Consider the following 71,841-nt stretch of genomic DNA (forward strand, 5'->3'; position numbering starts at 1 on the left):
TAAAGGAGAGAGAGAGATGGAGAGATAGAGCAGAAAGAAAGTGAAGCAGCCGAGGAGGGAGACGAGCGTGAGAGATGGGGAGAGACGACTAGAGAGGGTGGGGGAGAGAAGGGGAGAGCGGGGTAGAGAAGGGGAGAGCGGGGGAGAGAAGGGGAGAGCGGGGGAGAGAGTGCAGCAGCTGAAGAGGGCGATGAGGAAACAGCAGTGTGAGACAACGCTCCATAGAGGGAAGGATGACTCTGTGGCTGGCTTGATTTATGATGGGATGGCCGGAATAATAAAAGGTTACAAACATTCCATTAATGAGATTCCTCAGTGCCATGAGTAATTTAACACAGGAAATTATTTTTCCAACTTTAATAAATACACATATCTATAGATAGTCAATTGGTTATCATGGTGATGGTACATACTGTATGTACCACCGACATTTTGGTATTGCTTTAAAAGCCAATTCTATGAATATGTATTTACTGTCTTTCTGGTCTCTGTATGTCCCAAGATAATGGCACACTTAAGTTAAGTGAGAGGGAATATTGCAATGCTCCTATGTGCATTGATACAAGGGGAATTCGGAACATGAGTCATATAGAAGCACTTTGAGGCCCATCACTCCCTACTGAAGAGGTCTCAATAGCACACTGTGGTGGGGGGGGGGGCGGGGGGGTGTCGACGGTCTCACTGTATGTCAGGGTTGAATAAAGTGCTGTCAATCATAGACTGTAGAGGAAACAGAGAAGACATCTCAGCCACTCCTTGGCTGCTGAATGCAGTTTGGATCCAAAGTTGCAACGTTTTTAAGAGGACCTGTGCCTTGGCTGTCAGCAGCAGATTTTTCATGCGGGACCTCCTCTTGGCCTCTTGGACATGAGCCAGCCCACTGCTGAGAGAGAGAGATAGAGTGAAAGGGGCCTGCAGGGTGGGGAGAACAAGCAGTCTCTACATAATTCCCATCAGATTAGATTCAGTGTAGGCTGAAGCTGTGGTTTCCACTGGAGAGCCGGTGACCTTACAGCCAGCAGTAGAGTGACCTTTTTGTAAAACAGTGCATAATCGCTCTAAAATCAAATCAATAATAGGGATTGTGTGGGCCGTAACATGCGGGACTTTTGCTGGGCTTTTGAGTCAAAGGCAATACAGGTTTTGAAGACCCTACCGCACATGACATCTATATACATTGTATGTTTTCTCTGCACGCAATCTGTTGACATTAAGGACTTCGCCTCGACTTCAGAACTATTCTTCTTGCTTACCACCATCTGGTCTTTAGATATGATAACGTAACACATTCCAATGTGTGCCGGACGAATGAAAAAGCAGGATAGAAGTTGTGAGAAGTCATTATGTATTTTTGATATATAAAAGTCGGATCGATTTGTACTCCAGTGTGGCTGGCCTGGAGATTGATGAAGTACCGTTGCCATGTGCACTCTCTGCTGCCTGCCTGCCTGCCTGCCTGTTCATATTGAGGTAGGTTTGTTTGTTGCCATTCCTTTGCCTCAGTAAGCTAGACTATTGGTCCAAGTTCAGACACAACTTGATTTTCTCTGTGGATAAAGAGTACCTCAGGGGCAGTGGGGGCGCGCGGGTGGGGTGAGAGAGTGAGAGTGGGGGGCAGAGAAGGGTAACATTTCTAGCTCACAGAGATGCTCAATAAGGGCAGAGGCCAGGTTATAAAATAAATCCATTGGAGCTGCTCAGCCTTACTGCTGACAGAAATTAAATTGTGTCCAATGACTTTTTATACAATACCACAAGGTCTGTGTCAATACTGCCACAGGGCTTCGGTAATACTGGCCAGGCACAAACGCTTTTTTGTTGGTGCTCACATCCTCCTCCTCCTCCACAACCTGGGAAAAAACTCATTACATCTGCGCGGCCACCGCTGAATGTGTCCTTTAAATGGCATTCGGAATAATGCCGGTACAACATGCAGAGTCTTCAGAGGTTGGGTATGGTAGGTGATAATGACAGGGTCGCTTGGAGTTTTCAGGGGGCAATGTTCATTCGTGTCCTCCTTGTCTGCTCCTCACCCTCCAGCAGAGCCACGCCGGTCGTTCTGTCTGCAGCTCTGCAACACCCCTGTCCAGCCAGCTAACCTGACCTCTGAGGCAGAAAATCTACTGTCTCTTGAGTAGAAATTAATAACATTCCTTTATAGCTTGTGAACGACGGCCAGTTTCATACCAGGGATGGATACTTCCCAGAGGGAATTAAATCAAAGTCTAATATAAATTTCTACGCTCCATTAAAAGCACTGCCTCTGCCAGACAGACACTTGCCCATATATGACAGAAGATACATAAATTGTGTAAACAACATTGTTTGCATACAGTCTTTGGATACAGTATAGGAGCCCAAGCTGCAAAAAACAAGAAACCCAGGAAGCCACAATCACACATTCACCGTTTGCTGGAATCTGTCAAGACAAATTGAGTAGAGATTGACAGATTGATCCATGGGCGACGTTGAATGGGTTCATAACAGCCGCCTGGATCGAATGCTAAGGCAAGAGCAACGAGTACAAGTTACATCTTTTTTTCCCCTCTCCGACGGACCTGGCTATGGAGCCTAGTTCACGGAGAGTTCAGTTGAACAGCAGGTTCCGTCATGGTCTTTTTGAATGGATTCCCTCTCCACTATCTCTGTGGCAGCCCTGGGGTAATGGATGAGGTGCAAGCCTCCAACAAAGGGCTCATCTGCATCCACGTGATAAAGTGTATTACAAAGGAGAGGCAGGTCGCTTTGAACGGCGACTCTTGGAGCTTCCCACACATGGTCCTAATAAACCACCAGTGTGTGTGATACACACAGAGCGGAGGGAACCGTTCCAAAACACAGCACAGGACCTCTGCTATTTCATATTTCGTCATGGACAGCCATCTTATATCCTGGCGAGATGAAAACCAACACATGGAGGATGGGGACGAACAACTATTACAACCATGCATAAACCAACTTGTACACTTATTCACTGTCAGTTCATTTAAATGGAATGAAAATCTTGACCCACTTCAAAGGACATGTTGCTGATCTTTGTGTATGATGGAAAGCCAGGTCCAGGAAGACGTGGTCTTAGATTATATGTTTTAACTCGAGACTGTGCCAGTGGCTCAGGGAGTGGCCTGCGTTGTGTAATTGACCGGATAGCCTCGAGGCCACTGGGTATGTTGGCCATCTCGGCGGTCACGCCTCTACGCCTCCCAGTCCACAAGGCTGGAGTTGTGAGAAATCACACCTCGGCGACGAAGCGTTCAAAAGCCGTCCCCTGTCTGTGGAACAACATCAACAGACATCCCTTTAAGAAGAGAAACGCCACATTTAAATATTAATCAGCTTTAGCCTCTGGACCCCAGCTGGCTCCGCAAACAGAGGGCCAACCACTCTAAGTGAAAACAGAGAACACACTGTTGTATCGTTAGATTGTCTGTATCCTTAGAAATCCACAAAAGCCCACTCGCCGCTTTGGCCAATAGGATGGTTTGGTGGTGGCAAGGTGTAGCATTGGCCTGGACAGATTGGGATGTATAACTGGTTGTTGGACCAACAGGACACCAGGACTGGCAGATTGCATACTTACATTTATGCTTCAGAGCAGGAAACAGATGCACCTGCCAATCAGATGGACGGAGACAGCATGCTGGATCGATCCCAGAGTTTAACATGAAGGACCTCCCACAGCAGGCTGGTCAGATGTTGCAAGAATCAGAAATGGGGCCACGAGTTTGAGTTAGGTCTTCATGTGACGGTTCTTCTGTTCCACCACTAATTAAATATTTGTGTATCACCGTCAAAGTAGTTTTAGCCACATTATTGTATTGAATAGGTGTCGCACATAAACATCTTTAGGGTTGGGTTCTTAAAGAAATCAAAACAATCTGCTTCAGTGTTTCTAGGGGGAACCAATGTATTCAGATTGGTGTCTGTGCAGGACAAATCCCAAAATCCTGCAGTTTGATTTTACTCCATCTATCATTATTCTGTTTGGCAAACACAATGTCATTGGTTCCCAGAAGAATTATAGGATTGCACTGCAGAAGACAAACAATTTACTGGCACTTTGCCTCACTGAACAGCACTGTCAGCCTGCCAGGAGCCATCCATTCTCTACCATACATGTTTTACTCCCTCCAGCCCACGGCGCCATATTGTTGGAGGCACCAACCCATGGTATTCTGGAAAGACTGTCCAGGATGAAACTGTATGTCTAATGTTAAAGGGCTAGCATCTTAGTGCAAATATATAATGCAATGCAGTATTTCTGGAGGCTTTTCATTTAACATCCAAGCCTAACAGTATGACTTGCACTTTGATAATTTCAGACAAAGTGCTACCGAGAGGATAATAGCTGAAGAAGGTTTTTACATCAAAAGGATAAAAGGGGGTTTGAAGGAATTTACCTGAACATCTCCACACACTCTAATCAGCGTGCTCCTGACCACTTACCCCTAAAAGAGAGAGCAGATAAGATTGTTTTCGGCAGCGAGCTTTGCCGCATTAAGTCACTCTCCAACAGTGTAAATGAATTGGGGAGCCAGTGGAAGCAGGAATGCAAGCCTGAGGCAGATAGAGCCAAGCAGGGTAGCGGACCGGTGTAACACTTCGGGGGAGTCAGTGTGGAGACCACATTATGCCGCAATGGGGCCAGAGAGCCTGACTGGCTGACAGGCCCGCGCCCTCTGCGGACATCCCAGGACCACTGCCATCGTATCCTCGGGACATTTACATTATTCAAAGATAAATGCATTGTCAATTTGGTGTCTCCAAACACTAGATATGTACGCTGCTCCACTCCTCCCGCAGCCAAAGGTGGGCTCACCTCTATCCCTCGCCGAGACAGACTACAAATGAAATCAAATGTATTTTTGAATGGTGTGGAATGTTTTTAACCCCTCATCGCTGGTGCTGTTGGATTGGAGCACTGTGCATGTTAGGCGGAAGCAGAAAGCAAGCATCGTACCATTGATTTTCTAAGAATACAACGACATGGCTATGATTCCTAATTATTATTATTAATATGCTTATAATATTGCTTTTAGCTATTGAATAAAATCTCATTCACGCGCCAGTGTTTATCATCCATATTAAACTATACTGAACAGAAGCATTATGAAATATTCCAAATGTACAGTACATGCATCTCCTCAAAAAATTTTTTTTCTATAAGCATTTTCATCTGTTTGGATGGTAATGGCTGCAACCTCCTCACCACCACACATTGAAAACCTCAGGCTTAGAAGATGGCAGGCTCCCACCACATCCGTAACCACACCAGCAAGAGATGGGGGAAAACAGGAAGTAATGTTAAAGTCATGTATGGTCTTCAGGGATCATTAAAACACTGTCTTACAATTCAGGAAATCGGAAAGGCGGACATAGATAATCATCACCACAGATTTTACTGATATTAAAGAACAATATACACTCAGTGGCCAATTTATTACCTACACCTATTTGGTACATTAGGTTTATTCATGCAACAGTATTTTTCAGCCCAAGGACTCTCAATTAGCTTCAGGACTGCGGACTGCACGGTCCTTTCAATTCAACTGAACCGGAAACCAACTGCTTGTAGCTTTCAGTATTGGACTCATGTGGTGGTCTAAATAGGGTCATATTTTGCCCATTCAAATGATCATTCAAATGGTAACCGAAAGCCTTGATTCCTGTCTGTCTGTCTGTCTTACGTACCAAGCTAAGCAACTGAATGTCTGTAGGAGTGATCCCTTTTTGTGAATATGGTGGTGTTTCTATGAAACTGGCCACTGAGTGTTGCTGATTTTCTTTGACACTGGATTGTTGAAATGAGTCGTCAACCAAATAAGAGGCAGCCTTCTACAGTTTGCCTGAGACTCTGAGGCTCAACGCATGGGAGAGTCTACAGTTTATTATGAAAATGAACAGAAGATCTGTATGTGATCTGCCAAAATACACTCACCTAAAGGATTATTAGGAACACCTGTTCAATTTCTCATTAATGCAATTATCTAATCAACCAATTACATGGCAGTTGCTTCAACGCATTTAGGGGTGTGGTCCTGGTCAAGACAATCTCCTGAACTCCAAACTGAATGTCAGAATGGGAAAGAAAGGTGATTTAAGCAATTTTGAGCGTGGCATGGTTGTTGGTGCCAGATGGGCCGGTCTGAGTATTTCACAATCTGCTCAGTTACTGGGATTTTCACGCACAACCATTTCTAGGGTTTAAAGAATGGTGTGAAAAGGGAAAAACATCCAGTATGCGGCAGTCCTGTGGGCGAAAATGCCTTGTTGATCCTAGAGGTCAGAGGAGAATGGGCCGACTGATTCAAGCTGATAGAAGAGCAACTTTGACTGAAATAACCACTCGTTACAACCAAGGTATGCAGCAAAGCATTTGTGAAGCCACAACACGCATAACCTTGAGGCGGATGGGCTACAACAGCAGAAGACCCCACCGGGTACCACTCATCTCCACTACAAATAGGAAAAAGAGGCTACAATTTGCACGAGCTCAAAATTGGACAGTTGAAGACTGGAAGAATGTTGCCTGGTCTGATGAGTCTCGATTTCTGTTGAGACATTCAGATGGTAGAGTCAGAATTTGGCGTAAACAGAATGAGAACATGGATCCATCATGCCTTGTTACCACTGTGCAGGCTGGTGGTGGTGGTGTAATGGTGTGGGGGATGTTTTCTTGGCACACTTTAGGCCCCTTAGTGCCAATTGGGCATCGTTTAAATGCCACGGCCTACCTGAGCATTGTTTCTGACCATGTCCATCCCTTTATGACCACCATGTACCCATCCTCTGATGGCTACTTCCAGCAGGATAATGCACCATGTCACAAAGCTTGAATAATGCTTGAACATGACAATGAGTTCACTGTACTGAAATGGCCCCCACAGTCACCAGATCTCAACCCAATAATAGAGCATCTTTGGGATGTGGTGGAACGGGAGCTTCGTGCCCTGTATGTGCATCCCACAAATCTCCATCAACTGCAAGATGCTATCCTATCAATATGGGCCAACATTTCTAAATAATGCTTTCAGCACCTTGTTGAATCAATGCCACGTAGAATGAAGGCAGTTCTGAAGGCGAAAGGGGGTCAAACACAGTATTAGTATGGAGTTCCTAATAATCCTTTAGGTGAGTGTATGTTTCCATACCAGAAAAACACTATTCTTTCTACGCTTCAACAAGAACCAACAGAGGCTGAAAGAAGGGTCCCTCCATTCCAGAATACTGTCTGTTCTCACTCTCCAAGGCCGACTTAAATCTGGTAACTGCTCAACCCTCATATCACAGGGAATATGACGGGCCGTGTTTGAAGTGCGTGCACGGACTAGGTGATAGCAGGGACATTTTCAACTACCTCATGTCTCAAGCTAACCCCCGTTATTTCTGTTCCCAAGGCAACCCGTCACAATGACTACCTCCACATAGGACTGACGTCTGTAATCATGAAGTGGTTTAAAGACCAGTCATGGCTCACATCCACTCCATCATTGCAGATACACAAGACCCACTCCGATTTGCATACAGCCCCACCAGGTCCACAGACGATATAATCTGAACAGCCTTCCACTGCCCTCTCCCACATGGAGAAGAGGAATACCTATCTGTGATCTGCACACCACAATCAACAGGGTGGCAAGGGGAGAAGGTGAAGAGCTAGCGATTTCCTGGGTCCACGTTACAGAGAACGTAACCCAGGACAGTAATGAAGACGGCATACAATGCCTCTTTCCCCTCAGGATGCTAACACTTTGTCAGGGCAATCAGAACCTCAATAGCTTTGCAGGTGCATCTGACGGGACGTGCATTCTGACGGGTTGTATCACTTCCTGGCACAACATCTGCACCACCCTCGACATTAAGGTCATTCAGAGATGGACAACCCAGCACATAACTGCGGGCAAACTGATAGCCAAAAAATACATTCATTCCAGGCAGTGTCTGATTAAAGTGCAAAAAATTGCCAAAGGCTCCAGGCACCCGAAATATAGACTGCTCTCTCACACACTGGTTACTAGAATCTTACATATTCACTCTCTCTCTCACACACACAACCTACACAGTTGCTATAAAATGTTTAATGATCATGTGAGTTTACGCATTATTGTGGGTTTCCTTGAAAAGCGATTCCTGTCAGTTGGGGAGTCACTAAAATACATGCATTCTGCATTCTCTCGTTTTTTTCCAAGAGCACTTGAGAAAGCATACTATCTAATAAGGGAGAACACAGAGTGCTATAAATACATTTCATTTGAAATGTACCATGAACAGGAAACCACATCACAAGCACAGCTGGCTGCAGCAGTTAACTTCTGGACTTGCTATAAATTCTAGGTACCTAATTTTGAAACACAGCCATTGTTTAAGCTGCTAGCGATGTGGTAGTTACTTCTTAGTTACAAAAATGATGTCTTAATTCCTCAGATATTCTTGTATCAAACAGCTTGTCACAGATTAGATTGATTAGATTATAACAATTATTTTATAGTTATAATTTGAAATGATCCTACTCTCATCATTCAGTTAATGCAGACTTGTCTAGAAAAGTGTGCTTGGCCACTTTCATCCACATTCGATGGAAAGTCATCCACATTCGAGAAATTACACCATGGCACCATCAATTAATGACGCACATCATAAATCCTAAAGCATAAATCTGAAATAAAATCTGAAATAATGTAATTGTTTAGGAGTTACACGTAACAGCACAAACAAAGTTATGACCATGTTCCATGAGAGAAACTCCCAACCGGCATACAAGAGTTGAAGATCACAACATGCTTCCGTTTGCACCAAGCAGCAAGTTAGCGGAATTAGTGCATTATTGGATGCGCTACTTTGACCAACGACCTCAGTTAGCTTGCAGGCACCCGACCTGCCTGAAGGAGTTGCAACAGAGCTATGACAATGCCCCTCCCTACTCCAGCTGATATACAAAGTCCAGTCAAGGTTTGAAATTAGAATGTAATGGACATATCAGCACTAAGATGCCTGCTATAAAACGCCACCGGTGATGCTAACCGGTCATTAGCTAGCAAAGTCAGTGAAGAATGACTAGAGATGCTGACATTACCTACCCGAAAATGTGGTGGACTCCCCTCAATATTAACTAGCTGGTTAACATTATACTGCATCAAAATTTTGACAGAAGGTTTAGCACCTATTTATTTTCCTTAGAGATGGTATCATGTTTTCAAGCACTTTAGACCAAACTTGTATCAGCTCCCCTTCAGGATGTATTGAGTAGGTTGTTCACTTGGACCACAGCCCCAAAACAAATGTTCAAAACAGTATTGTGATGACATAAAATCTATGAGTAGCCAGCGCTCACATTTTTGGTAAAAACAGAATACACTAAATCAACAACACTAAGTTGATTTACAATTGTATAGAAATAGGTGGTGAGCATATGATGGGATGTGAGTATGAAGGTAAATGTTTCACAAAGATGTATGCATATGAAGAAAATATGTATTATTATAAACCCAATTTGCAAGTGTCACATATTTTTTTCAATATAATGAAGCAATGCACAAGATATACTAGTCATTTTATAATATGCTTTTCACCTAGAAAACATTTTGGAACAAGCTAATCAGCTAGCTTGCAAACTGTATTACTGCTGACAAGCTAGCATTGTCGTGTGTTCCAGTAGTATCCATCGTATCCATTTATTGTAAGCATCCCTAAACAAGCTAAATATAATCAAATATTAATTTCATTCTTATTGCAAACAAGGTTAGGTTGTTTAAGGGTATGTTCCTAGCTCTGTAAACCTACTAAGATTGTGTATTCAAGTTGATTAGCTGACTTTCACATTTCATTGGATCAAAGGCCTGAAATTCATGTGGATTATCTGCACAGCCATGGGGGAAACAATGCAGAGGTTGGGGTCAGAGAAGACTGACCAGCTTCTAGAGGACATGGATGTGGAACATAAAAAAAGGGTGAGCATATTAAGAAAACAGATGACCACAGAATTTCAATGAAACCCACTATTACCCACCCACCATGTCATTTCTCTTGAAGTAATCATTTACATTAAATAGTAGTTTTTCTCTTTCTTGTTCTCTCTCCTATTGAACATCTGTGGGGGGTCATGAAGTTCGGTGTTTAACGATGCTCCCCATCCAAGCTCTGCAAGGAATAATTGTTTGAAACTGCAAAAATGCAGGTGCGCAAAGCTGGTAGAGGCATACCCAAGGAGAGAAGGAGTACTAATCACTGCCAAAGTCACTTCAGTACTTAATAAAGGGTCTTAATACTAAAGTACATCCTTTTTTCATTTTGAATAAATTGGCACACATTCGAAAAATTTGTTTTTGTGATGTCATTTTGGGATATTGTGTGTAGATTAGTGACAAAAAAGGAAATCAATTCTAAGTTATGTCTATAACACAACTAAATGTGTAAAAAGGGAAAGGACCTGAATAGAGGCACACAATTGCTTACACAATTAATTTAACAAGTTGGGTTATATGTTAAATGAATGTAGATGAATAATAACCACTTGGAGACTAGTGGTGGTAACGCATGCACAGTTCAGACTGGGAATTAGTCCTCAGAATAGAAAATAAAACTGTTTAATTGATCTTCCAATGCCTGACAATGTTACTTAAAAAAATTCCAATTTGGCACAGATGATTTTACTAGAATCCAGATTAATGCTATTACCTGGGCTAGCATTAAAAGTACTTTAATATCTGGGCTAGCTAGAACATAATGGAATTGTTGAAGGTCAGGCTGGAACGTTTCCTGCTCCAGTGGACAATCTGCCCATCTGTCCACCAGGTCCAATGCCTGGCAAGTTAAAACAGTACATTTTAGGATTAGTGCTGAACACCTATTGGGAAATGGTGAAGAAGATATTGAAATAACATTTGCTGACATTTGTGTGTATGTACTTTTTTCTGTGGATCTGTGGATCTTCTGTGGACGTTGTCGATAAATGTTTAGGATTTAGTGACGTATTCAACTCTGTGGATGTAAAACAACTTTCTGGAAATCTTTTCAGATCATGCTAACACTGATGCTTAGTGTCACCAGTCGGCATACAGAAAGTTATTTGATTCCCCGTTATTTAACTTGCTTTCGTTTAACTTTAAAAACCTAAACTCATGAATTAACCTGTCCTTACAATAACCCATTTTTCATATCTAATGGTCACACAGTATTTTACTGAAATAATGTGTCTACGATTACAAATGAAAACCACACAGAACCATTCTTTATCCTGCAGACAGATTAAATACCAAACCTTGTTACTGTAATGGGCACACTTGTAGCTCTCCATGAATTAGAACTGTAATTATATTATGGACTATTTTAAACAAAATAACAAATTTCTCAGAATCCATAGGTATAATTTATAGCAAAGCCAGATTCATTTTCCAGAGCAATCAATTTCTTGGTGTAGTAGAAGACTAATATAATTATGTAAAGCGCTGAGAGCCAGGTATCACAGTCAGCACAGAAGGGTTTTGAAGATAAATGAAGATATAATTTATTCAGTCATAATTTCATACAGAAATGCCATAAAAGAGATCCATATGGGCATCAGCAAAGGGGGAAGGTACAGGTAATATATTTTGGTAGGAAACATTATAGACAAGACAAAGTTATGTATGAACCCATCCTGCATTATCAGTTATTCTCCAGGTGACGGCGGTGCCTTCTCTGTCAGGCACTCAAGGTTTTCTCTAGTTTGATTACGTGTTGTCACTGCAATAGTTATTCATATTAGAACTATCAGTTAAGATATTGAAATAGGGTCGTTGACTTGTTGTGGCGATGTTAAAAACATGCATAACTTATTTCAGTTGGGGAAAACATCTAGTTCTTTGGTTTAGAGGATACTCTGGAGTATCTGTAGACTTGTGAATAAATACTGTGTAAGTTTTAACTAAATGTGTAAATTGTTCAAAAACGACTGTCCCAGGCAAGTTTCACAAACATAAACATGAATTTAAAAAATAATTATGAGTGCATCGCCTCCAATCAATATTAAACCTGTTAACGCAGAGGTCTACTTGAGAAAATGTCCCCAAATCCACACATACCTAAAAAAAAAACTATATGAAATGCATTTGTTCTAAGTGTGAGCAATATTATGAAATTAAATTGGGCTATTTCCATTGCAGCTGGTGCATCCCTCCTCAACCAGGACAAGCAGAAGTCATCGTTGGAGTATGTGACAATATCAGTTTGTTATTATGAAATAATCAAAATGTAGGACATATTCAACACTCCTGCATTAGTACAGATTCTACTTTAGTGACATGTCTTTTATGTGCAAATGCAACACAAATCCACATTTTTATCTACACTACATATTTAAACATATTTAAAGTTCCCAGATAGCCCAAACTGCATTTAACATCCTTTAATGGAACAATTTATACATTGTAAAAGTCAGAAAATAAATAAATAAATAAATGTTACTGGTGTGTTACCTTACCACCACACATCAGGTTCCATGGTGTGACATTAGAAATTAAACAATCAGATGTTTGTCTCCATAGGAAAACATAAGAACCATAATGGAACATATGGCCAGAGATTTCAGAACGCCCAACAAGTTGATTAGACATGTCACTTTAACTTTACTGTATGATCAAGTTAGATCGGATGCCATGGTACAGTGCATCAAGCCTACAATCTTATGGAGTCCTAACATCCCACCTCTAGATAAGTGAATATGCTGTAGCTTCTATGTAATCTAATTCTGGAATAATTGCAAATGGCTAATCTGTTGATGTGTGGTTTAGGACAGGATTCTTTATTTCAATTCTATGGGAAGGTCCATTACTCAACATGCTCGAGTCCATGCAATAGCATTGGCCTGCACAGCGGCATTTTCTTTTCTGATGTCAGGTTTCAACTAACTTACTCACGTAGTCACATCGGTCCCTTTCTTGTGAAGGTTTATCCTCCACGCTTCTTTCTCAAGTAGGCTTCCCGTCAGCGAAAGAAGATTCTCGAGTATACCTTGCTCCTTGTCCTCCTCCCCGAACACGTGTGTGTATTTTGATTAGCTTGGGTTGGGCTGAACTTATGACCCAGTACCCCTGGCGGGTTCCCCACTGTTCGATATACACAAGCTTCCCCTCGTGGAGACCCACCTTCCTTCCGTTCCTGGAATTTGAGTAGCCTACTGGATCAAAGAGGGTAAATGTGGCCATGACAGAACCCCTGGGTCGACGAGCAGTTTTCCCTTAGTGCTTGCATGTTCATTCTATGCATCTTAATCCCTACCACTAAAGATGTTGTACGGACAAGGATAAGAAGATGTCATTGTAAAATAAAAGATGGTGGCGGGGGTATCATTGGCCTGAAATATAGTTTTAACGCGTTTTACCACAAAAGGTGCCCAATCTATACTCTGTAGATCTAACAAACGAATATGGTGAAATGAAACGAAACTGTGCAAGATTGATAGTTAACGTGCATTTTCAGACAAAGTACACAAAACAAAGTCGATATGAGTTAAATATATTTTAATAATTTCTGTAAACTCCAAATTACTGTGCATTGAGTCTTAAACGTTACCAAGGTTTTTAATAATTGTATATCTCAACTTGAGATTCAGTGCATTCTTCAGAAGAACTATCCTGAGAACAACATTTCATTATAAAGGCAAGTTCAGTCTTTGGTTAATTCAGGGCAACATACATTCAATGATAGTTATAGCTCCTATAGATTAGATAAAATCAAGTAAGGGTGAGCATAAATTGTTACAGTTCATAAACTAACACCGGATTGGAACTTTTTCGCCAAACATCGGATGACAACTTTATCTCACGAACCTAATCTTAAACTATTGGGCATTTGGTTTGATATTTGGTTTATTCTGTGTAACACTTAAATTAGGCAATGACAAGGCAAATATTGTTTAATTGAGATTCAAGGTGTCCTTTGACTGAAACGTCACAAACAAGTCCATCCACAACATTTCTGAACTTTCCCTCAGTCGGACAACAAAACAGAAGCAGCATGTTTGTATTTCACAACAGAGGGCTTTAGTGCAGTTAGTGAGTATAATTTATCCAAATAACAACAGCCAAAAGGTGACAACTGAACCTCTGAGTAACCTCAAGTGATTTCCTAGACTCAACCCCTCTAGTTATCGGATTTGGGCAAGCGGAGTGGGGGAGCATGGGGGGGAAGAAACTGGAGAGTTGAGTTCTGATGAGGATGAGTCCGAGCACTTCGATATGGGAGTCACGCACACCCTAAGGCCTTCTTTCTCCCTCTTCTTCTGTTTCATTCTTCTATTTTGAAACCATATTTTCACCTGGGTTTCATTCAGACGCAAACTATGGGCTATTTCCACCCTTCTTGACCTGGTGAGATACTTATTGAAATGAAATTCTTTTTCTAATTCTGTTAATTGCTTTGTTGTAAAATTTGTTCTTGGAATGGATCCTGCTTTCGATTGTCCACATTCAATAGTTTTACCTGTGAAATAATAAAAGTATGTCAGGTCGAATCTTTATAGTCAGTTCAGGTACTCAATTAGGATATTGTTTCTAATTTATTTTATAGTAATATTTACTTACTGATTTTGGGGTTGCTTCTTTTGATTTTCATCCAGTCAAATGTATTTGCCACAAGTTGCGGCTCTTCTTGTGTAGGACAGGTTTTTGGAAAATTCTCATGAGATGGTGATGAATTCTGATGACTTCCAGCGACGTATCCTCGCGATATCTTTATGCTTTGCCAGTGCTGGTTTGTTTGTGTAATATCGTGATAGTACGTCTCCGTGGGATGACTGGCGACAGGTCCGTTTCCTGACAAAGACGGGTTAATGCTCTGGGTAAGCATCCTGTTTTGTTCCACGTCGTTGTAGCATCCATACGCTAAACTATAAGTAAGTCCCTGATCCACGTAATTGCCATCAGACGCAGTTCCGTCGCTTTCAAGTGGCACCTCAAACACAGCTTGATGCTGCACTCCTGATATCGACCGGTTGCTGCTCTGGTGGTCCAGTATACCTGACGAAAGTCTCCCAACTATCTCCCCATGGTACTTAAGTGTTGCATGTTTGTGTTCCTCGTGACAGAATTTCGCAGGCAGAGTCATCATGTTTCTTCCTGAGTAAAAGTCTAAATACGAGCTCATGTTGTCCCTTGTAAATCCACCAGAAGTTAATGATTGCAAGCGGCCCTTGTCCTCATTAGTTAGCCCACTGTACTTCCTTGCACAACATGTAAATATTACCCACTACTGAGCAGGCGTGGTCTGAGACCTTTTTATCCAATCAGGCCACAAAGTGGAGAACACTTGTGAGCTGCCTTTAACTTTGTTCACGACCAAAATAAAGGAACAGGAAGCAAGGATATGCATGAACTTTAACTCCAAGTAGAGTAATAATTTTACGTGGATGTGCTGTGTATGTCGTGGCAAACGTGAATGTGCATGTTTGCGTTTTAGGTCTGTATTTCGCAGAATACTCACTTATGTTAATGTGAACATAATGGTTTGGGGTTATAGCCTATACAGCCAATGTTTGGTTATTAATCCATCTTCAGTAAAATGATAGTATTCCTATTACTTTTAAAGTATTTTATTATGGGGCGGCAGATAGCCTAGTTGTCAAAAACACTGGACCATCATCAGAAAGTTTGCTGGTTGGAATCCCCAAGGGCCACCAGGATAAAACAAGTATATTGAATGACAAGCATACGGAGGCAGTAAATGTATGTTCGTTTTTACATTATAGGATTTGTTTTTAAATTCTCAAAGTTATACTAATCAACTTAACTACGCAAAGATCAGTTCACAGTAAATTGTTATTGTTTGCGTACATGCTGAATTCCATATAGATTTTCTGAATTAGTGACTGAAAGAACGAATAGGCAAGCCCTTCAAATGTTAATTTGAGGCTTAAATTATGGAGGCATACATATATCTAACGTGCCATGCACATATCAGATGCTCACTGTACCAAATACATTTCTGCAATATATGATAATATACAGATGCAGCCTAATAGACAACCGTGCACTTTTATTTAATGGCTAATCAAAAAGTCAGTGATATTGAACAAGCATTTGTTTTTTAACATAGCAAAATAGTTTTGTTTGTTTAAAGTTTCCCATTTGTAATGTTTTTAACTTTGTCCCTGTATTGCTCCTCAATATTGTAATAATATATTTATAATTAAGAGAGAGCCCTGCTCCCATTAGACTGAGTAGTCGATATAGAGATGTTTGTCCTCCGAAGACATACAAGGTATTCTTGTTCTTATCATGCTGCTCCCCCAGACAGGAAGTCTAGTCTTTAATCCTTCTATACTTAAGGGAATGCAATCCCCTGTCTAATACCTTGATTAAGCTCACAGGCGCCCAAGCTGACCACAAGGAGTCACTAATTTGCAAAAAGGCAGTACTGTCCAGAGAGCAGGTTTCAAACCAATGATCCTCAATGACACAGCTAACTATAAAGATGTTTACCATTTTCATTTAAAATATAAAGACAAGTTACATGGACCAAGTATTATTTAGTTACACACCAGATAAAATGCCAACGAATGCTTCTTGTAGCCATCAACGTTTCTATAGCTCATTTGGCCCACTTTTCTGGATCCAACTTCTCAAATACTTGAATGTTTGAGGGTTGGCTTCTACCAGCTGTGGTTTTCAAGTCTCACCATGTGTTTTGGATGTGATTCAAAACACAACTCCAAAACAATTGTGATTTCATGTGTGTTTGGGTTTTTATGAGTGACCCACAACCTTTAATAGAGGAATAGTGTTTGGGCATTGTATTTCTAAATAATCTCCTCATTTCATGATATCTTGCACATATTCAACGCTGCAAAGCATACAAGCAACCCACAGCATTACTGTACCTTAATTGATTGTAGCAGAGTGTTCTTTTATATAATTAATGTAGTTTTTAATGTACATAGGAACGTTTAACTTTCAAGTAATTCAGCCAACACCCCTACTGAGAGCCACATACAGTAGTGTCATACATGTTTTGTATAGGAAGATTGCAAGGGCACATTAAAGCTTGATTAAACTTTCAAAACCTACCTAAACAAGACTACAGGGGAGACGGTATGTGGAGCAATGAAACTAAATTAGAGCTCTTTGGCAATAGAGATGAGCATTGACAACCAAATGAAACCTTCAATAATAATAACACCATATTTTCAATCTAATATTGGTGTGATTTGATTGTGCGGTTGCTTGTCTGTTTCTGGTTTTTCGGGTCCCTGTATGTGTTCAGTGCTTTATGAAATCAGCACATTATCAGGTGTTTTACAGTCCAATGTTCAACCCAGTGTCCAGTGAAGATTGTAAGTCTTCCAGAAGGACAACAATCTCAAACTTAACATCAAAAACCACCCATGAAGGGCTTTCATAAGACGTAATGTTGAATTGTTTTAGAGTGGCCAACTAAGAGTTTACTGTAGATCTGAATGACATCCATGGGCATGAGCTGAAAACAGCTGTGCAGGGTACCAACTGCTGAAGTACATTGAAGAATTACAGCAATTTTCTCTTGAAAAGTGAGCCAATTTACTGTAGAAAGGAACTTACAAAAAGTGATTGCCTGCAGTAATTTTGGTCAAAGGTTGTGCAACCACGTAGCACCAGGGTGTGTGTAATTCTGTAATTATTCTTTATTTTCTAAATGAAAATAGAACATTGTAGCTAACAAAAAAAAATGTTTCAGTAATGTTAAAAATGCCACACTTATTGATAATTAATATGATAATTATTTATTCAAAATTTTAATTTAAGAAAACTGCAAGGGTGTATATATTTTCTGCATCTGTATATGACTCTGGTCCAAATAGAGTTATGGATATTCTGTAGAATATCTCATTTGAACTTATTTGGATTTTAAAGACTAAAAACTGTTTCCATAAAAACTGTAACATAGTCTTTCTGGTGTTTCTTATTCAAAATTATTATCACTGAAGGAAACATAGGTGCCCAGTATCCTTTAAAGTAATCAAATTCATCCTTTAAATCTTTACTTTATTTAATTTGAAAACTTTTTTGGAGAGTGTTGATTTCTTTTTGGTTTTTCCAATATAATACCCCCAGCATAAGTTGGGAGCTGTGCGCAAAGTCCATTATATCAAGGCATTGACGTCATCATTATCTGGAGGGAGAAAATGTAGAGGAAAGATGAAAGCTCACGGAGGGTTAAAATGGCCGCCATCCGTTGTGTGGAACAAGGTGGTATTAGTAGGAGGGCAACATTTAATGCCATTCTATTTTAACATTTTAGAGAAAGGCCAGTTGTTTATTTGCAATAAATAGCTTTCTGAAATTAGTTGTATTTCATTTAATTAAGTGGTGATGTTTGGGCTATGTTGCTTATCAGAGGATTTGAATTCATTGCATTGAGCTTTTTTCAGACGCATTCTCAAACGATGCCTTCGCGTTCTCATTCATTGCTTTTGCCACTGTCATTTGTAGATATTATTTCAGTTAGGGCTCAGTGTGCACTTTGGAATACCAAAGTTTGGCCTCTTTCAGTTTCAGATGTGTTTCTAGAATTTGGAATGCAAATGCTTTGTTCAGAAGGAGGGGGAATCAGTGTGGAGTCTGAAAGCGACGAGTATTTGATTAATGAGCTTTGAAATGTCTCTCCAGGAATAAACGACGCGCGGCACTCAGTTAGAGAAGGCTACAGCTAAACATAGGCAACTTCTGCTTGCATCATTCCTTTGTCACTGAACAGATTATTATACAATATTAGGCAGGCGTGTTTTTCCAATTTACAAACCTACCCCTAAATCAAGTGCTGTTCAAACATGTAAGGCCTGTGGAACATTTTAAATAATAAAAAAATAATGCCAGTTATATTTTTATTTTGTGATCTGCTTCACAATCGAATATTGTAGGCTTTAAATCAGAAACCTCGAGAATAAATACAGAAAAGGTAAACTACTAAGACCTCCCTGACAAAAATGTAGGTTACATTGTGAAGAACATGCTTTGTCTGAGCAATTTGACTTCAGGCCAAATGGAGTCATGAGAAATGTTCTGTTGTTAAGCACCATGCAGAGACAAAACCGCCGTCTGTTTCTCTTTCGGTTCAGTTTTATCCTATCCCTTCAATACCGTTATGAAGGCTTTGGAAATACCTATAACTTTCCATATTTGTCTTTAAAATGATTTCATTTAGGCAATGTGCATGTTCTCAATAGGACATGAGCCACAGACAAGCAATTTCTTTGTTTAGGCTGTAAGCCTTCTATTTACTGTTACTTCAAAATGGCGACGAGGCAAATTTTGTTCTATCCTCCAGCTTGGAAGAAAAATGAATGGTTACGGTTTTCTGATGTTTCTACGCGTGTTGAGTGTATGGGAAATAAAGGTGCCTTCAACTCACTGTGTAAATTTAAGCACTTTATTTACAAAATGTTAAACACAATAAAATATAACATTTTCATATCATTAGCGTTTCATAAATGTATGAATGGACAGTCCAAATGATGAAATAACAATGACTTGATATGAAAATTGTCAATGACAACAAATGACATGCTGGTGTGATTCATTTATATAATATTCGATATTTCGGGCTACAAGTAACTTTGTTTTTCATAGTGGCAATGACACGAGATAAATTATGACAAATGCCCCAATATTTCCAGATTTACACTTAGGAGTTCCTTCTACAACAACATAAAACCACCAGCCACTGAAACCATATCTTAAAACTAGCATTCACCAAAAACCTGTGTACCTAATGAAGGGCTTTGATGTCAACGTCTGTCCAACTAGGTTGCATACATTCTAAATGTCCATATAAATAGGCATACATGAAAATGATAAATAATGTGATACAAAAAAATCGTTAAATAATAAATATAGTAAAGGAGATAAATGCAATACAATCTTGAAAAAATAAATAAGACGCTTCAAATTTAGAAAATTTGAAATTAACGGACACCTTAGGGTTTTTCTATAAAATCCATCAATATAAAGATGGGTGACTATTGTCAGATCTACAGGACTTACCTTCAAGTAATGTTATGACATTTCAGTCCCCATACTGCGCATTGCACTTCATAAAACGAACAAATGACAAACGGTCTCCCCTGCGCATCCTCAACAGTCAAGAAAAATGGACCACAGCTATTCTTAGAAAATAATTACACAATAGCATTAATAGTAATATCAATAATAATAATACAGGGTAATACACATGACTCACTTGTAGTGTAATCATATACATTACTTTAGACTAGTGAGGTAATAAAAGAGCGTAACAATTTGGACACAGATGGAATCCTCACATATTACAAATGCGTTAGTTTAGGCGCTTCCTGAATCCTTCCCTGAGACGCATGGTGAGAGGTGAGGTCTGTATATGTGGGATGGGGGTCACAGGGTCCATGGTGGTGGTTGCCTGGAATCTGAGCGGCACAGCTGTAGTCCACGCTGGCGGATGAAGGATGAGGGAGATGGCCGAGGTTGAACATGGGGCCCGAGGCTGGCATGGAATCAACGAAATTTCCCCCAACGTACACGGGACTGCCTTGCAAATTAGCGTTGGCAAAGCCACCATTGCCTTGCATGCTGTGGTGTTCGTATTCGGAGCCCGGGTACCTTTTCTGCTGCGGTATGCAGCCACCTAATGGTGCCGTATACGCCGCCAAGCCGTACATATTTTGCTGGGGTTTGGCGAAAGACGGGGGCGAGGGCGCATCATAGCTGAGGCTGTTTACATTTGGGAGCTGACCAGAATATCCAATGTGATTTGGGCCACTTAGTGGTGGGCTTCTGTCCGGGGAGTGTCCGATGGGAGAGTGCATTATCCCCTTAGCTTTCTGATCCTTTTTGTATTTCATCCTTCTGTTTTGAAACCAGATCTTTATTTGGCGCTCAGTGAGATTCAATAAATTAGCCATTTCAACTCTTCTGGGACGACACAGGTACCGGTTGAAATGGAACTCCTTTTCAAGTTCTACAAGTTGTGCACTGGTGTAGGCTGTTCGGACCCTTTTGGAAGCTGGTCCAGGTGGACTTTTTTCATCGCAGGACTCACCTGAAAATACATAGTAATCACCATGAGAATCGTTGTGCAATATAGATAATTTCACATAGGCCTATTCAGTTGCCTAAAATTACCCATGCGCACAAAATATAACAATCTTCCTTTTACGCACGTATTACGCACCACCATTTCCAGACCTATCACCCCCCCCCCCCCAACATTCACACACACACCACCACCAAGTTGTCTCTCACACACACTCGCGCGCACGCACGCACTACACTTTACCTTCTGCAGTTGTGCAACTGTTGTTGCTGTTGCTGCTGTTGCTTTTCTGTTTACCGTTTGATCGCGTCTCCTTCATCCATGGGAATATTTGTTTGTTAATGACTGGTGTGGCACTACTAGAAGCATTGTTTGAGGGAGATTTCTTCTTCAGAGACGAAGTGTTGCTGGAGGAGTTAGGCGAAGATTCCGACAATGGAGGTGGTTGTGGTTGTTCACCAATGCTCGACTGTTGACTGTTTCCTTGACTGCTACTGGGTCGCATGCAGTTACCATTCATGTCATTGTCTTTATGAGTTGGTGGTCGTACAGTTGGGGTTTGTATTGGACAAACTGGGCCCTGATAATCACTATCGAGGTTAGAGGTGGGATAGGGCTGGTGAGTGGGGCCATAACTATATGAGTCGGATTTGGTATACGAATAGCTTCCAAAAAGTCCAGAATTATCGTAGTACGTAGCTTTCTGCATTGTGGGGATTCAAACGCAAAAGGCCGACACAGCCCTATCCAATGGCATGGAAGTTCTCCTATCACGTGATTGGGATTTCCCACCGCTTCTGTATTTCTTGACCTACGAAGAAAATAATTGTTAGTCTCATTATGCAGATAATGTGAACTGAACGTGTTGACCTATTAAACTCAACAATGAATAAGCATATACGATATTCTGGGCTGGAAATTACCATCCAGAACAAAATAGTTTTTGATAAGATTCCTGTCCGGTATTTTAAGAAATAAATTAGGTTTCATTACAGCTCCAGGACATATTAAAAACTAGTACTAGCATATTTGTTCAAGTGATGTTTTCTTAAAAGAAAAACGCCAGAATTGTCAGGCTCTCTCCAAACTTCACTTTCTTTAACTATCAAAACATCAATAGGCCATCCAAGCCTCACTTTCGAATAATATGCCATGTTTACAACAAAAGAGTTAAAGTTTAACTTTTGTCAAAAGATCAAAAGATTTTCTTCTTGAATTACTTAAGAAAAGGAGCTGAATCAGCATGGCAACCCACACAATATCCCTTTGAGTACCTAACCACAATACCCCACAAACCACCATCAGATCTACCTATTTACAAACCGACATAGTCCAGGACTGTTTTCTGTGTAGAATCTCATTTTTGTTATTTGTTTGTTTTTTAAACTTAACATCTCTCCTTCCCATTGGTTGTATTTTTTACATTGAAATAGCAATTATTGAAGTATGTAATTATTTGACAAAATATTATTTCATGCATGTGTAAAAATGGGGGTTATGATACTAAAAGAAGGAAATGCAGGTCCTCCGTGTTTCTTCACAACATTTTGGGGTTGTCGGAATGGGTGGGTGACCTATGCTAATTAGCCTATATACGTGTAAACCAAATGCGTTTGTGCCAAAACTTTATTTGCTCCTGAATTCTGGCACCCTCGTCGGCCTAATCTGCAATCAGTATGACTAGGACTATATTTAGTATGATAAGTGATCATATCAGAGCCTAAACAACACAAACTGAATTTTACTGGTGTCTTAATACTTTGGAAAATAATTTCGCATTCTAGGCTTGTAGTAAATGACAGACTGAATTGCCACCGCATGCATTGAGACAAACTAATACTGTAGCTGAAGCAGTAATGTACGGGCGGTGAATATCAATGCACCTGTCATTGTGGACCGCAGCGAAATGTATGACTGCAAATGTTACGGTCGTAAACGCCTTAGTGAGCAATGCAAAGAAAACACTCCCCAAGACTTGCCACCCTCAGAAGTGTAAAACTATAAGCGTAGGAGGAAGGCCGGCTAAAGAATTCCATACTCCGCAGGTTCTGTAGCAGTAGCCTAATAGAAAGGCGGTTTATATAAATAGAGCCTCTACAATCATTCTACCATGCTGCAACTACGGGCTCGCAAACGAAAGTCTGAATCCCCAGAAAAAGGATTAATTTTCATTATAAAGAGGACCTTCGCCGTTAACGCAAAGGTGGACATATTCATATTTGAAAATCGTATTGAAGTGTTGGGATGACCGCTGGAAATCTGTTTTAAAACGAGACTTGTGAATGGTCTATGTAGCTTTCTTTCATTACCAACTAATTCCTGGATGTATATATGTTCACTAATGACATATCCTGTTCAAACAAAGAGATGATGTTCCTTTGTAACTTGCATCTGGCGTTACTCTGCATTCTTGCATGTCGACATGATGAATATTACTCAATGTAAATTATGAAGTACATTTTTGAAACGAGTCTCTAGTTGATTAAGCTATAGGCCTGCTACTACGCCTACCCAGGTAGAGTTAAATGTTAGCTATGCTAGATCATCGCTTAACTTTAAACCTTTTAAAAACAGACCTTTTTGAAAACTATTTTGAAAATAGATTGTCGTATAGGCCTATTTTGGTGCACATGATTGTTTAGTGCATTCGTTTGGTAACCATTGGACCTATATTTGATCGGATTATGTAGTGGGAGTTCAATAAATAAATGCTTCTCACCGTATTGTATGCAGATCAATGTTTTGATTTTGTTCACATGCTCATCATTACATCCATCACGACCTGAAAGAGAAAACAATGCATGGGTTTCACTAAAATGGTTTAACCTTAGCAATTTACATGGAGAAAATGTGTTCACTGGGATTACGGTAGTTATTTCCTTTCACATATGGCAACATTTCTATACATGTTCTGTTGCAATTGCATTGTATTGAAAAATAATACTTATTAGCTTTACAATAACATTATTTTGTTCGTTTTTTTTATCGCACTGATATGGCACAATCATTGCATAGCACAAATCTGTTCTTGGCATTATAACAAGACACGAGAAAAGGACGGAGGACTCAGAAATGCAAACATTATTGCCTTTAATTTTAAGGCATTTAAACCAAACATGTTCTGCAGTCATGGGGAAAAATCTCACACTGAAGATTCTGTACAAAGAAGAGCTGGCCAAAATATTTAGCAGTCATAAGCCTTTTGGCTGACCTTTGGCTCGTTCAGTAATAACTCATAGATTAATGAACAACGAGCGGAAGGGGTTCAAGAAAGTCACAATAGCCACAGAACTTTCCACCAGTGTTTTGAAGCTGAAACACTGCCTAACGATAGGACACATGGCCACATTTGTAGGAGATAAACATCAGAACAAGAAACTACTCAGTACCGTACTTGGCGTACGTTTTAACTCTGCTTTATTTAGCCCACTATAACCAGTAAGACATATGGTCTCTCTGCAAGGGACTTGGCTTAACATTCTCATTAGATTTATATCTACTGTGTTTTAGACATTTTTAAAATACTGAAATTGAAGTCGATACGTTTTGAGTGGATTTCAGAGTATTGTTACCATGCATTGTTACTACTCTGGCTAGACATGATCTTCCTTTCAAACAACAATGTTTCTCTCCTACGCATTGCCACGGTAAGTTTGGTAGATACAATGGGCTGTTACAAGAATTGTCGTTGAAAATTGCAATTATGTCTGTTACTATTTCGTCTTTTGCTTTTTCTATATTATGCGCTTCAAATATAAATATTACTACGACTTTTGATTTTGCTTTAAAGGCTTACTTAAGCCATCGAAGTAAGGAATAATATAGCATAACTTTTGGCGCTCCCCTCCGCAGGAAAGCACCAGAAGATATTAGTAATTAATGCATCATACTTAAACAGTGTAAAGCTAAAGCACACATACGAATGTTAAGTTAAATCATCCAACTCATGGATGCCTTCTTGTTGTTAGTAATTTTATTCTTATTGTTGGTTTGGCAGCTTCATTGCTTAAATGCATGTTGCAACGAAATGGTTTTGTCACTAACGCACGTCCGAACGTAAGCAAACCTTGCACATCTTTACTTGATTTAACATTTATTAAGTATTTGTCAGCCAGTCTTATTCTTAACATAGGGTGAATTAAAAAAGAGAGATAAAAATAATTTACAGTGACAAAATGTAGCACATTCAATAACACAATAGAAAGGATGCACCTTAACACTATCAGAACAATACATTATTGTTAATACTTATACTTAGTCCTTAATTTAAAATATACAAATACTATTTAGAATGGTGTAATAAACTGGGACATGATTCATGTTTCATATTGTCTCAATTTTATTCAAATAAAATTGGCCTATAAAATATTTGCAAATGGATAAACCCTGGAAATATTTGTTTTTAAACCTATTGAATCGGTTCAAAATATGGCAACATTTCCAGATTAACAACGCCATTGAGTTGAAACAACATAAATCATGTCTTAAATCTCTATGACGATAGGACAACAAATTAATGTGATTTACGATCCAACAATCTAGGAGTCAGAATGAAAAGTTCGTTTGCTTTTTCCTTTGCTTTAGATTAGATTTAATCAAACTGCAAAATAATAAGAAAACCGATTGTCATAATGTATGCTTCCAAACTAACATTTCAGAGTAGATGTTCAAAATTCGGACATGCTTTAAAATCCCACCCCAGGTCAAAAATATGAAGGCTATCTGCGTAGTTACCGACAAGACCCACATAAATGATCACCGCTTTTGAATGGAATAAATCATATTTATTCTCTCACATTATGTAAAGCCATGGTTAAAGGTTGCATTTTGCCATGCAGTTGCTTACCTGTGAATCAATTTATCATACACTCTTGCTTCTTAGTCTCCATTCCTTTCCCTGCAGTCTCTAGAATATATCCTTCACCCTTTGTCTGTAGACAATACTGTCCTAAACCTGATCTTGCGGTTTTTCAGACATTTCCATATACCAATGCAGACAGTATTCCCGATAGAATGGAAAGACTCACATTCAACTACCAATAAAAACGAAGAAGGTTTCCTTATTACCCCCGAAAAAATTATGTCAATGAATCACCCATTGAAAAATACAGGTTTTCATATACAGTCACAGAATTGAAGCTTGGATTTTTGGGTGCTTCTGAAACCGTTATGATGACAAATAAAGGCACTGCCTTAAAATACAAGCATATTTGTTCACGTGATCGAGATGCCAGATTGTTCTGATTGAGGCTGCTTCTTAAACCAAGCCTTTGCTCTCAAACCCAATTTAAAATGGGATGGCGTTTAGATTTTCATATTTGACCTATAGTGAAAATGCTAATCTATAGGATACATTTCTTATTGCTTACTTTTTCATGTGTATTCTTCTTTCCATTGCAAGAAATATGATAATTATTATTGTTATTATTATTTGGTATTGTTATACGATGCAATTTTAAAGACAAGAGTAGCTGTTTAGTCATACTTAAGAAATTAGAATATACATGTTTATGTTATTACATTCTTTATACAGTGCTTGGATCAAATTCTATTTTTCATAAAACTCTACTGTTAAATGGTCAAAGACTAATTATCAAAAATATAACCTTTATAACCTACCTAAGCCCAATACTGGTAATTTTAATAAATGTTATAAAAATGTAGTTCTGGTTGCAGCTTAATAAATTTACATTCTTCATTATAGATGATTATTGATAAAATAATATATTGTCGTATTGTTTTAGAATTCTCTACAAATGTGTGTTAATAGCTACTATGTGATAATAGATTCAGTGAGATGTGCATTTTAAAATGTTATTAAATGATTTTTTTATAAACATGCATGAGAAAAGGCCTTTGGAAATGTATTCAAATAAAATAAACAATTTGGAATCCCTTTTGTCTGTGTGTCTACTGTGGTATCTTCTCATGGTTTTCAGGAGTACGGTAGCCTGCTTTTGAGGTTAAACACATGCAACGGAAATAATACTTTCTTCTTCAGCCACTGTTTTTGATGTAAATAGGAAAACGTGTTCAAAGGACAATTTGTGAACAAAAAAAATTGTAAGATGGAGATTTAAAGCCACAAAGACAGCGGGGACGCTGGCGGAGAGGTAACGTGTAGCTACTGAGGAAAGGATGCCGGACTAGCGTCGCAGCATATGTTCATGGGGTAATAAAACTGAAAGATTTACAGTGTGCGCCCGGCCCCCAACAGCCTCGCACCTTTTCAGGAATTACCAAGAATGATTTACAGCGAGGCAGATAACTGTCACTTTGCTTAAACACAACTTATACTACCCTGAGAAATATATTTCGAATTATGTCAAATCAACGATAAAAACGTGAGCATTTAGTCGTCATCTGAGTTAAGTGTAAGGAGAGATATTGTTCCGATTTTGTCCATAACGAAGGTAGCTTGAGTGTCATCCAAAAGGTAATATAGGTTTTTGTAGGCTACATATCGTACTTGTACCACTTTAACATGTTTTTCATCTTAACAGTCTGTTTACATTTTGTAACAGGCAATTTGGTGTAAACTAATGATTGAATTGCTCTCTACAGCACTATTATAAATCACAGAGGCCCTAACAAACAGCCCTCAAGAACGAACTAGATCTGTCCAACAGTGCAGCATTCATTCTGCCCACACATTCATAAATACAACATTTTCACTGTAAAATGTGTCTGAGAAGCTTTATCTACTTAATATGAAACAAAACAAGAATGCTAGTTGTTAAATATTGACACTTTATTATAACGACATTACCCACTTGGAATATTTATTTCCAAAAAGCAGAGCAGTGAAGAGCCCATAAGTTAAGCCTGTCCAAGGCGCACTCATCAAAGGGCGCAATTTATCAAATATCTGACAGATATGATCATTTACCATCTTACTCAAAAAATGAAGCTAAAATATTTACCTACCAAGCTTCCATTGGTTTAGATGATGTGCTACAGTGCTGGCTACAGATGCGTTGAGTATCGGAGCGTTTGGATATTATTTTCTTGGGATCTCTTCAGTTTTCAAGTCTGATAGAGTCCTCGCGATTAATGACGACGCGGTGTTTCTAGGGGACGTGCTGCATTAATTATTTAGACAATCACGTGGTCAGAAATAGAGAGAGGAGCAGTATAGTCTCCGAATTATATATTCGAATGCAGACAGCACAGTTTAATACATCTTAAGGGGCTGTCTTGCTTGGCGAAGACAGTTCCTGCGAACAGCTGGAAATCAAATATGGCCGTTTGAAGCCATTGTGAGCGCAGCAATGGTGTATTCCATATTCGGTGCAGTGTCATTGAAAATGGCACTGCCTTTGGCTCTCATTTATTGCCTTCAGACATGTAGGTCAATGTACACTGCATATTGTAAGGCATGTACTGACATAAGATTGGCTTTTTCAAACTCTGTGTTTACATAGTATGTATTTTATCCTTATTCCCATGGTCATTTCAGTGAACTAGAGAAGCAAGTTAGGTGTTTAGATGACCCATAGTAACCCTGTGAAAATGAACATGGAAATATTGAGCCATTGTGATATATGAAATTGATACGTTAGACAAGATAGCTTGCATGTGGAACTGTTGTTTTTCAGTGAATAAAGATTTTTGAGTATGTTGCAATTTTCCCCTTTTTTCAACGACATAACAATGCATGTGCATATCGATTGTGCCTGATGTGTATGTACTGACAAACTGAAGATGAATATGTCTTCAGTGTGACGGCCTGATGAGTGACAGAAGGCTTCCCCAGCTAAATGTATTAAGAACTGCGCGCAAATGTGAAGACACAGATACGCGCACTGGCACCCGCGCGCACACACACACACACACACAAAGAGAAACCCTCACAAATGCACACATGCTCTCTCTTTCTCCTTCTTAGGCAAAGAAACACAAACTCACACACACGCACGCACACGCACACACATACACACACCCACATTCAATGAAAGTTTAAATGTAAGCATGAACCACACAACTATAATTCCACTGAGTCTTCTATTTCTCTGACAGTTTGTCGACTGTTTTAGATAGTATCAAATTAACATTCATGAAATGGCACTTAGCAATGTCACTGACTAACATTTGTTTGGCTAAGGGCACATTTTATGATTGTTGCTATGAAATTGGCTTGACTTACATTGGGATTCAACAATGCCATCTTTTCCCCCCAAACAATCACAATAAGGTAAACAATTCCTCAATCTACGACATGTGTATCTGAACCCAACCGGAGGCTTAATCCCATTTGATGTACGCTAGTGTAACCTTTGTGTAAATTATGCTTTGATGTCAATGAGAGACATGCGTAATGCGGAGGTAAGACCATTCTTGCCAACAATGTTGCTTTGATATGAAACTGAAATGTTACGGAATGTTTTATTTCACGTAATGTGGACACGTTTTAGGAGAATCTAAGCTCTCAAAATGACAAAAGCTACACAATATCTACAATTGGAAAGACAGCTGTCTGTGGACATTGAGCACAAACTCCATTCGATGAAGGGCCTACCAGCTCTGAATACTTGAGAAATAAATCTATTGACAAATGTGAGTGATATGTGCCACCATAACTAATATCAAGTAACAATCTTTATTTTTTCATTAAAGTTTTGCATGACACGTGGGTATATACAGAATAAAAAGCAGGTACAAAAATAAAATCATACAGCATTGCATATTGACATGGTAAAACATGACTATACAATCAGTACCATTTGAGGTGCATCTGGCAGAATAAATATAGGATTTAAAACGTGACATTTTTAACCAGGTTATATAAGCGTTCCATTTTCTAATACTAAAGTAGAAAAAGTATCTCCATGAAACTCAATGCGAATAGTGACTGTGAGAGAAAAGGGCTGTAGGTCCGACGGGTCAAGGGTCTATAGGTCACTCCTCGCGGCTGAAATGTGTCTAAGGCGATAGAAAGAGTGTCCTCTGAATGAACCGGCCTCTGGAGCTTTGTCGAACTTCAGCTGAAATACCTTTTCAACTCCTCATCATGAAAACTTGAGAGGCAAGACATCTTCGCAATGCAAAGACGTCTTCGCTTTTTGCCAGGAGGACAATGATAGGAATAATATTCATATCTGTCTTGAAACTTGACATGAAGGCGGGTGGCTAGGTTTATAATTTGATGCCATAGTTCGAATTTAACACCAGCCAAGAATATTCATTAAAAGATTTTACATGTCATAAGAAAATGTAAGACCATGCTAATAATCCACAACAGATAAAAACACATTTTATTTAAAGTTGTAACTCAAATACGTTTAGAACTGTTGTGAATTTTAGAAAATGTACAAATATTTAATTAAATAATCACAATGAAATGTCAACACTATATTACACATATTGAATAAGAATGGGGAAAACATTAAACATTTTTATCCCTAAACGTCCCTAACATTGAATAGATACTTTGATATTGATCAAAGGAAAAAGTAGTGAAGCATCTAAAAAAATATATTGCCTAAATTCGATGCAAAACTCGTGAAAGAGTTTCAGATGCCATATGGTAGACCCTCTTTAAATGTACTTTGTTTACATAGATGTCAAGAGAGATTTATAACCGAATAAGGGCACTGGGAAGGGCTGAACACAGGAATGTCTTGTTTCTTAATTGAATTTAACTACATTTTAAATGCTTTAATGTATAAAAGTTCGTAAACGTAAACAGACAAATTCAACAAATTCAGCTAGCATCCATAAATACGAGTTTACTACTTTTTATGCTAGCCTATATAATTCAACCAGTAAAAACTTATAAATACGAGTTCACTTCTTTCTAGCCTATAAAAGTAACAAATATTGTCACTTGTCTGAAAATAACGTATGGATTAACTGATGCTGCAATGGTCATTTTATATTTCGCAATCTTATGAAATATTGTTTGTTTTTAAGTTTTATTTCATCACATGGCAATTTTTCCCTTAATTAAAGCTTTATATAATGTTATTCTTTCCAATAAAGATACACATTTTCAGGCCGTAGACAACTTTGATCACTTTGGTGCACGTGAGAAGTCTGGGACTACAGAATCAGCACGCTGAGTACGATCAGCGAACATTTAACACGCTTTCGTGTGAACGGGAACGGTTTCGTTCGATCTACTGTACCTGCTGATGCATGTTAAGCATGATGCACCCATATCTTCTGAGCAACTATCAGTTACAATGTTGGAAATAGACTGTGGTCAGTGAGCCAACCCATCCAGGGTTTTCTGAAAGTAAACTGCCATGTAAAGAAAATGTCATGTTTTGACACCATGCAAAGTCAAATGGGAAATAGTCTTGTTTATACAGTTCAAATAAGAGTCAAAGTTTCCCATCTTATTCATAAAGTTGTGATATCAGTCTGGTTATCCTTTTGGATACTTTGTAAATGTTGGCTGGAGGCTGATGCTGATCTCCCCTTTGTGTTCGGCAGTTTGTGGTCTTTTTTCCATTTCATTCTTCTGTTTTGAAACCAGATTTTGATCTGACGCTCGGAGAGAACGAGTGTATGGGCAATCTCTATGCGACGCCGCCTGGTCAGATACCTGTTAAAATGAAATTCCTTTTCCAGTTCTAAAACCTGCTGTCTTGTATAAGCTGTCCGAGACCGTTTCGGTTCAGGTCCTGTGTAATCCGGGTTTACTGTAAGAAACAAAACACCAATGTGAGCAATTAAGGTCCCAGCTAAATAAAAACAACAGCCCTTCACGGGACGCTCAATAACTTTTAGCTAAAAACACAACAATGAAAACTCGATCCAGAAATCAAATTAAACGAAACTATGACCAAACGTTCATCTTATTCGTTTTTTCTCCCACGCTCTTAATACTTAATATTATAGATAGACAATAAAAATATGCCACAGTCATACCGTAGGAAGACGGTCAGATAGCCAGGGGCCTATTTCCTGAGCAATAAAAATTTATGGCTGGTGTAATTGACGGCCCCTTCAAAGCAGCCCATAAATATTTCACGCAATAATTTTAGTGGCTAAAATCCTGGACCTCAACTTGTCCCAAAGAGACGTGGAGAGGAAAGAGTGAATCTTACCCGTTGTAACGTGGACTTTCTTCATCCACGGGTAAACTACTGCAGGCTGCTTGGCTTGTATCCCGTTTTGGTTCTTTGTGTTTTGTTGTTGTCCACAAATCCGGGGACTAGCCACTTGGACCGGGGAACACGGCTCGGTCTGGGCCGTAAAAGGACTAGGGTGGCTAGCTCGCCCCTGCACATGACCCCGCGACGGCACTGTAGAACCCTGCACAGTGGTGCAACTGAAGGGCTGCTCCGCGTAGGTAGACCGTGGATAGATTCCTGGATGCTGGAAATCTGGGTCCTGCGATGGACCGTAGTACTCTGTCCCCTGGTCAGGTATATAACTATTTTGCGAATATTCCTCACAAGGAGGAAATTTTGGGTCCACATACTTAGAGTTCACCATATACGAACTCATGGCCATTAATTTCTGAAGGTAGAAAATACTAATTTTTCTGGAGTTGTCTTTTTTTCCAGCCTCCATAAAGCCCTCCTACTTGCTGTCAACTGAATAAAGTTAGAAAACCATGTGACCAGATTAACCAATCGAGGAAAACCTAGTCCATTAACGTAGGCTATACACTACACACCTATAGCATCAATTTCCACTAACTTCAAAAAACGTCAAATTCTATTGACTATATGCAAATATTTAACCGGCTGCCAAGCAGGATTGACAATATAAACCCTATATTGAGGAATGAGACGTTATATGTGAAATATAAAACACTTGTTGTCCATATCTAAAGTTTTGTAATGGCAGTCATTTCTAAAGCCACGGAAAATAATCTGAATGGAATTAATACCAATTTTGTGTGTACGGACATTTTGTTGGTTTTTGCAATAATGTGGTTAATATGCTTAATTTTTTACAATACTAAATCAAACTAAAGTCAGTTAGTCTGACAGATAAACAAACAAAAGATACAAAACGTCCCCCTGGCACAAAAAGAGGGGAATAAAGCCTGGGGACAATTGATGGGGACTGTCTTTGTCGAGAAGGGGTCATCCAAAAGTTACAAGAATCTCATCATTTCATCTATGCTATCCCTTTCAAAACCATTGAAAGAGCCTCGTGGCAACCAACCAATGGCAAACAATTAATAATTAAATGATTGAAATGTTTAAACAAATGAAAACTTTTAAAAAATGCATCACGTTGATCCTATTTTAAAATCTATTCAAACTGCAGTCTGGTATTCTAACCTTCGTTATGGCAAGGCAAGATACGTTAACAATTAAAACGAAAATCAATGTTAGGCTGTAATGATACTTGTACAGGGCAAAACCTGACACGTGTAAAGGCTTCTTGAGATTATATATTTATGTCAATGTATGAAAGGACACGTGATACTGTAAGCGCATATTACCAAAATATTTACTCGCACACAATGGAAACCTGTTATAATTTAACAAAATATAATTAAATAATCTTAATACTGAACAACATTCAAAAGATCCAGGTACAAGCCACCAATCAAAAGAGGAGCAACTCCATAATCCGGTTTCATTGTTATTATAATGATACAAAAAAGTAGATGAGAAAATCGAAGTTTTTGCATCGACCATATACTCCCCTAGAATCGAATCTGCGACTGTTGTTTAATCACACAAATTCGGTTCTACAGGGTATATATAGAGGACGTAATACACGGGTTCCATAATGTCTTTGAATTCGGAGTCGAGATAGAAGATACTCTCAAAAAAAACAAAAGACAAATTCCTAATGACATGCACTCACACAATTGACAACTGTAAGTAATGGAAGAGCATGAAAAAAAATCGATGTAAGTTTGGATGACAATCTTAAGCCCTGATTACAGATATCGTGAAGTAATATGTGAGTTCAATCAGTAAGGTGACCAATTTTGTTCAGTTGCATTCTATTCCAAGTTCAATACCTCTAGAAGGATTAATTATTTGAAAAACAGGCTATGCCTGATGGTTAGAGATGTAAACCAACAATGCAGATAATTCAGAATTGGGTTTTAGGCAACGGATAGGCCTACTCACGAGAGATTACAGATAAAAAATAAGTGGATGAACTAGAGCTCTCCACTGTCCGAAGCTGCACGATCGAGTAGACCCATAAGGCAAAAGGCTAAAGGCCACGAGGTCAAACTAAATCATTTGCAAACATATCAAAAAGTGTAATTATTTTTACTTTGCTGACAGCTCAAAGAGCACAAAAGTTCACCAATCCAAAATTACCTTTAATATGGCCATTTGGGTTATCTCCGTTGGTCTCATTTCATGTAAAAGCCACTGTGGAAACTGATAATAATAAAATATTGAATTACAAACTATTAATTTTGGAAATAAAGGAAAACATTAGATTTTTCAAGTGCCTTCTAATGGTAACTATTCTCATATACTTCGTATAAGAGGTCGACGAAGATGTATCCCTTATCAAAGTATAGGCTATAGGCCTGCTTCATATTTACTTCATAGTTACTCTTTATAGTTACTCTTGTTACTCGAACTTTTTGGTTGTGTAATTTGGGTAATCGAATTTTGGTTCTTTAAGAAAATCAACACTAAGGTTTTCCAAAACTAAAACCGCGAAATTTGTATTCTAAATAACGTTAATATAGTAAAAGGGTGTGCTTTAAATATGTTATTCTCCTTTATTGAGAATATTTGAATAACACCCTTTAAACCATTTTTGTTATATGTCACCACATTTTAACATTTGTTAGACAGCTTGACCTACGTTTCACCTTGCCCTGCGACTTGTTCAGACAGGTCAAAGCCGAGATAGACTACTGCAGAACAAAATAGTTATAAGACTACTTCTGTTCCCTTTTAACCAAAAACACACTTGTTACATTTCAATAAATGTACATAAGATTTAATTAAATCAGATTAAGTGCAAAATAATTAGAGACAACAACAGATAGGCCTATATTTAAAACCCGCTTTTTTCCACAAATCTAATTTGTGGCCTATGCATTATTAATAAAGAGACTACTTCAACATGCAATTATAGGACTACTGAAATTATTTAAAATGCAACCTCTTTATTAAGATAGGCCTATCTATTGTTGGCATATTGTTGCATTGAACTTGGAAATACACTAATGATCGAAGTGGCAGATAGGATGAAAAATAAAATAATATACAATTAAACGTCTTTGGTGTAGCCCTGTTCTGATTCTGATTCGTGCATATTGTGGTTGCATGTACGATTTGTTCTTTCAAATTTGATTACAAACTAAATGATCTACATTGCTTCCAACGTTATCAATTCACGTGTTTCATTCAATTCAGAATGTATGAAAACCTGATTATTGGTCAATTGAAGATATTATAAATCATAATTCGATAATATTCTGTATAGGGGGCGCGATAGAGCATGGCTATTTGGTAGATACTGTATGTATATTGGGATTGAGAAGGCCTTATGTGAATAATAAATAGGGACTACATTATTACAACGAGGATCCTGACACCAAAACGTCATTTAACGAAATGATATCTATAAACGTCACTGAGACAACAGGTTATTTTTTCACTCAAGTACACTCGCCAGTCCATAGGCTTCCGACTCCACTAACTTATTGTAATTGAAATGCAACTTTGTATGTTGCAGGCAAATAAGAGTGTCATCAAACCGTCTGCGAATATTAGCCTATAAAGCGAAAACAAACGTATAATGTTAGGCTATCAGCCATTTTACAGTATCGCATTGTTCCTCAGTTACGGTGTGCAACGATTACTGGTCGTATCAGCCGTAGCCTTAACAACAAAGTATTGACAGCATTAACACTTTCTGGCGTATTCCATTGCATCATAGCCAATGCGCAACACACATCTACTATCGTTGTTAAAATCCGGTATGTTAAAGCAGGCAAAGAAAACATAACACAGAAGTGTGGACTACCTGATGACATCAGCATGCGCACGCACTAGATTTAGTAGCCTATCAAATGAATAAACAGAGCTTACCAAAAAGACCACCGCAATGCATCGAATAGGCAAACATATCCATGTCCAGACAAAACTAGGGGTTTATTCTTGCTTCCACCAATTCAAAGCTCTATCCCAAGCCATCTGCACGGTCTTACTAATACACAATGAGAATTATATTTTGGCTTGTCAACTCCCAGGCCATAAAACAAAGTTTAATGGTATCACGTGCTCCCCCACAGCCATTCATGACACCGCACTGGTGCCATAAATAACCCTCAAAGTTGCACTTATTCAATTACGCCGATTACACTGCCATATAAAATAATAGAGACGCGTGAGTAATTGTAATACATTTAATGGATTAGAAAGTTAGAAAAACGTTATTTTTCCCGTCCGTTAGTTAATAGCCTATATCAAGTTCATCGTGATATGGAACGAAAGGTGTTCGGTTCTTGTGTAGCTTTCGTAGCCTAAATATATTTCGAAAGCCTATCTCTATCTATCTCTTTTCTCTGGTGTTTTTACTCATAAACCCCCGACTACAAATAGGTTATGTCCGTCTGTGGTGCCCTGTATAAGGTTGCCCAATCTCAGTCCTGGAAGGCCCAAACTCTTCTGGACATCATTATATTCTTCTAATCACGGATTCATTCACTCCTGGGACACCAAGTTAGTTCGGAGTGAAATTAATGATCAGACAGAAACACAACAACCTGAAGTTGCCCCACCAGGACCGAGAAGGGGCAGAGCTGCCCTACACCTATCGGTATTTCCGTGAACGTTTCATATCTGTTAAGTTCAATAAAATATGTTGTTGAGGTAAATTACATTTAAATCCAAGTCCATTAAAAAAAATCTGAAATTAAATATTTTCAATGGGGACATTTTGATTTGGAATTTGGTTTACTTTCTGCAATTACTGGGACTGTGTTGGCTTGGGGTGAATCAGTTAATATGTCAAAACATATTAACAGATAAATATATCATGATGCTTCTTTAAACGGTTCTTACAACAATCAACTGCTTCACATGCATGGATGTAGGCCATTGTTGTACAGTACAAGGGCTTGGGAGCAGGGAGGGGCATGTTAGAAGCATCCCCCCCCCCACACACACACACACACACAAACGTTGTTTTCACACACACACACTTTGCATTTTTACATTTTAAATGTGTTCCCCAAATATGAAACGCACTCCCAGGCCCTTAGTGCAGTACAACCCCCAAACCAATGTCTGAATGTAGACAAAACTGTTCCAACATCTTGATTCATATTTTGAAGCTTTATATTTCTCAAGTTTTAGACGCATCCGTTGGTCCTTTTGCGCAAGGACCAATCATATTCCAGTTCAGTGACCTACAAGGTAAACCATGCGGAAAAAGGACTGAGTGTTGGGCAACAGCGCCTCTTGCTGGAATATGCTAATAATTTCTCCTTTTCAACATGTTCAGTTGTAACCCGATGTGGCGCATTGCCAACTTGCAACTGGATTTAAGCAGCGTTGTTATATATGTATATATATGCAATATATATATATATATATATATATATATATATATATATATATATATATATATACATTGCATGCCGCTATATTTTCTATAGGCCTATGTATAAATAGGCTCAAACAGCATGATTCCATATTGACTGTGCAGGTTTATTATGGCATATACAGGAGATTAATGCTTTGATTAAAATCATACTTATGACAGATTCCTTGTAGATTAACCACTACAAATATAAAATGCTAAACTCTGCAAGTACAATCACACATAAACACAATAAATACATATATCAATTGATATCCAATGTAATATTTTATTTAACTTATTGACGAAATTGATAGAACCTACTCAGGACGAAATCACTATACACATATAGGCCTAAAAACTATATACAAAGGCTAAATATTAGGTACGTGCGGTGATTTTAAATCCAAAGTACAGAATGTGTGTTAATTGAGTAATTTAAATGCTCAGGGTTTTCTCATTCTCATTCGCAGGCCCCAGTTTTATAGGCTTCCCTCCTTCCAGGCTTTCTCTCTTTTGCCGCATTGCAGTAAGGCTGTAAATACTTTCGCAGCTGCCTGTCAGGCAACAGTGAAATACTGTCTTTGTTCGGTTGCCCTCAACTCAGGCAGCTGAAAACATATATGAAAACTGCTTCTCAGATGGGAAAACACTGTATTTCAGAAAAGTTAACATTATTTTTTGTAGTATTATAAGTTGCATTTTACCACACTCGTTTGATATATTTTATATATGTGAGTGTGTATGTATGTATATATGTATGCATGTGTCTGTATAAATTATATATATATATATATATATATATATATATATATATATATATATATATATATATATATATATATAAATGATCTGAGCACAACCTGCTAATTGTTACCCTGTTAAGTTCAACTACCCTATAAGAAAGAGTACACATTAGGATACTAATAGTAAACTTTAATATAATAACGGAATTTATAATTTTATCAGTGAGCTCAAAACGTTTGTTTGTTGCCTCGCACAACAGTGATGACATTGAATGTATGCACCAAAATGAATAGTCTAATGACTAATTACTTGATTCAGCAAAAGTAATGTTTTAAATGTTTTTAAAGACAAATTAGCTAAATTAACAAATTAGCTAAGTTAAATATACAATCAATAGTGGATAGATATGTACAGTATACATCAAACCATTTTACTAATGGTGATAGGCACATTCCACCATCGAACACACACGAAACTAAAACATAGATAGATAGATAGATAGATAGATAGATAGATAGATAGATAGATAGATAGATAGATAGATAGATAGATAGATAGATAGACGGACGGACGCACGGACAGACATACAGACAGACGGACAAACTAGACAGGTAGATGACTCAGACAAAACCTACTGTTCATACGCTAAAACACTGAAGTAAACGTATTGAAATTATATTTAGGCTATGTGTATAAATGATTCAGTTGGACTTAACTGAAAGTAAAATGTAACCACATTGTAACGCTAACTTAAAATTGAATGTATTGGTAGAATATGTGTTCTGATTAGCATGTAAATATAATTGTAGGCTATATTTCAGTTGTGATCCATACATGCCATCTCGACTAATGTTCTTATTAGCTATAAGCTATGCTAACAAGCATCGAGACAGGAAGTAGAACCAGTCAATAAAAAAACATTTCAACATGTTGTCGACTATAATAACATAAAATGCTTACCTAATGCAGGTGGGTAATCCATGTCTTTTCTTGTGGTGAATCTGTGTAAATAATACATGATGTTAAGTGAAACTAAACAGGTAATAAACGGCAGAGGCTCTTCTTGTGATGTGGAGTTCGTTAAGCAGTACACAAAGGGTGGACCGCTAATAACAACTTAGCTATTGAGGAACTGGTCTGTTCACACATTAATGCAGCAATATTAATAGGCAAATGTTGAGAGAGTGTAGTCTGAGCTTTTTGGTGGGGCCGCTATAGCAGCAGAATGCAGAGAAAGAATCGCTTGGGAAATCAGGAAAAGGGCCATGAAGACGTTTGCCTCTTGCACATGACCAGTGGCATCCAATGACAGGCGATAGAGGCACATAAAAAGGACTATTACCGAGTTGTAAATTCTCCTCTCACAAAAAGGAATTTCTACTGCAGCAATCCCCCCTGTTTTTTTGCGCATAAAGGAGGGGGTCATACCCTATTTATTCTCAGAAAGCTTTGCCTGAAAATATAATTTGGAGAGAGAGAAAACAATGCCCTGCACCATTACACATTTAACGTGTTCGATTTTAAGAATGTAAGGTTTTAGTCTGCAGATGCATTTTAATAATATAATGCTTTCCATTATAACACAGCTATTGCCATATGGAATAACCATCAATTTTCAGCCCACATTTTTTTTACAGCTTCAGTCTATTATCACATCCAGGAACGATGTTTATAATTTAGCAAATTGATCGTCATATAACAAACAAGGGTTTTAGACACAATAATACAAACAGAATATTGGAAAGTAGGTTTGCAAATAAACGGACTATGCATTTCTTTTGTTTCAAAAACTATTCCTTGAGTTATATGTATGTCTTCTGTTGTTCAAAATAGCCTAGTACACCACAAACATGCAACAGCATGACCACTTGAAACGAAAATATTCGAAATTGGTTAAGGCATGATTGAAAAAAAACGAATTAAACGTTAAAATTGGTTGATATCAATATGTTACCAATAACTAAAGTAACAGTATCAGCCGCAAGGTAGGACTATATTATTTTATATATGTTATTAAATTATTCAATAGTCGTATTGCTCCTGTCGCAAGTATGTGCTTTTTGCGTTGTTTGTCTTTAAAAAAAGTAATATTTATTTTTACAAGTATGCCTGTTCGTATATTGAATTCCTTAATGTTTGACTGTTATTGGATTATGCAAACGTTTATTTACACAAATATATCAAAACACAGCACACAACACTTGCAGAAAAGGGAAACACTGATGTATTAATTAAACAGCAAATGCAGAGTCCAGGGATTCCCGGTTTATGCGTTTTCAGACTGTTACCCAACTTGTCACCAGGATATGGTCTATTGGCGTAATAGTAAATGCAGTGTGTAATGGTGTGTTATTATTAATCATAACATAGTGTAGCAGCATTTCCGATATGATACTACCAAGTGTGTGTGTGTGTATGTGTGTGTGTGTGTGTTTCTGCGTCATTCGACTGGGCCTGGATATGCGGAATGCCCCGGTAAAAGATGGGATTGCATTATGTTACATTATGTTATCATGTTTCTGTGTTTTTGTTAATGCAGGCATTTTTTTATTGCAAAATATTTTTAATTATTGTCCCACTCTGCTTCGCTCAGATATGGTAGACATGTCGAACCTCTCTTCAGGATTATTTGGGTTTAAAGGGACATTCTCTCTCGTTCTGGAGCTTTATGGCCTATCGACAGTTTTTTTGTTCTCCTGGGATTAGAAGATAGGCATGCATTATGCAATGTTGAATTCCATCAGTTTTTATTATTATCATGGTCAAATATATTAACAATTTAACACTAGGAATTAAAAGGGATAAATAATAAATTGTATGTATACGAATTGTCCCTGTATCTGATCTGAAAGCTACATTTTACGACAAACTTGCTTGATGTCTCATCCAAAAGGAGCGTCTGTGGAAGAGATGGGTTTTCATATAGGCGCTGGTAGTTCGCCAGTATTACCATCGAACGATTTATTGTCTGGGTATTGTAGCAGCTCGGTCTCTTGCGGTGTCGTAAAAGCCTGCTGTCTCTGTAAGTTATCGGATCTGTGAAATTTAGAGCAGGCCCTGAGACACACATACTTAGTTGATAACTTCCACGCAGTATTATAGCTTACCATGATTATATAATTATTGGACTAGAGCTAAAATCTGCTTAAGACAGAAAGATTCAAGTGTAACATACAATATAAAATGTTCCTGTTTGTATTAACCTAAAAAGGTTCAAAAATAAGAACAAAAATGCCTGCATTGTGTTTATGACAATTCCAACCATTGAATGGTTGTTTGTCTGGTGTTTTGACACCCAGTAGTCTTGGCCTGTGGTTTTTATTTCAGACCTAAACAGTCGACTTCTAAACATTGATCAAGCACACCTAGACCCATGTGCCATTTCTTTTGATCACAAGGCATGAAAGGAACGTGGGACTGGATAACGTTTTGCTAATAGGTCGTGTTCTAGGGTTTATACACTCGCTAATAAAGTACAACATGCACCTTTACAAATTGTTGCCTTATAACTAAAACTAAAAAGGTATTAAATTCGATTCGACATCCCAGAGCTAAAACCTAAATGGTGAAAGCACCTTTGACCGGGATTACTGCTGATATCATTTAAAATATATTCTATACTTAACCAATTCTGGACGACTATTATAGCAACATATATATTTTTTCCAAAACTGCTAATTACACCACCATATTTAAAAATAACGAGAATTAAACAACATGAATTCACCCCATACTATACCCTGTATGGAATCAACACACTGTTAGAAAACAACGTTTGGGTCAAATGGAAAATAAACAAACACTGTGTACCCCACTGTATTTAAAAGTATTTTGTTGGCAGCATTCTTTTACAGCTGTGTTTGTCTTCGTCTGGGATGCTGGAGTCAAAATAAGAATATGAAAGGAAAACCTGCATCAGTCTTTTGAAAACCTAACTTTGTGATATCATTTTATTTTCCAGCGAGACTAACTCGTTTTTTAATGGCAAAGAAACAACAATGGATTATCAAGATGTGCTCAGTGTTCCTGAGCCGCCAGTCTGAGTCCAGACTTGAATTAGCATGGAAATCAAAAATACGGTTTAAATAACATAACGCTTTTCATCAGTGATTCCTAATCAAATTTACTGAGGTAAAACAATTTTGACCAAAACCTTGGAAATGTAGGCCTACTGTCTGTTTTGCAGACATTTTGTAATTTTATTCAAAAGAATTTACAGCTGCAATGGGAGATACTGTATTACATTTTCTTGCTGAAAATAATCTTCGACCATCCTTCACCTTGAAAACATGGAGTAAGTTGTGTGTAGACTTTCAGCATCCGCTGTATATATGCAGCATATAACAATAACGCTTTCTCCTTGTAACGCATACATCTGTGTGTAACAAGGAGAATACAAAAACAGAGAATTCAGAGATAGTCAATCGTCCTATAAAGGGTGAGTATTTTCATTTTCATTGATCTTACGTATACACTACCATTTGAAGGACATTTATTATAGGCCTAGGTGAAATGATAAATCATCATCAGCAACATCATCATACCACAACTACTACCACTGATAATCACAAAACTATTACCACTACCATACTACTACTACTGCTAACAGTACTGCTACGACTACTTCAAGTAATAATAATATAAATAACAATAGTAATGAAAATAATAATGAAAAGAGGCAATATAAATTACATTGCTCAAGTTTTCTGTTATGATTAAATGTAAAACAATTAATGTCTTAGTAATTTGTTTTAAAACCACTATTGAACAATTGACTGAATGATTTTTTGAAGCAGAATCAGTAAAAATAAACCGAAGTACTGATTGTGTTATTTTAGATGGATGTCTTAAAGGTTATAATATTCAATGTAACGACAAAAGCGATTCAACAAAGCCCCTTGAATATGTTTACAAAATATACTTTTCATGGCTGTAACAAAAATGTACTGTAGGCCCTACGTTCTCAACCCAGCGACTATCATATAGATGCAATCTTTTGTAGAACAACGTCGCCCTCTAGCGCTCTTAATTCCAATAATAGTTGATCCGTGTATTTTAACCTAGAATAAGTAAATCCTATCTAGTAGGCAATGTTATCAATTCCTGAAGAATATTACACTATTTCTGTCCCTCTTCATTATTAATTTTCACCAAAGTGATCATCCAGTATCCATTCAAATCCAGCAATTATCTGTTATTTAAACACAACTATTGATTTTTGTTGCTTTTCTCATTAAAACATTTTATTTTCTTGTTTTTGTTCAAGGACCAGACATTACAAGTAATGTTTATTATTCATAAATAGAGTATGAATCTAATCGTAGGGTACTTCTTGGTTCGTGTCTGAAAACGGTCCTTTCCGCAACAGTCAAAGTGAAGTTTTTGCCCTCATAATAGGAAATGAATAAACGTGACTTTCTATACATTTGGGGTGGAGGGGTGGGGTGTTCCTCTCAGTTTCGAAGTCAGACAATCTATCGACCAGACACCCTGTAGAAAAAGTGTCTGCATTTTTGTTTGTCAGCAACAGACTCAAAACACCAAGTAAAAGGGGGTTTCAAAGGAGAAAACACTTATTGCCTGGCTCATAAACTCATTTAGGCCAGACGTCTAGCCATCGATATGGCTTTATTGGAGTAAGTTTCTTCCTGCTTTAAAGCAATTATACGTATACAGATTGAACAATAAATTGGGAATCCGAGCAACACTTCTCCCAATCATAAATACTTTATTACGGGGCCTATAGTTTATTTAAACAATACAGCACTATCCTACATTTGAAGTGAAATCCAACCACCAATTAAACCAAATTCACTTTATAAAAATAAATTAAAATTGGCAGATTTTTTAGTTCTTCTGAACTTAACACCAAATCTCTGTAGAATCATCCAGATGACCGAAATACATTTAAATAAAATACAGGTTTTCTTTCGTCCTACTTTCCTAGCTATGCTTCGGGTTATTAGTCCACATTCTTACAAATTACTGATTTGATGCAACAGGGCTTCGCTGTTTATTAGGAGTAATACATGTTGAAATGGTGTTCAATCAGGAAAGCTATATACATCAATGAATCTAGAACTGAAATTACATTTTTTACAAAATAGTTTAGTAAAAAATGAACATAACTATTTATATATAAGGTCCATATAGATATACTACTAAAAACCATTGAGCAGAAGTAAGACAAACTTCATAACACAGCCTAGATTGGGATTGTGTATCCAGGAACAATAATCTATGCAAAGTCTAGGCCGTCATCGGGTATCATTTAACAACTAGCATCCTCAATAACAAACAAACAAAAAAAAAACACTTTGAAAAAATTATACACATGATAATTTATTTATATGTACTAGGCTGACAGATATAATCAATCGACCAATACCTTGTCAGAAAGTTAAATGGTTTCCAACGTTTGTGATGAGCCTTAAGGCCTATAATATTAACTGAAAATATCAGCATATATGTAACGTCTGAGAACATTGCATTGTTCAAATACATGATAACAAAACGGATAGGCAAGCATATTCCTTGATCTCATATTGGGCATAAATACTCGAGCTCTGGTTAATAAAGTTATTATTTTAAGACTTAACATTACCTTTGATTTAAACCAAATAGAAAGAAACCACATTTTCAAGCATGTTGAGTAAACCTTCCATATGGTGTAAAAAAAAAAGCATAACCAAAGTTTTATTCTAAGTAATCACAACAATATGATAGATTACACCAAGTTATAAGATTTCCTTACTGCCTCTCTCTCTGTTCATCTTTTTCATTTTCATTCTTCTGTTCTGGAACCAGATTTTCACCTGTCTTTCTGTTAAATTGAGAATTCGAGCAACTTCGTATCGTCGATCTCTTGTCAAATACATATTGTAAAGGAATTCTTTTTCCAGTTCTAATGTTTGATATTTTGTATATGGACATCGCTTCTTTCTTGTAGAACGTGCATGAATCCAGTTTGCTGCAGGGTTGTCTGGAGAACAGAAAACACGACGTTAAAACTTACACAAAAAGCAGATAGCGAAAAAAACATGAACATGGGGAAACACAGTCCTCACAGATAATATCCATAGACTTCTCTGTACAAAGGCTGAATTTGTGGAAGCAATTATTAAAACTTTTGTGTTAAATACAGACTTAACAGCCGTAGGTACTTTTTTTCAGCCCGTGGTATGAGCTAGACACTTTTATAGGTTAGTAAAACCTCCAGTTTTACACACCCAGCTCGTACAGTTCTTAAGGTTGTAAATCAAGGGGCAATTCCGTTTACTTACTTGGGTCAAGTTGTTGTTTCTCTTCTTTAGGCTCGCTCTGACTCGAAATATCACTGCCAACGCTCTCTTTGGTTACTTTTTCTGGACAGTCGGATACTCCACACGCGTTATCAGAGCCTGGGACAACCACCGGAGTCTCCGTCTCAAAAGTGGCACTCTCAGTCCTTTTCAGTGGTAAACTTTCGGGCTTTGTTCCATTTGTTCCATAATGCCGGCTGTTGGAGTGAAAGCCGGAGAAAGAAACATGGTTAGAAATTGGGTCTATCCAGGACCGAACATATCTGCTATCTGCTGCAGAGAGATGAGACTGGTGGACATAAGGATGGTAAATTCCTGATACTGCGCCGGTGGACTGCGGGTGAACCGAGGACCAAGACCCCTGGAAAACGGCTGATTTAGGTGCAAAACTGCAGGAGGAAAAATCTGCATTGTCCCCAACACCTGATGGCCTTGAGTTCGTACTGTGCGGACCCTGGACAAAGCGCGCCCCGTACAGATCCTCCGCTTCATGGCCCATTATAGAGTCCACATAATAGTTACTTAGAGTGCTACTGGTCGACATTTTTGGATCCCCTCGTAGACATATAAAAGGTTACACTGTTACGGAAACCTTCCCTCTGAACAATCATAGTATTTTTGCTGGCTTCATCTTCAGGGATTGGTTACATGAATCACGTGATCATATTTACCAATACCGTGAGTAGATCAGTCCGCTGGTAACGGTATAGGCCTACGTTTAAATAAGCTTTTATTGTAAAATTGCCTATGAAACCAAATTTTTAGGGAGAAAGAATATGACATTTTAGGAAATTCGGTATTCATGGACGTTTTAGATGTGCATAGCGTTGAGGTCGGTGCCGGACTATTTTTTTACGTAGACAGATTAATACAATTATTTCACAACCACCACTCAACATCGATGCCAGAGGATATTATGTGTGTAAACTCTTACAAGATATCGTCGTAAGGTGTATCATACACCCAGTGCTTGTAAAACATTTTATAGACTACTGAGTTGTAAACCCTCGTAAAATAAATGTAACATGCTGTAAAATAACGAGACACTATTTCCGCATCGACTCTTTTTGTATTGTTAGTTTTTATACAATGAGGAATCACTTTCACTAGTTAGGTTGGTCTTGTAAGGTTGAACCCGGAAGTATTATTTATATACTTTGTATGTATCTAGAGGAAAGCAATGTTTTTATGTGTATCAATAAAATCTTTATGAGGTGCGTTTGATTATACATGAATGTGCCCTTAATAAAACGGACTTGTGACGGAACAAAGTGGATCTGTGCAAAGTGATGTCAAATGGTCTGGATTTAAGAGTACTTTTTAGGTTTTCCTTAATTTTGTGAACACGTACTTATTGATTAGGCTTTTCCTCGACCACTCACCACAAGCGCCCACTTTTGCCAGCTCTCATCAAGGCAGAAATCTGGAATTAATACAAACGTAAATACTTTATGTTAAGTTAATCACTTAAAACACATAATCAAGGGAGAGCAAAAACGACAACAAAGAAGGAACAGAATTTATTATCGCACGAATGTTCTCTTGAACACTAACACCGCAACGATATGCCAATGAATTTGTGCTTGAACATCATGCCCAGGCACAGATCCGCTTCTTCTGAAGACAGTGAACATTGCATTTGCATTTGCATGAGACATAGCATATCATACAATATGTATCATATATTTATGTAACGACTCACTCAGGCTTACAATAAGTTTAAAAGTAGTGCATGCCTGGATGCTAGTGTTAAAAATTAACAAACGAACGAATTATATCGTGTAGAAGGCGTCGGTAAATTAATGCCATGAAATATGTGGTGGTTATTGTTGTGGTTGTGGTTGGAGGTGATGGTGGTTTGTATGTTTGTATTCTAAAGTGGTATGCATGTATACTGATTTTGATCAAGAAAATAGTTTTACAAATTGTTAGAGAACTATTCTTAAAGTAAATAAATGGTTCCATGTTGTTTATAAGGAGCTCTTATGAGTATGTTTTTAAGACGTTCGTATCAAGGCTGTTTTTTGTAGGTTCATTAGTAACCTTCACAGATCCGTGTTAACATATTACAATGTTTAGCAGATGATAATAAAAAGTATGTACGTCTCTTTTTATGTGTAAAAGTTATAACCTGCTGATGAAATGCTTCAACGAGATCCTCGCACCAGCCTTTTATAAAAAGTTTGTTAATTTAAGCCTATTACCAAGCCTATTTGCACATCATAGTCCTATTAAAAACAACTAGATAGTACGATTCACAATGAAAAGCTAAAATAACTAACCATGAAAAGCTAAAGCTTATTTTCGATTACAGTTGTTACTGAACACTAATTCAAAACCGGCTTAACAATTAATTGATGATTATAGTTATATAATTATAATAAAAAGATCAATAGATAACATCCTACTTTTACACAGCCTAGGAGGTCCAGAATAATTATTGAATTGGGGTGTTTCTGAAACCGATTGCGGCATAGGCCTAAGGAGATGGCACATAGGCCTTCCGTAATAAGGCCGTGCTTTTATTTTTATAAATTGTATTCAAGAATGACAATAATTTAAAACTATGGACCTGAACCGCAGTGGACTGAAAGAACTCCAGGACTTAAACATTTCTGAAATAGTATTTTAGTTTATTTATCTGTCTCAATTTAAAAAGACATGTTCACTGCAAGACCAAACACCGAAATACGAAATTCCATTGGACATCACGTTTATTGCAGGATACATGCAACCATGCAATTTACACTCATTAACACAGTTTACCACATTTATTACACATTAAAGTTTATAAGTTTACAATTTTCCTCACGGTTTGCGCTTAATTCTCAACAAAAGTTAAGATAAAATTAAACCACTATTAACATTTTATGATGTGCTTTGATGACCAAAATGCATATATTCCACACAAGTCGGTCGGCCGAAATCTTCCTCAGAATCAAACAGTCCAAAAATTTATACCTACTATATTTTAATAATTTAAGACTTACTTTTACCCTGTGATTAAAAAAGGTCAATATACACAATGCGTAAGACACGTAAACAATAAAATAAAAATAAAATAGCCTATACAGACACAGTCACAGTTTTAGTGGGGCGAAAAACAAGTCCAATGCTGCCACAAAACCACTTCAAAAAGAAAGAGGAGAAGGACAACAAAACAAAAATTCGTAAGCATGCTCACGAAAATGTGAGATTCGAGGTAAGCTCACGAATTCGGTTTTCCCTGCTCATTTTCTTGAGCTTCATCCTGCGGTTTTGGAACCAGATCTTAACTTGTCTGTCGGTGAGGTTGACCCCTTTGCTGATCTCTAGACGGCGCTCTCGAGTCAGATACATGTTGAATAAAAACTCCTTTTCCAATTCGAGCGTCTGGTGCTTTGTGTAGGGGCATCTTTTCTTCCTTCCACTTTTTGCAGTCAACCAATTGCTCGTTGGAGGGTCGGTTTTGCTATCTGAAATGGAATCAACCCAAGAAATGTTTTAACATGGTTTAATATAAAAATATCACCACATTTTTCAATTCATATATTATAGACTCACAGCTCTGGTCAGTATGATAACAAACTAATTCCACCGATAACGTGTTATCTGAGTATTCTTGGTTGGTAAACATAAGTTGCTACTACCATTCAGGTCAAAATGGCCGAAATATTACTGACTATATAATTTACCCCACCTTCTCTAAATTAGCCTACATGACTAAGCTTTTTGACCAAACTGATATTTTACCGATGAAACCAACTGACACACATTTCTAATGTAATATATCGTTGCAAGACTAAGCATGATAAAAAATTAACTACAAGCCTTAGATCTCATTGGTGTTGCCAAGGATTAAAATACACATCAATACCATTTCCATATGATGAATACGGTAATATCAACAAAGAAACAAATCAATTAAGGAAATATAAATAGAAAAGAGCCATAGACCTCAATGCAAACATGGCTGATGCGCGGTAAGCCGTTTCCTGTAAAATATTTTTACTGCAACCTGAGTAGGCTAAGACTCTCATTAAACATTACGACTTTAGGGCTGTTTGTGTTTTATATTGAGTTTTACGATGCTGGAGCGTTTGTATTACACCGCGACACGATTAATCCTTTTATTGTACCCACCTTTCGCATCTTTCGGAGGCAACTCTGGGCTGGAGACTGAAGCTTCAGTGGAGCAATTCTTCTCCTCCAGCGCGCTCAACGTTGGGTCAGAGCTTTCCGCGGGAATGGGTGTTTTGCTGGTTTCCAGGCTTTGAGGTATCTCTGCTGCTTTCTTTTCCAGTTCGACAAACGAAGATAACTGCGGTTTGGAGGTAACTCTGTTTAGCTGCATCAATCTGGTGTTGGGACTCAACGTCTCGTGACCATAGTCCTGGTGTTTTCCACTAGCGTAAGTTTGGCTCAGTCTAAAATAACCTGGAACTGGGATCTCGGGGCCGTCAACTGAACATGATTCGGGGATTATATTAGAATATACAGGGACATCGGACGAGTTGACCTTTGCTCTCTTGTCGGAATACATGCAGCAATTACTCTCCTCCTTAATGTTTTGTGAAAATGTGCAATTGGGCATCTGGTTGGAAGGTTGTTGTATTCGGCAAGATCTACTCGGATCTGTCCAGTTATCAATTTGAGGTATGTAAGAGTGGACATTCATGCCCATGCTTTGGTGGTTTACGTCCCCTCGTTTACCGAGAGACGGCAGGAGTCCACAGGTTTGCATTCCATAAGTTCCCATTTCTGCACCGGACGGCATGTACATGTTGCTGCTGGAATAAAAGCTGTCAGTCCGGCAAGCGCCAATCAACGAATCAACTAAAAAAGTATTTGCAGCAGGAGAGCTGTTCGGAAAGGACATTTTGGAGAAGTTTTAAAAAGGTGAGAGATGTCCTTTGTAGGTTGACATATCTAGCAAAACAATCTCAGCGTTGCTCAGGATGCCTCTCTACCACATGACAAGCTCGCCAATGAAATTTGAAAATGGCCTTGAGACGCAGCCTCTTTTCCCATCACATGGACGCATTGACTCATGACTGGGGAGCTGCAGAAGTGGTAAACAGCGACACCTGGAACACGGACTTGAAATTGATTCAAACCCTGAAAAGGACATCTTGAATATTTAGCCTGTTCTCTTTGCTTGAAACAAAATCCAAGCTAAGAATGAGCATGATCTAATCCTTAAAGTAAGGATGCAAGAATTCATGCCCTAGTCACCCAAACACCTCTAACACAATTAAAGTCCAAACTAAGAATCTCCTCACACAGACTGTTGGGCTACTAAAGCTCGTTAATGAAAATGTAGATTAAAACATTTCACATAATATGGCTATAGTGTACGGCGTAGTGGTCAAGGTAATACAGCGACACAAAAAATACTTTGAGGGAAAAAGTTAGTGCAAATAGGTAAGATCAAAACATTTAACCAAATAAGGCTATGTCATGCGCCTATATTTTCTATGTTTTATGGATTCCTACTTAAAGAGGGCCTGGATTAAATATGATCCTCAGAAAAAAGACTGTTCGGACATCTCGTGCGTAGTTGATATCGTTACCCGGTTTAGTTGTAATCGTTAGTATTATTCTAGAGTTGTTTAATATTCTTTAAGTGCCTGCTAAGGGTACCTGTTTACTTTGGGACCTATATGACGGAATAGGAAAGTAATGCATAAACAATTCCTACACCACACACATAAATACCGTAGACTACTCTCTACTCAGCTTATCAGGATATAAGATCACCAGGATTGTCAATAGGTTGATTGTGTATTATTTTACGTAGGATAATTGATAACAAATTGACAAAAAAATATACAACATGATGACACTTCCCGATACTTCCTGGATATAGTACTAATAATGCAACACACGAATAATTACACGATCCATTTGCCTTTCTGGATTGGACCCAGCCCGTGGAATGGCCTACTTAACAAAATAAATATGGGAGGAAAATACCAGACTCTATCTAAATATATAATGAAAATATATTTGCTCCAGGATTTTTCTCTACCCTTATGGATTTTCCAGACCCTATTCATAATTTCTGTTAGTTTAAACATTAATTTTAAACATGTATAGTAATGTAACAAAATATGTAGCGGTTTTCTTTAGCGCCAGACCTTTTGTGAAATTTCTTCAGAAATTCATTAAGTGCTATACATGCATAGACAGGGGTAGTAGCTTCATTTAGTTAGATAAAAAACCAGAGCGTGAGTGCACAACCAAGGACACCAAACAACCTCACAAGCCAACGTCTGAAGCGTAACTAAGGACAGCGCAATGCATTATTTGAAATCCTTCGAATAAATATTTGAGTCATCTAATATAAGCTTTAACAAGTGAAGATGGAGAAACTACATTATACAGAATCAATTAGTTCGATGAATTATATAGGTGTGTTTCAATATATTTCAAAGTTGGCAATAGCCCAAAAAAGAATTTGCTCTCTAAAAATATAACAATGGCTGTATAACCTTCAATAAAAAAAGTTGATTAGGTAAAAATGCAAGCATGAAATATATAATTCCATTGAACACAGAAAATGGAAACCTCCTGTTTTCTTAAGAATTCACCAGCTTGACCTGCATTGTTTTTTACTTCAACAATTCGAATAATCAAAGGTATCCACTGCTTCTTAGGGTGATTAAATGAGATTTCATCATTAATTATAATAAATAATTCATTAAAATGACCCCAAAAAATATATATTTTTAAAGGTATATTGTCTTAAACTAAGAGCCCATATTTAATCGACAATTCGTAATGTTTGTCCAAATCAAATACAGAGTGTAATACATAGAAAATACACAAGATATGGATCGATTATTGCAAATTGATCATTAGATTTATTCTATAATTGATCAACACGTTAAATTACTTAAATTATGAAGTTTGGAACTGATATTAAGCATACCTCAGTTATTTTTCATGTAATGTACATAGAACCCAATGACTAAATGTTTTAAATTGTAAATTGAATATAGTCCAGGGTAACGTTTGGACTTTGTTTACTTTGTTGGCCATATTCTAATCCAATCAGTGAATACAAAAGCTAGTGTTTTATTCACTTTAAATTAGTGGCGTTAGGCTACAACAAACCGCAGTACTTCCCGTTTTCATTGCAATGTATAGACAGCATGAACAGTATTCTCAGCCTATTGGATTTTAAAAATATATTAAGCTGTTTCCCAACGGTTCCAGAAAGACACCAAGTCAAAACACAAATATTGAGATCACCGATAATATGGTATAGGCTACTCTCACATCAAACCACCAACAAAAACATTACTAGCCTTTCAATAATATTCCAGACCGCAGCTATAATTCAACCTGTGTGTTTCATGAACCAACTGGAATCGAAACTTACTACACGTCTGCCCTCCTGTGGTCAAAATGGGAAAGGACAATGTCACCTGGCAATGTCTTCACTATATTTCCCTCCCAGCTATGTCAAAAACCTAAAACCCAACAAAACATGTCAACCATCAAACGACTGAATGATAGGAGTGTGTTTGTGATTGATTCCCAAATGTCTTCTATTACTGATTTCCGACAGATACAACTGGAATATTTTGATATAAAACATCATGCTTTTATCAATTTTTTTTTCAGCGAAAACAATAAAGATTACCTATGATTAAAGAGGAGAAGCAATATTGGTCATTCCACTAAACGGTTAATGGACTACTTAAATATTAGTATTTATTCAGGATTTGATTACTGAACTCATTATGTTTTTCACTGACTGCTTTTTTCACTGAGGAGGGACACACATTGACAGTTGAAATTAAAACATTGGTTATGACAATTTTGACAATTGTCTTTATTGTGTTACCAAATCTAAAATGTAATGTAGTCTTTATGTATGACTATAATGTCTTACATAATGCTGGGTCGTCAGAGGATTGTGCATGTTTTGATGTATATCTCCGCTGATTATGTAAAAGAAAAGACTGCAAGGCTACTGTATATCAACAAACTGTTGATATTCTGCTTGCTTCTCATGTAGGAAAGCTTACAGCTTCGCAGCCATATTGGAATCCTGCTGCAGTGCAGATATTATTCAGAAGGCGTATAGGTTTTCAGCAAAAAGTCGCCTATAATTATTCAACAAAAATTTGGGAGGTGATAACATATGGCGTTATATGCGAAGTTGAAATGCAGTAATTAAAGTTTTTCATGAAAACATATTAATTAGTCAGTAGATTGAACATTGAAATTAAATAAAAAATATTTTGGGTGTGCTAATCAAATCACATTTTACGCGCGGAAGCTCTTCCCTTCAATTGCGTGCCAATGTTAGTTACATATAATAATATATAAGAAATACAGACACCTTTGGTAATATACATTTAGATTTTCTATATGTAAATCTCAATAGCTTGAAGAGTAAACAGGAATGCATCGGTCTGCACTATTTCGGGGCAGGGCCGCATTTGGAGTGACCATAGGGTCCAATAGCCCCCAATTTAGCCATTTACAGCTAGTTTTTATTATACTGTCTAGACGGTTCAAGGTTTAGTAAACAGTGTAAGACAAAATAAAGTGAATAGAAAGTATACACTAAACTTTGAAGTTGAAGAGTCGCTCCTGTTTGGCTACAATATCAGGATATTCTCTGTATACTCATTTTAGCCTGTTCTTTTAACCATAGCTTCATTGCAATTATTACTTAACAAAGCGGAATGTGCCAGATTGTGTTGATAGAAGAACCACGAGAAAAAATGTAATTGTATGAAACTATGAATCACTTTTTCATATGCCAAAAGTGGACACTGACTAAAGACTAATACTTACGAAATTAGTTCGTGATTGCAATTATTTCAGGTAACTCATAACTACATTTGTCATGTATACTTTATTTGATAACACATTGTACATCACATGCGTCTACTAAATGCATTCACAAATATACTACTATAAATTACTTATTATAGTTATTGATTACTGTAATCAAAGTTCGAGTTGCTTACAGCAATGTTTGAAAATCCACCAAAGTCTATCATGTAAAGTTAAATAAATAAAAAGTAGGGTATATATAGACTAGAGATTACAATTTTTACCATAGAGATATTAAAATGGACATTATGTCGAGGTCTCCTGGACGATTTCTTCACTGGATAGAATCTTATTTCAAATATCAGGATTCATGAGTTTTTTGAGGTAAGTGGCTATAAGTAGAAGATACCAAGAGCCTTGCATAGATATATCCAGACTGTGTACAATGTTCAGTTTTTTAAGCGAGGTTTCACCTTCTGTAGTTTGTCTAGATTGAAATGTCCCTCCAAAAACTCAAGTGAATCGGTTTTGAAGCACATTTCCCAATGTAAAATACTAGAATAAGGGATTTCCAGTGAAATACTGAAGCCGGTCCCGGTTGACCTTTTTCTCTTTCATTCTTCTGTTCTGAAACCAAATCTTCACCTGCCGATCGGTCAGGTTTAACATCCTCGACAATTGGAGCCTCTTTTCCTTGTTAATGTACACATTGAAAAAGAATTCTCGTTCAAGTTCTCGGATCTGATATTTGGTGTAGGGGCATCTTTTTTTTCTGGACTTTGAAGTACCTGAACAAAGAAAAACACTTGTTTTACCAAATGTATGTTTTACAATACATTTACGATCAAAGTTGGTATTTTGAAAGTGGCAATAAAGAACATATAATTAACAAGTTGGTTATCTGAGTAAACAAAACCATCTTTCCGCGCGCACACGTTAACACACAGGCAAACACACAAGCAGATATGCTCGTGCATGTTCGAGTGTGCGCGTACAAACACACAAGGGAACACACACGAATATTTTCCTAGAGTAAATTTCTCTCCTAAACGCATGAGATTCAAGATAAAACATTACTATGCAGCTACAGGCTTATGTATCATATTTCTGCAATATTAACACTATAGTCTACCTTGCTAGTTTAATTTCTTTGTTATTTTGTAAATTCATTGTGGAAAAACTGCCAGGCCTGATTACCATGCCTGCATTGCAATTTACACCGGGCAAGCGAATCAGATAGCTTTCATTAATTCAGAAAAACACATTAAAATGATTGCAGTATAGCTCTCCTAAACTGCTTTCCCATCGTAAATATTTTAACAACAGCAAAGTAAATCTTATTGGGGTATATAAACCCTATGCATGCTTATAAAGGGCCACATAAAATCGGACCGACAAAGTAGTGGACTTACTATAATCCGACCAGCCTGTACTTACTTTGGCCGTTGATCTTGTCCCCAGCGCTGTTTGATATCGAAGAAGTATCGTCTATGTCCTCACTTGCATCTCGTTTAGACTCTTCAGAAGCATCTGAAGTCTCTTTAATATATTCAGCATCTCCAGGAAGAATGGAGTCTGTCTTTTGTTGTGATTTGTCCGGGTTCGGCTTCTCGGAGTTCACAGTCTCAAAGAACTGGTCGAATCCTTGAGGAAGAACACCATTTCGGCCGACATTTGTGAAAAAATTGCATGTCGAGTTCGTACTGGCGTGATGGCTGTACAGGGAATCGTTTTTGAATATCATTTCCGCACGGTTCGACGACTGGATTAAGTCTCGGTGCATTATCTCGTCCGTTGAGTAGTACGAAGCGTAACTGCCCCTGTAATGCCATTTGCTTGGGTGATCCAGTCCATAGTCCCTGAAAGACACTTCTCGAACAGGCTGGACTTGAGCTATGTTAGAAGAATAAGGAAAATTAATTTGACACGACGTGGTCTGTGGTAAAAACGAAGAGACTGTTGAAAAATCAGGCGCGGAAACGTAATATGTACAACTTGGTAAATACATATTTGACGCACAGTTGCTAGTACGCTCATCGTACTCCGTCATCTCTCCCCTTCTGTCTTTTGCTATAGCGAAAGAAATTGGCAGCTGGAGTGCGTTAAACTTTGTCCATCTATTGCACCATAGGCGTGTGGAAAGGACCCGCGAGGGAGAAAAAAATCGGAAACGTAGGCTGGCGTGCAATTCATTTTGATCGATTCTTGAGGTAATTGTGTCATGTGATCTGGTAAAGGAATTACCATATATCAATATCACTCATTAAGAACTAGAGCAACTTATCTGCGCGTACACGATAGTTCATTGGTTGCCTAGGGTTAGAAGCAACTCCTATGTAAATTTGCGCTCGCTCTGGTTAAAAAGACCTTAGTAAACAATCCCTGAGATATTTCGTCAATGGGTTTCTGCGACCGAATTTGGTTTATAGAATGGAAAACCCAGAACCGTGTATCTACGCACTATTAGTGAATATGCCATTTACGCATTATGATAGTTAACACATACTTGGTACACTCGCAACATTGTAGTTGACCTCTCATTAGAGTCCAAGTTAAAGGGCACAGAATGTTCCCTGGTGCACATGTCTACTTTGAATCTATATCTATACATTATCTATATATATCTATGTGTTTTACACGACAATCATTCACAAGTTATGCGCGTAATAACTTGGACAAAGACCTAACAAACTTAAGCTACCCTTTCAAAACTGGTGCTATAAAATACAAACAAAAGAATACAAAACGAATCTAAATGTTTACTTTATAACCCGCATGAACTAATTCTACAAAATAACAAGAAAAAGTAAAAGAGGAAAGACAGACAATAACAAAGACAGACTTATAAAGACACGTGTTTCAATTCATTAGTAACAATTATGAAGGAAATTGTTACGTGCGTTTCTGAATTGAATCTTCCTCAACACATTAAGGAATTTTCTAGGCCTTATATATATATATATATATATATATATATATATATATATATATATATAGTATATACTGTACATATATGTTGTCTCTCATGATCCTTATTGTCCAATTTCAGAAACCCATCCAGGCCTAACAAAGGGATACATGGTGATTCAATCAGAGAAGTATTATTGGATATTTACCTACATTTGGTTACTCCAAATCGAAAAGCTTTGATTTTCCTTGTCCATATGCAATTGGAAGTTCTTCGAATTAAATTATCCAACATATAAATAAAAAGGAGAAGCTTCGCTAGCACGATTGGGTGAAAGAAGGTTTTGCACTGCCAAGTACAAACCATCTCTGCAGACATTGACCACGCAATGACCAAAAACGTCGGCACTCAAATCATTTTATTGCACAGACAAAAGGAAGCGTTGTTGTTTAGGTGCATCTTGCAGCTGTTGGAGAATAGTTTGTTGAGAAGCGATTACTTCTATCAAAGATTGTAAAGCCATAGTAGCAACTTTTTATACAGACAATAGGACTTGGGGTGTATTTTCACTTAACGCATAGAAATATAGGCCTTCAAAATTACACAAAGGAACGTGAAATGGGGAAGTAAAAGGATTAGTGTTCATTATTGTGAATTCTAAAATTGTACACCTACAATTGTGGACTTAACGTTTAATTTTCCATGATTTCCTCTGTATTATTTTATTGTTTAGAGTAGGCCTACGTTCGTTTGATGGAAAATCTACAGAAATGTCTTAGATAAGGCACTAATATGACAAGCTTACGTTACTTACAGTAACACAATAGTGAATACTTTTATGGCAAACTATGTGTGTGGGTGTGTGTATGTGTGTGCGTGTGCGTGTCCGAGTGCAAGTATCAAACTCAAACACCCGCACACAAAACAAAAGGTTATTGTATTTAACAGGATTTGGGTCTGAAATGTGTGACCGTTGCAGTTTAGATCGAAATATGACCATCGGACATTTGTGATTATCCGTTTTCTGTAAAAGAAAACATTTAAAATGAAACCTATTTATATAAATCTTGCAATGAAAATTCGTCAAATACACGAAAACAGAAACTCACAAATGATTCCGAGGGCATGCCCCAAAACTACAGGCAAACTACAAACAATAGTATGAAAAACATATAAAAACCCAAACATATATTCTCGGGTACTACCTATACCTACAGTAGAACAACTATTACAGAGAATGGTGAGAGAATTGCCATTGGCAACAGGTTGACAACGCATGCATACAGCTATAATACAAGCTATAACCGCCGTTGTTAACAAAATGGGCGAATTGGGCCTTGCTTTCTGGCCCATCTCAGTGAAGCACCATCAAATAGTCAGATTCCTTCAAACCCTGTAGTTTCATAGTTAGAATGCAGTGTTCGGTCTGGTTTAAGTTTGTGTTGGTATTTTGTGATGCGAGATTACACACAAACTTGAACTTAACTTTGTTTTGGCGCCCCCAGTAACTGGAGAGCATGAGCAGCCATCGTGGCAGTTCTAATAAAAAACCTTGATTGTCGAAAAAGACACACCATTCCCCTTCGCTTGCTTTCAGAAAATGGGACTGTTAACAACATAATATAATTAAATTATAACAGTCATTTGGAAAAACACGGAACATGAAAACTAGTTATTATGAACGTAATATATACGCCAATATTTCAGGCACTTGTGGGCTTACGGTGTAAAACCATTTGTACAGGATTCCAAATATGAAATTATATCCTACAAGTGATCTGTCGAAAACCCCATGAACATCAGTAGTGATAAGTAATCATTTCTATTTAGCGCCACTTGTTTAAAAACAAAAACAAACAATCTTACACATAACTACGCAATTCATGATAGCCTACGGTGGCAGTTCTTGTAAACAAATGTACGAAGGCCTACAAGACACTTGTAAAAGACATGCACATCATGTCACTTTATCACTTAAAGTAAATGTTACTCATCCAAGGCTAATCAGACACATTATACAATTGTTGTAAATACTGATTAACTGGACACCTAAGGCCGTTTTATTTTAACCGCCTATGGAAAATGTTGCTCATTCGCTAGCCTTGATTACAGCATGACCACTCAAACACTCAAAAAATAACACAAAAAACAATTTATTGTGTTCAATTAATAACCATGTGATAATGTTTGAAAATGACATTTTCATCCGAGAGTCATGGTTATATTTTTCACCCACACGACCTTGAGCTTGGAGCAATAAGTATCTCAGCCTTTATTGTTAAGGATTGCCGGGTCCGCTCTTCATCTCATCATTGTCAATTTCGTCAATACTATTCGTAGCATGTCTCAATATTTTATCATAACTAGCATCCATATTACTCTAGAAATACAAAAATGAACTAAATATAAAATATAAACAATCCTCCATTTACAATCTCATACACTGATTAAAAGCATTCATTATTAAACAAAAAAGTTTCGTTGGCTTCGTAATGAACCTCTAAAAACTGTATGTAGCCTACGACTCCCTTTAACTCTTTCATTCAACGCTCAGAAACAGTAGCCTAAGTGGGTCGTTTAACGTTTAAATATATTTATTTATACGATTAACACAAATGGCATGCTTTACAAAATACTCAAAACACAAGTAAAATACGTGACTTTCCGAAAATAAATAATGCGAACTAACTAATTATTTACAAGGCCAAAAGTATCGACAATTTACAATGTCAAAAAAGTAAATTAATCTTAATGCCAAGATGACTGAGTGGCTCCGGACTGAGGTTTGAAGTGGTTTTGCTTGTCAGACACACCAGGTCATTGTCAAGACCCAAGGCTCTCAGTAAATGGAGAATGCATGCTCACGCATCATCAGCCTCTTCTTCTTCATTCTACGGTTCTGAAACCATATTTTAACTTGCTGATCACTCAGTTCCAGTCTGTCAGAGAGTTCCTTTCTTTTCTGCCTGTTTATGAATTCGTTCGTCATAAATTCGTTTTCGAGTTCAGCAAGCTGTGGCTTTGAATATGGTTTTCTTTTCTTTCTGGATTTCATTTGAGAGGAGCACCAGGGTGCACCTGGAGAAAGAAAAACACAGTAATTAACAATTGTGTATCTCTTACACTTGATATAAACAACCAAAGTGATGATGAACGATTAAACAAATTGAATAAGACAAAACAAGAACTTTGGATGTGAAGTTATCACATTACGAAATACATGTCATAGGCATACAGCAGTTTATGTAAGCAGTTTGAATTCCACATCACAAAAATAGGTTAGAAAGTGCTTACCATCAGAAAACAACGTTCTGGCACATACAGTAAGCCTACTTGAAGATGTCTGAATTGGGGCAATTGAATTGTTGGACTGCTTGGTGGCTGCGGCAATTGCCTGGTTGTTGGGATTCAGTTGATGATATCCACGGGAATTATGTGACCGTCTGTCCAAGTTCGAAAATTCATACTTAAAAGTAGAGGAACTGACAACTCCATGTCCACTAGAAAAGCCCTGAGCATCTCTTGCAGGTTCTTCTAACTTGTGATTTACATCCTGAAAGTAGTATTTACTGGACTCGTCAAGTGGTCCCTTGTTGTGGTGGTTAGGATTAGTATTTACAGGCGTTGAATTGGATAGAATCTGCGGAGAGTAGCCACTGAAGGCGCGGCTCTGAGACGGAGATGTGCACGAACTTGGGGAAGTCCACGGGGGCGAGCACACCTCTCGCCTGTTGTGTGAGAGCTGAGGCAGCCCAGGGAGATGAGCTCCATTGCCCCGCAAGTTGGAAAAATATAACGACTCCGGGGTCTGAAAATTTAACAGTGAACCAACATAGCCAGAATTCAGAAGATTTCGCTCACACATTTCCTTGGAGCTCTCTCAAACGCTTCTTACAATCCTTTTAGCGACTCCCAAAGAATAAAGGGAAGGTAATTGTTGATTTGTTAATACAGTGTCACGTGATATGCAAAACATGTTGTTCAGTCCCACCCTTAATACTGCTACTATGCAAGGCGATATAGTTCCATAAGATAATGTGATGTTTAGGACAAAATGCATAGGTATATGAAATGTGCATTGACTTAGCTATCGTCGAAACGTAGAAATAATACCTGCATATATGCACTCTGAAGGATGGTAGTTAGACAGCTCAATAATAAAAAAAATAAAAACCTTTTCAATGCCCACAGATCATTTGTATATATTAAAATGTTGTTGTTTAGTGCAATTCAACAGAGCATCAAAATGATTTAGCATATGTAACAATGTTAACTTAGGTCTGTCATTAGTCCAAGCGACAAAAATGTTGCTAAAATTATGGGGAAGACAAATGTGTAAAAAATGACATTTCGATTAAATAACATTAAAATACGGATTGCTGTGAAGGCTATTTCTTAATAGGGTCTAGATTCAGTTACTGGCATACTGGTATTGTTGCTACAAGGCCAACAACCATAAAAAGGCTGTGTTATATTAAATAGTTATCCGACTAACAAATGTTGAGTATTACATGTTCTCTTAATAAGATTATTCCTCTATTCACAACTCATATAGGCCTTCATGTAGGCCTACTCTGAGGTTTAACAACTACTTTGTAATTGCCCAACAACGCCACAAATCATATATAGGTCATTGGTCTAGGTATATAGAAACATACACACCCAAATATGACTCCAATGGTCAAACAAACAGGGAAGGCCTACCTTTCAATTATAATAATAATATATTCTAAGTAGGCTACCAAATATATATATCTTAATATCTTAACCTCATTTAGCCTAAGTGTCATCTAACGCTTTGGTATTACTTTAGGTGTCTTTGTAACATAGGTTACATTGATTATATACATATTTTAAAAACATACTTTCTTGTCAAATTTTATAGTATTCTGATTTGACATATAAAGAAATCTTCGCTTGTGATAAATGTAGTTATCCTGTTTAATAGGAACTGAATTAAATATAGGAACTGAATTCAACTACATATATATTTAATCAATTAAGCAACATACATTACTGGCCTCTTATTTCGTATAGACCTACTATAAATAAAAGTATAGCCCACTTCAAACCATTATTTCATACTGGCCCTGGCCCTTGAAAAATGTGGATCAGCGACCTTACAAAAAATACAAACTAAATGGATAGGATATTACTAAATTCTCCAAACAAATTCAAAATGGGATTTTCGGACTAGAGAAAATGACAATTGTAAACCCTCATTCTGCACCAAGAAAAGAGACAGCATGGGTTCCCGTCTTTCACGAGTCCAGTACATTTTTGAAAACTCTAAAAAATACATTCTCTCGAGCCACTGGTTAATTCTCACACTTAACACCAAGATGTAATACGCATATTGAGAAAACCAACGTGTTACGTTGAAAGCGTAATATCGGTATAGTTCAAGGTCAAAGTCCAGTAAACTCAGATTAAGCAAAAACAAGTCCAAGTGCATGTTGAGTGGCGGTTCTTTATAGAAGCTACTATTCGCTTGTTATAAAGTAATAGTATTTATTGCAAGTCTAATTAATGCATTCATGTTTAATGCAGGCTGATCATAAGCAAGAAAAGCAAGAGTAAAACATAAAATCAGACGTGCATTTTGTAAAATGTTGTAGTTGTTGTTGTTTTTCTGGGAGCATTCACACTGACTGGTAGGTTTTTATATTTCATAGCAAAAATAAATAAATAAAAATAAACTCCTCACTACATGTAATTATTGTATTTGATTATTGTTTTTGTTTTATGTAGGATGTCACAATTATTTTGTCCTGGCGCAATTGCGTGCTGAAGCCAGAAGAGGGCGAAACAAGACCACGAATAGTTGTCATTTTATTAATTTCTCAGAGTGAACTTACAGTTTTCAAATGTAGTTGATTATTAACATTATTATAAGGTCAGAAGGATAATGTAGATCATTATTGACCTTAGGATGAACAGTTTAAGTAGGCCTACGTGTTATCGATAACGACCCGCGACTGTAGTGGAATTGTGTCACTAGCAAACATGTTGGTGTGTAATTAGTAAGACCATAAGACTTCACACAGCGTATAACAACAGAGTTGTTGTGCTAATATAGGAGTAGGTTTGTTTTTTAGATAATTTAAGAATGGACAAATCCTACATAAGCACTTGTGGTGTGGACAAAAACACATGTTGTGTGGACACATTCCCAGATCATATAAAGTAACATTTTCGTACTGGGAAAGTGTAATGTGGGTTTTATATATTTTAGGCAACGTCCCAACGTCCTAGAATTTCATAATATGACATAATCAAATAGAAAGTAATGTAGATATCTTATAACACAACTAAAAACGTGACGTATTGGGCCTATACAGGCCACTAGGCCGTAAGAAGTAATGCACAGCTACAAAAAAGTAATGCAGTTCCACACACATAAACATGTATATATGCATACATGTTCTTACTACTTGCATATAAATGGTTGAGGCGCAATTCATATCTAACGGGACGTTCCCCTGAAAAAGATTAATAAATACAGTTTCCGACTATGGAAATGCTATGGCGCATACATTTTCTAAATGAATCTAGGTGATATATATATCTTCCTATAAAGCCTACTTGGAATTTTGCTCAAACAATCCAAACAGAACCCAGGCCTACAATATAAAAATAAATAAATAACAGAAACATTTTAGAAATCGCACAAATAAAATTCCAAAAACAAAATATATGATTTAATATAAACAATATAAATACCCACAGTTTACTAAAAGTATGTGTGACTTAATTCAGCATTTCATAAATGGCTGAATAAAAAAATAATCAGAAAAAGGTCTTAACGTCTGTCACATTTGATACAACCTTCTTGTCTTTGACACGACGATTTTGAAACCATATTGTTACTTGTCTCTCAGACAAGTTGGTGTAAGAAGCGATCTGTCGTCTTTTCTCCTTGGTAATAAACTTGCTAATGGTGTACTCTCGTTCAAGTTCCTTGAGCTGTAGTTTCTTGTAAGGCACCCGTTTCTTCCTCCCATGTCCGTATAAAGTGCTGACATCTGGCTGGTTCATTACTGCTTCCCCTACACAAGTATGGAATAAAAATACATTTTTATTTTGAGAAGAAGAACACACGAATTTTCAGATGTTATTTTTGCATGTAAAGCTACGCCTTTTTTTTTTATTACTCTTGAATCCTCGGCTGGGTAATTTTGACCCAAAAAAGCATCCACCGTGTTAAATGTTAGTTCGAAGAAAGGGCAAATAAGGTAGAACCAACCTGTTAAGGATGAATTCCAGAATTGCAAACCCTGGTTCTGTTTTCTGGCATAATACAATGGACTGCTCCAACCATTAGCCCAGCTCCATTGTTGGTAGTCCTCAATAGGCAAAACACGTTCTTGCCTCGGATCAGGGCCAGCCCTTGTTACAACAGGTAAGTCAATATATCCAGGTATTTTCTGATAAGGACACGCATACCCTTGGTCAATATCACCGAAGTCTTTCAGTCTCGAGTGCATTTCACTGCAGTGTATGTTGGAACTTGAAAACCCTGGCAAATGCATTGCTTTATCTGCAGAGTGTCCAGATAGAGACGCCTGAGAAGTTTGTTTCATTACACCCTGTTGAAATACATGATTTTGGGATTTTGCAACCATAATAACTGATCCCTAAATCACCGCCAAAGGTTAACGTTGCATTTGTGGCGGTTGTAGAAATAGTAGCACATGATTTTAGAGTTTCTGATCAAAGAGAGAGAGAGTTAGGTTTGTCCGAAATTGTGTGTACGGGTAGGCCTAGCCCTGACGCAGACATGCATGGTTGACGTCCGAGAGCAGACGAAGAAAAACTTTGCGATGGACAGAGGGGATACTATCTCCTAAACCCTCCATTTGAGTTTGACGACCGCCACCGCAACTTTTCTCCACGAAAACCTCATATAGTCCTCTCAATTCCAGAATATATTGCATTTCAGTGCGTGAAACTAAACCAAGGATGAAGACGAATAAACCGTTCTTTTTTTCATTTTTGTCCGACTGATTACAGTACTGTGAACGAAATGTGGTTGGTTGGTTGCTTTCACGTGATATGCAAATAAATAATCCATAATCTGAGCCCTAGGCTATTAAGGTTTGTTTTTTGCTAGGCTCTTTGCGTAATGAAGAGAATGTTAATTATATGGATTTAAACAGGTCTCCAAAATGTAATAAAATAACATTTGAATATTAAACATTCTTTTAACTCAGAAAGTACTACCAACAATCTAAATACTTTGTTAATCAATTACGTATTTTATAAAATGTAATATGTAGACCCACACTTAAAAATACATAATGTTATCGCTGTTATTTGTCTTTGTCTATAACTGAGCAAATTATTGTACAAATGTATTATAACATGTTCAATTCTTAAACATGTGAAGCGTAATATAGAATTTTGACAACTATTACATTAGTTGTATAGGCTTAATCGACATACTTTGTGGTTTAATTTCGAGGAATGTCATCGAGGCCTGTTTTTAAAATAGATATATAATTTAGCAGGCCACAACACATTTTTAACTTCTTGAAGGGAAAATGTTTTTATTGTGACAACTATACAATTATACATTGTTACCACTCATATGTTTCCATTGGGAAAGTTTTTTGACGAGGAAATACATAAGCGTGGTGTAAGATTGGATTGGAGAGTTTACCACTCTTTTAGATTAATATATTTTACTCAATACATAATTTCGTATTATTCATCCTCGGACACCATCTGTCGCTATGGAATCAATAATAAGATAGCCTTTATTTAAGTCTTCATACTATATAGAAATCCAATGCAAACACATAACTGATTAAAAATTGATGTTTTTTTCTCAGAAAATAAAAACCCTATCGCAATTACGATGTAACTAATGGTATACATTTTCTAATACAAACTTGTGTTCTACAAAAAAATATATGAATGAATATATGAATGATCCAAAACTGTGTATAGGCTACTGCAAAATGCGTCACTGAATATATAAATGCTGCAAAATGGTAGTTTATTTATTGTTTATGTATTTCTAAAGGCATAAGAACCAATCCAAATGTCCTGGCTTCGTTTGAATTCCTAACAGGTCGAGAGTGTTATTTTTGTCTGAAAAGACTCGGCTAAAACCTATTGAGTCTGAGTGAAATAATCGGCTACACACCACACTGCAGCCTGCAATTGTCCCAAGGTATCACTAGATGGCTCTATCAGTTAACATTGAGAAGGGTCTATAGCTGAATATCCACCATACTCAAGAACTGAGCTCTGGGATGCACCATAACCTTGGTTTAAAAGGAATTCCTACCATTTGACGCCAAAGTCCACACCAAAATTCACGTGTGTTCTAACCTAACCTGCCGGTTTGTCTTTGAATTTTAGGCAACTTAACACTTAACTGGTGTCCGTACATTTATTGACAGTTCACACAACACCGTAAAACTTGAAGACAGAATTTGTCCGCACTTAATAGACTGACATCGTTGCTAATGGCTTCGTCTGGCCAATCAACCCAGTTCAGATACATATTTAAAACATCTATACAACATATCTATATCCATGTATTAACGGGGTTTGATATATACATTTATAAAACTGGTTGCTTTGAATATTGAATGTGTATTGGCTGATAGCCATGATATTTGAGACCTATACCACGGGTATGACATCCCAGTTTTACAGCTCTAATTGCGTTGGTAACTAGTTAATAACCAGTTTAAAATAATTTCATATCGCAAAGCCTCGTTCCTTAGCTCATAGCCTGTGATATACTGGTCATTACCCCCACTCGTGCCTTACTGCGTGTATATATAGGTATACAAGTCCTTGTTTGTAAAAAAAAAAAAGCAAATATTTTGTACATTAAAATAACATTACATTTATTGACCAGAAATACATTGTAGACATTGCTAATGTTGTAAATGACTACTGAAACTGTAAATGGCAAATTTCTAATGGAATACCTACGTAGACCTACAGAGGCCCATTATCAGCAACCATCAGTCCTGTGTTCCAGTGACAAGTTTGAGAAACAGATGCCTTACAGGTCCTCAACTGGCAGCTTTATTAAATAGTACCCACAAAACACCACTCTAAACATCAACAGTGAAGAGGCGATTCCAGATGCTGGCCTTCTAGGCAGAGTTGCAAAGAAAAAGCCATATCTTAGACTGGCCAATAAAAAGAAAAGATAAAGATGAGCAAAAAGACACAAACACTGGACAGAGGAAGATTGGAAAAAACTGTTATGGACAGACAAATCTAAGGTTGAGGTGTTTGGATAAAAAAACAAACATCTGTGAGACGCTCAACAAATTAAATTCTGCTGGAGGAGTGCTTGACGCCATCTGTCAAGCATGGCATAGGCAATGTGATGGTCTTGGGATGCTTTGGTGGTGGTAAAGTGGGAGAATTGTATCGGGTAAAAGGGATCTTGAAGAAGGAAGGCAATCATTCCATTTTGCAACACAATGCAATACCTTGTGGATGGCTCTTGATTGGAGCAACAACAAGACAATGACCCATAGCACAACTCCAAGTTATGCAATAACTATTTAGGGAAGAAGCAGTCAGCTGGTATTCTGTGTATTATTGAGTGGCCAGCACAGTCACTGGATCTCGACACTGAGCTAGTGTGCGAGCAGCTTGACCAATTAGTAAATAAGAAGTGCCCATCAAGCCAATCTAACTTGTAGGAGGTATTCAGGAAGCATTGGGTGAAATCTCTAAACATTATCACAACAAATTGACAACTGAACAATTTTTGCTTTGTGGCATGGTGCATTATCCTGCAGAAAGAGGCCAATGCCATCAGGGAATACTGTTGCCATGAAAGGGTGCACATGGTCTGCAACAATGCTTAGGTAGGTGGTACGTGTCAAAGTAACATCCACAAGAATAGCAGGACCCAAGGTTTCCCAGCAGAACATTGCCCAAAGCATCACACTCCCTCCGCCAGCATGCCTTCTTCCCATAGTGCATCCTGGTGCCATGTGTCCTCCAGGTAAGCGACGCACACGTGCCCGGCCAACCACGTGATGTAAAAGGAAATGTGATTCATCAGACCAGGCCACTTTCTTCCATTGCTCTGTAGTCCAGTTCTGATGCTCATGTGCCCATTATATGCTATTTCGGCAGGAGACCTGGGTCAGCATGGGAACCCTAAATGATCTGTGTCTACGCAGCCCCATACAAAACAAACTGTGATGCACTGTGTGTTCTGACACCTTTCTATCAGTACCAGCATGAACATTTTCAGCAATTTGAGCTACAGTAGCTATGAGCCGTGGCCGCCCTTGACCCTGTCGCCGGTTCACCGCTTTTCCTTCCTTGGACCACGTTTGATAAGTACTGACCACTGCAGACCGGGAACACCCCACAAGGCCAGTAGTTTTGGAGATGGTCTGACTCAGTAGTCTAGCCATCACAATTTGGCCCTTGCTGGTCAAACTTGCTTAGATCCTTACACTTTTCAAATGTTCCTGCTTCTAGCTTCTTTGAGAACTGAATGTTCACTTGCTGCCTAATATATCCCACACACTGACAGGTGCCATGATAAGGCAATTATCAGTGTTATTCACTTCCCCTGTCAGTGGTCATAGTTTGATGGCTGATCGGTGTGTACGGTATCCCACAATATTTTGTACACCCCTCACATTTTTGTAAATATTTGATTATATATTTTCATTTGACAACACTGAAGAAATGACACTTTGCTACAATGTAAAGTAGTGAGTGTACAGCTTGTGTAACAGTGTACATTTGCTGTCCCCTGAAAATAACACAACACACAGCCATTAATGTCTAAACCGCTTCTTTAGCAAGGCAGTGGTCGTCTTGGAGGTGTGTTTGGGGTCATTATCATGTTGGAATACTGCCCTGATGCTCAGTCTCCAAAAGGAGGGGATCATGCTCTGCTTCAGTATGTCGCAGTACATGTTGACCCCAGACCATGACACTCCCACCACCATGCTTGACTGTAGGCAAGACACACTTGTCTTTTTAATCCTCACCTGGTTGCCGCCACACACGCTTGACACCATCTGAACCAAATACGTTTATCTCGGTCTCATCAGACCACAGAACATGGTTCCAATAATCCATGTCCTTAGTCTGCTTGTCTTCAGCAAACTGTTTGCAGGCTTTCAACTTTAGAAGAGGCTTCCTTCTGGGACGACAGCCATGCAGACCAATTTGAAGCAGTGTGCGGTGTATGGTCTGAGCACTGACAGGCTGACCCCCAACCCCTTCAACCTCTGCAGCAATGCAGGCAGTACTCATACGTCTATTTCCCAAAGATATGATGCTGAGCAGATGCACTCAACTTCTTTGGTCAACCATGGCGAGGCCTGTTTAGAGTGGAACCAGTCCTGTTAAACTGCTGTATGGTCTTGGTCACCGTGCTGCAGCTCAGTTTCAGGGTCTTGGCAATCTTCTTATAGCCTAGGCCATCTTTATGTAAAGCAAAACATTTTTTTTTCAGATCCTCAGAGAGTTCTTTGCCATGAGGTGCCATGATGAACTTCCAGTGACCAGTATGAGGGAGTATGAGAGCGATAACACCCGATTTAACACACCTGCTCCCCATTCACACCTGAGACCTTGTAACACTAACAAGTCACATGACACCGGGGAGGGAAAATGGCTAATTGGGCCCAATTTGGACATTTTCACTTAGGGGTGTACTCACTTTTGTTGCCAGCGGTTTAGACATTAATAGCTGTGTGTTGAGTGATTTTGAGGGGACAGCAAATTAACACTGTTATACAGGCTGTACACACTACTTTACATTGTAGCAAAGTGTCATTTCCTCAGTGTTGTCACATGAAAAGATATAATAAAATGTTTGCATAAATGTGAGGGGTGTACTCACTTTTGCGAAATACTGCATATACAATACCAGTCAAAAGTTTTGACACACTTAGTCCGCCAAGGATATTTTTGTAAATGTTACAATTTAACACATTGTAGAATAATAGAAATAACAGTTAAGGAATCATGTAGCAACCAGAAAAATGTAAAACTGATCTAAATAAATGTAATTTTGTAGATTCATAAGAGTAGGTACCCTTTGCCTTGAAGACAGCTTTGCACATTCTTTGCATTCTCTCAACCAGCTTCAAGGGGAAGTCAACTGGAATGCTTTTCCAACCATTTTGGAGGTTGCATGTATGCTGAGTACTTTTCCTTCACTGTGCGGTCCAATTCATCCCAAACCCCAAACCATCTCAACTGAGTTGGGGTTGCCCCATGTCAACAAAACCACTGGCTTTGAACTTGGAATGCCATGGCTAACCAAAAGGATTTTACTTACAATATGCACATACAATTAACATATTAGACATCCAGACCAAAAGTGAAGGTTTAGAGAATTATTTTTTCTAACGCAAAAGTCCTAGACTGCATCTTTAAGAAATGCAACCTGTACTCTTGCATTCCAGGCTGGTCTCAGAGACTAAAGGTAAGGACCAGGTTGGAATTCTAAACCCACTACAACCAAAATATTTACTTTAAACACATCCACCCTGGCCAAATCCTTAGGCTATAAACCCATTGTAAATTTACTCCATCCAAAGGTGGATATGTACACCTAGACGCTAGGCCAGTAGCAGTAACACATTATGCATGCATGTATGCAAGTGGCCAAAAAAGAAGGCAAAACACAAACACAGTCTAGGGTAAACATCATTATATAGGCATACATGCAATCACCCTAGCCACTGTGGACCACTCCCATCTCCGTGCCTATTTGACATTTCAATATTGCAGATATTTAGATACTTCATTTAAATCATCCCTTAATTGTCTTTAAAAGAGGCCAATTTATTTAAGAAGTGATATCGGGGTTCACATGTTCTATAACCTTTTCTTCTTTCATCACAGGACTTCTCTGCCCTCTGAACGAGAAACATCAACGCTGCACCGTTGTGATATTCCAGGGAAACTCTGGGGGGCGCCAAAAGACGCACACATGATGTTCCTCGGTCTCTGCATTCCCCGTTAACCTTAGAATTAGCATACATTCTCTTAATCTGACTCTGTTCGGGAGACTAAACATGCCTTCGATGTATTCTAAATATTACATTGAGTATCCCAAATGCCATAGCTTCTATAGTTTCTGATATACATAGGAACCCAAAATATACATAGGAAACCCAACGGAAACCTTTTCAGTATTAGGCTAGTACCATTATATTCCATAACAGAAGAAACAACAATTTGATTAAAACCTGAACAATCTACACATTTCAGATAGTTAGAAAATATTCACGACACCAAACTGTAGATTTGATAATAATAAACTGCAAATCTTTGATTAAAAAATATATATATAAAACTCACCACGAAGGCTTTGAGCTCAACAAAACATATTTGGAAATTACAAAAAGACTGAAGAAGAATGGTATTAGTTGGCCATAATTTCTATTTTAAATAGCAGCACTGTTCCAGAAGTAATAGAGATAATAACACCAATATCACATAATTATAGCATAGGTTATACCATGTTGTATTTGGAACATTATTTTAAGTATGGTCATAACAATGATGTTCTCAAAATGTATTTTAGTGTGCAGTGTAAATAGTAAAGACATATTCAAATGATAATAAAAGTGAACAATTATA

The 71,841-nt window shown here is 37.8% G+C and overlaps 8 protein-coding genes across 12 annotated transcripts; all 8 read right to left on the bottom strand.

Annotated features, from left to right (window-relative positions):
* Positions 1-13,514: 13,514 nt before the first annotated feature.
* LOC105016230 (homeobox protein Hox-A1) lies at positions 13,515-15,233 on the bottom strand. The gene is made up of 2 exons (XM_010879918.5): positions 14,559-15,233; positions 13,515-14,457 (listed from the first exon to the last, which is right to left on the bottom strand). The coding sequence occupies exons 1-2, from the start codon at positions 15,118-15,120 to the stop codon at positions 14,123-14,125; spliced, it is 897 nt and encodes a 298-aa protein (XP_010878220.1). The 5' UTR covers positions 15,121-15,233; the 3' UTR covers positions 13,515-14,122.
* Positions 15,234-19,363: 4,130 nt separating this feature from the next.
* On the bottom strand, positions 19,364-39,485 carry hoxd3a (homeobox D3a). Of its 5 annotated transcripts, none has more exons than XM_010879914.4 (4): positions 39,205-39,485; positions 23,735-23,797; positions 21,259-21,826; positions 19,364-21,021 (listed from the first exon to the last, which is right to left on the bottom strand). In XM_010879914.4, exons 3-4 carry the CDS (start codon positions 21,722-21,724, stop codon positions 20,273-20,275), a joined length of 1,215 nt encoding a protein of 404 aa, XP_010878216.1. In that variant the 5' UTR covers positions 21,725-21,826; positions 23,735-23,797; positions 39,205-39,485; the 3' UTR covers positions 19,364-20,272. The 5 variants fall into 5 exon arrangements, with proteins under 5 accessions (XP_010878216.1, XP_010878217.1, XP_019910658.1 ...); XM_010879915.4 differs by lacking the exon at positions 39,205-39,485 and adding an exon at positions 36,003-36,074; XM_020055099.3 differs by lacking the exon at positions 39,205-39,485 and adding an exon at positions 27,943-28,202.
* Positions 29,573-33,601, bottom strand: hoxd4a (homeobox D4a). Its single transcript, XM_010879917.3, has 2 exons — positions 32,070-33,601; positions 29,573-31,661 (listed from the first exon to the last, which is right to left on the bottom strand). Exons 1-2 carry the CDS (start codon positions 32,536-32,538, stop codon positions 31,360-31,362), a joined length of 771 nt encoding a protein of 256 aa, XP_010878219.1. The 5' UTR covers positions 32,539-33,601; the 3' UTR covers positions 29,573-31,359.
* Positions 39,486-43,908: 4,423 nt separating the features above from the next.
* On the bottom strand, positions 43,909-46,667 carry hoxd9a (homeobox D9a). The gene is made up of 2 exons (XM_010879912.2): positions 45,528-46,667; positions 43,909-45,226 (listed from the first exon to the last, which is right to left on the bottom strand). The coding sequence occupies exons 1-2, from the start codon at positions 46,087-46,089 to the stop codon at positions 44,982-44,984; spliced, it is 807 nt and encodes a 268-aa protein (XP_010878214.1). The 5' UTR covers positions 46,090-46,667; the 3' UTR covers positions 43,909-44,981.
* Positions 46,668-48,219: 1,552 nt separating this feature from the next.
* On the bottom strand, positions 48,220-50,474 carry hoxd10a (homeobox D10a). Its single transcript, XM_010879911.3, has 2 exons — positions 49,668-50,474; positions 48,220-49,000 (listed from the first exon to the last, which is right to left on the bottom strand). The coding sequence occupies exons 1-2, from the start codon at positions 50,401-50,403 to the stop codon at positions 48,726-48,728; spliced, it is 1,011 nt and encodes a 336-aa protein (XP_010878213.1). The 5' UTR covers positions 50,404-50,474; the 3' UTR covers positions 48,220-48,725.
* Positions 50,475-54,413: 3,939 nt separating this feature from the next.
* On the bottom strand, positions 54,414-56,467 carry hoxd11a (homeobox D11a). The gene is made up of 2 exons (XM_010879910.2): positions 55,761-56,467; positions 54,414-55,111 (listed from the first exon to the last, which is right to left on the bottom strand). The coding sequence occupies exons 1-2, from the start codon at positions 56,371-56,373 to the stop codon at positions 54,879-54,881; spliced, it is 846 nt and encodes a 281-aa protein (XP_010878212.1). The 5' UTR covers positions 56,374-56,467; the 3' UTR covers positions 54,414-54,878.
* Positions 56,468-59,486: 3,019 nt separating this feature from the next.
* On the bottom strand, positions 59,487-61,122 carry hoxd12a (homeobox D12a). Its single transcript, XM_010879908.3, has 2 exons — positions 60,526-61,122; positions 59,487-60,309 (listed from the first exon to the last, which is right to left on the bottom strand). Exons 1-2 carry the CDS (start codon positions 61,094-61,096, stop codon positions 60,071-60,073), a joined length of 810 nt encoding a protein of 269 aa, XP_010878210.2. The 5' UTR covers positions 61,097-61,122; the 3' UTR covers positions 59,487-60,070.
* Positions 61,123-63,899: 2,777 nt separating this feature from the next.
* hoxd13a (homeobox D13a) lies at positions 63,900-65,194 on the bottom strand. The gene is made up of 2 exons (XM_010879907.4): positions 64,478-65,194; positions 63,900-64,280 (listed from the first exon to the last, which is right to left on the bottom strand). The coding sequence occupies exons 1-2, from the start codon at positions 64,854-64,856 to the stop codon at positions 64,021-64,023; spliced, it is 639 nt and encodes a 212-aa protein (XP_010878209.4). The 5' UTR covers positions 64,857-65,194; the 3' UTR covers positions 63,900-64,020.
* Between the last annotated feature and the right edge of the window lie 6,647 nt (positions 65,195-71,841).

The sequence above is a fragment of the Esox lucius genome, chromosome 16 (genome assembly GCF_011004845.1).
Source record: "Esox lucius isolate fEsoLuc1 chromosome 16, fEsoLuc1.pri, whole genome shotgun sequence".
NCBI classification, from domain to species: domain Eukaryota; kingdom Metazoa; phylum Chordata; class Actinopteri; order Esociformes; family Esocidae; genus Esox; species Esox lucius.

Excerpts from the sequence above, each read along its gene's own strand:
- LOC105016230 (XM_010879918.5), bottom strand. The coding sequence starts at position 15,120 with ATGAGCTCGTATTTAGACTTTTACTCAGGAAGAAACATGATGACTCTG. Across the intron at positions 14,458-14,558 it reads AAGAAGCAACCCCAAAATCA|GTAAAACTATTGAATGTGGA; the intron begins GTAAGTAAATAT and ends ATTATTTCACAG.
- hoxd3a (XM_010879914.4), bottom strand. The coding sequence starts at position 21,724 with ATGCAGAAAGCTACGTACTACGATAATTCTGGACTTTTTGGAAGCTAT. Across the intron at positions 21,022-21,258 it reads CAGTTGCACAACTGCAGAAG|GTGAGTCCTGCGATGAAAAA; the intron begins GTAAAGTGTAGT and ends ATGTATTTTCAG.
- hoxd4a (XM_010879917.3), bottom strand. The coding sequence starts at position 32,538 with ATGGAGGCTGGAAAAAAAGACAACTCCAGAAAAATTAGTATTTTCTAC. Across the intron at positions 31,662-32,069 it reads GAAAGTCCACGTTACAACGG|TAAACCCGGATTACACAGGA; the intron begins GTAAGATTCACT and ends TGTTTCTTACAG.
- hoxd9a (XM_010879912.2), bottom strand. The coding sequence starts at position 46,089 with ATGTCGACCAGTAGCACTCTAAGTAACTATTATGTGGACTCTATAATG. Across the intron at positions 45,227-45,527 it reads GAAACAACAACTTGACCCAA|ACAACCCTGCAGCAAACTGG; the intron begins GTAAGTAAACGG and ends TCTGTTCTCCAG.
- hoxd10a (XM_010879911.3), bottom strand. The coding sequence starts at position 50,403 with ATGTCCTTTCCGAACAGCTCTCCTGCTGCAAATACTTTTTTAGTTGAT. Across the intron at positions 49,001-49,667 it reads GCCTCCGAAAGATGCGAAAG|ATAGCAAAACCGACCCTCCA; the intron begins GTGGGTACAATA and ends ATTCCATTTCAG.
- hoxd11a (XM_010879910.2), bottom strand. The coding sequence starts at position 56,373 with ATGACGGAGTACGATGAGCGTACTAGCAACTGTGCGTCAAATATGTAT. Across the intron at positions 55,112-55,760 it reads GGACAAGATCAACGGCCAAA|GTACTTCAAAGTCCAGAAAA; the intron begins GTAAGTACAGGC and ends TTCTTTGTTCAG.
- hoxd12a (XM_010879908.3), bottom strand. The coding sequence starts at position 61,096 with ATGTGTGAGCGAAATCTTCTGAATTCTGGCTATGTTGGTTCACTGTTA. Across the intron at positions 60,310-60,525 it reads CAGAACGTTGTTTTCTGATG|GTGCACCCTGGTGCTCCTCT; the intron begins GTAAGCACTTTC and ends TTCTTTCTCCAG.
- hoxd13a (XM_010879907.4), bottom strand. The coding sequence starts at position 64,856 with ATGGTTGCAAAATCCCAAAATCATGTATTTCAACAGGGTGTAATGAAA. Across the intron at positions 64,281-64,477 it reads CTGGAATTCATCCTTAACAG|GGGAAGCAGTAATGAACCAG; the intron begins GTTGGTTCTACC and ends ATACTTGTGTAG.